At 33.8% G+C, this 72,089-nt stretch overlaps 5 protein-coding genes across 6 annotated transcripts in view; 4 read left to right on the top strand and 1 right to left on the bottom strand.

Moving 5' to 3' along the window:
* LOC134719733 (glyoxal reductase-like) overlaps positions 1-4,480 on the top strand; it is an 8,069-nt gene extending 3,589 nt beyond the window's left edge. The window contains exons 3-7 of the mRNA XM_063582693.1: positions 597-725; positions 1,013-1,120; positions 1,607-1,825; positions 2,658-2,805; positions 4,349-4,480. Coding sequence (XP_063438763.1) covers positions 597-725; positions 1,013-1,120; positions 1,607-1,825; positions 2,658-2,805; positions 4,349-4,411 — 667 coding nt within the window. The 3' untranslated portion in view covers positions 4,412-4,480. The remainder of the gene's footprint in view (positions 1-596; positions 726-1,012; positions 1,121-1,606; positions 1,826-2,657; positions 2,806-4,348) is intronic.
* A 7,593-nt stretch (positions 4,481-12,073) lies between these two features.
* On the top strand, positions 12,074-14,042 carry LOC134718101 (BTB/POZ domain-containing protein 2-like). The gene is made up of 2 exons (XM_063580594.1): positions 12,074-12,078; positions 12,965-14,042. The coding sequence occupies exons 1-2, from the start codon at positions 12,074-12,076 to the stop codon at positions 14,040-14,042; spliced, it is 1,083 nt and encodes a 360-aa protein (XP_063436664.1).
* Positions 14,043-20,059: 6,017 nt separating this feature from the next.
* LOC134718100 (uncharacterized) lies at positions 20,060-24,214 on the top strand. Its single transcript, XM_063580593.1, has 5 exons — positions 20,060-20,123; positions 20,859-20,879; positions 22,851-22,871; positions 23,535-23,705; positions 24,032-24,214. Exons 1-5 carry the CDS (start codon positions 20,067-20,069, stop codon positions 24,212-24,214), a joined length of 453 nt encoding a protein of 150 aa, XP_063436663.1. The 5' UTR covers positions 20,060-20,066.
* A 677-nt stretch (positions 24,215-24,891) lies between these two features.
* On the top strand, positions 24,892-32,135 carry LOC134719730 (uncharacterized). The gene is made up of 7 exons (XM_063582689.1): positions 24,892-24,989; positions 26,321-26,387; positions 27,899-28,033; positions 29,003-29,068; positions 29,621-29,719; positions 30,152-30,437; positions 31,853-32,135. The coding sequence occupies exons 1-6, from the start codon at positions 24,915-24,917 to the stop codon at positions 30,229-30,231; spliced, it is 522 nt and encodes a 173-aa protein (XP_063438759.1). The 5' UTR covers positions 24,892-24,914; the 3' UTR covers positions 30,232-30,437; positions 31,853-32,135.
* A 5,938-nt stretch (positions 32,136-38,073) lies between these two features.
* Positions 38,074-69,618, bottom strand: LOC134718940 (cholinesterase 2-like). Of its 2 annotated transcripts, none has more exons than XM_063581799.1 (5): positions 69,291-69,618; positions 52,895-54,177; positions 51,014-51,281; positions 47,418-47,569; positions 38,074-38,663 (listed from the first exon to the last, which is right to left on the bottom strand). In XM_063581799.1, exons 2-5 carry the CDS (start codon positions 54,159-54,161, stop codon positions 38,554-38,556), a joined length of 1,797 nt encoding a protein of 598 aa, XP_063437869.1. In that variant the 5' UTR covers positions 54,162-54,177; positions 69,291-69,618; the 3' UTR covers positions 38,074-38,553. The 2 variants fall into 2 exon arrangements, with proteins under 2 accessions (XP_063437869.1, XP_063437870.1); XM_063581800.1 differs by lacking the exon at positions 69,291-69,618 and adding an exon at positions 59,290-59,407 and having other exon boundaries at positions 38,075-38,663.
* Between the last annotated feature and the right edge of the window lie 2,471 nt (positions 69,619-72,089).

Raw genomic sequence — 72,089 nt, 5'->3', positions numbered from 1 at the left:
CCGTACTAGATTTTATTACAATGTATTTTACTGTGATCTGTTACATATTAGTGATCTGATGTGTAAACTATATGTACTGCGAAAGGTTTTATTTTAGAATGAAAGTTTTAGATCACAAAAATCCAAATTTAGCAAAGACCATGTCAGTAGCCTCATTTAATTTAGTGGTTATAAATGTTATGTGTGCTTCTTTTTTATTTGTTTATGGCGTATTAATGATAGGGTTTTTTTTTTCATTCAAAACTTTTGAGGAATCGTGATTCAGTGCATAACATAGTTGTCTATTGGTGTATGATACTCGCTCTTTTTATCATTTCATCTGTTTACACCACGAGACATGTGTATGTATACAACGGTATGGACTTTCCTCATTGTTGAGGACCGTACGGTGACCTATAGTTGTTAATTCCTGTGTCATTTTGGTCTCTTGTGGAGAGTTGTTTTCGTTTTTATAAACATTGTTCCTCGTTTATGTTACAGAAAAACAATACATATGTCTCTTCTAACAAAAATGAAGCCGATGTAGAAAGAGAACTGAAGAAATCCGAATTAAACAGAGAAGATGTTTTTATTGTATCCTATGTCTCTTGTTACAGGAATGAAGCCGATGTCGGAAGAGAACTGAAGAAATCCGGATTAAACAGAGAAGATGTGTTTATTGTCACAAAGCTCAGTGAAAATGGTTACGATCGATGCAAGAAAATATTCAAAGAAAGTTTGGAAAAGTAGGTAATTTTCAATGACACTATATATACGTTTAAAAATGGTACCCAGGTTAGTATCTCAAACAGACGTATCAGGCATGGTTGATAATAGAAGAGGGAGAGAGAGACGGCTCAAAAGAAATTCCGTGTAATATCAAAATGCGACATTTGTTTAAAAATCACACGAGCATTTAAACATTCATTGCCCGCAAAAAGATTGACAAATGTTGGCGATAATACCATGTTAAGTGAATAAGTTTCTCGTTCAAAACATATTTCGCTAAAAAAATCCTATGCTTATGTTTCAGGCTAGATGTACCATGTATAGATCTTTACCTAGTGCACTCACCAAAAAGTGGAAAAATAATCGAAACATACAAAGCCATGTTAGAACTGAAAGAACAAGGTCTTATTAGGTGGGTAATCCTATATCAACATTTTGATTTAAGTACCTATAATATATATAGTCTAAAGTTGTTAATTTTTACGTCTCTCGGTGAGAGCTGTCGATCGTTGGCAATTATACTACATCTTTTTTTTCAAATAATTATGTACCACATGTTTGTCTAACTGTTATTTTAAATTAATTCTCTATGTAATGAGATAATTCTGCAAATTACTGAATTTTGAGATGGTGCTTCGTATTAAAAGTCTTAAAAGTCTTACTGGTACTTTGTAAAACAATTAACATCGGCAACAAAACAAAGCGTTGTTCTATTTTTCTTCTCCGTTTGTGAAGATAACTGTGAACATGAACATGTATATTATAAATTATGTCAAATCTGTTTTGTTTATGTAATAACATAGAAAAGTATGCAATTAATAAATATTCATAGAATCATTACTATCTACATCTTTATATATATATATGTAACCATGGTAACTGGAGTATTACCTTATAGATCAGTAGGTGTATCTAATTTTGGTATCCAACATTTAGAGGGTATAAAGTCTCATGGACTTCCGGTACCATCAGTTAATCAGATAGAACTGCATCCATGGCAACAGAAACCGGACATAGTTAAATACTGTAGAGACAATAATATAGCAGTCATGGGATATGCTCCTCTCGTTAAAGGACAAAGATTTGATGACGAAACACTTTGTGAGATTGCAAAAAGGTTTGTGTACACAATTATAGTTACATATATTGGATATAATCAAGAAGTAACTTTTTATTTATTAAGCGGAAATACATCCAAATACCGAATATAAAACAAATGAAGAAAAGGACTAGACAGGAAAATTTTCTTAGAGAAATACACTAAAAAAAACAGGACAACTATATTAATATGAAATCTATCTAGACTAAGTGAAAAGTAATTTGCAATACAACACAGACTAAGATAAGAACAATCTTATGTATGCATAATTTCATATTGGAAACAATGAGCGATAATATTTGGGATAAAACTCCTTATTTCTTACTCATCGTATTGTAATTGTTAATTGTCATCCAATGAAAAGCAGATGAAAGTGAATTCTAAATCATGTAATTTTTATATCTGAGTTTTTATTGATCTGTTCCACTCATTTTATCGTGGTGTAGTGGTTAGTGCATAGGACTACTAACACAAAGGTTCCTGGCTCGATTCCCGATCCGGGATGGAAATTTCAGGGACTGAGTTTTCGTCTCACCCTTGAGATCATTTGCGAGTATGGTCTTGAGGAAACGATGGTAGTCCGTCAGAAAGGGACCATAAATGGCTGACCCGTGCTAAGAGAGAGCCATATCTCTTGCACGTAAAAGGCAACCTTGTAGATTTCGAAAAAGAGTAGGCTAATGCCGCTACAAGGCAACACTCGCATCCGCAAAGTTAAAAGGGATTCATATAAGTTGCAAAACTTGTTTCTCAATCCACGATAAATAATATGTTTAACTAAACTCAATTTGTCTGTCTTGGTGCAATTTACGCTATTTCCTAACTATATAAACAAATCCACTGTTTTCAGAAACAACAAATCCCCAGCACAAGTTCTTATTAGATGGAGTTTGCAACATGGTTTCATAACAATTCCTAAATCTGTTCATTCTGATAGAATAGAAGAAAATATGCTTGTATTTGATTGGTCATTAAATGCTGAAGATATGACAATATTAGTGAGTACAGATTTTGATTGGTCAATAAATGATGAAAATATGGCAATATTAGTGAGTACAGGTTTTGATTGGTCATTAAATGACGAAGATATGGTGATATGAGTGAGGAGAGGTTTTGCTCAGCCACTTTTTGGCGTTGCTTTCTAATTGGGTAAAATAAAGGAAAAACAAGTAAAACATAATTAAGGTATTAAAAAAAACAGTAAAAAGCTAGGGGCCGTCTTAAAATTTGAAGTAAAGTCAGAGTTTTTAATTATTTTTTTTTGCTTTGAGACCAAAATTCAATTTAAAGCTCTGGTCCTTTGCTATTTGTGTTTTTGCTGTGCAGATACTGATTTTGTGTCATGGATGGATAACCCATATCCCTTTTTTTCTATTGATAAAAACATATCAAACGAATTTTAAAAAAACACCAAAAAATCAATCGAAAACAGAAAAAGTACATTTTTTTCGCGCCTTGTTTATAATAGGAATTTATCTATCGACATTATACAAATGCTCGTTTATAAACTGGGAAATAACGTTAATGTTGCTAGAACTTCTTTGAAAATTAGAAGCAACCCTTTGTCTTTATATTAAGCAATCTTGAGTTTGATCCTTGTTCATTCAAATCAGGGACATTAAAATGTTATTTGCTGCCTTTTCGACTGGTTATTTTTTTGTAATCTCTCTTTTTGTGGAGTATCATTTCGTAAATCAAATTTTTATTGAAACCTCTGACTCATCGGCTCTGTCTCATAAAGTACCATGATCTTGAATAACATAAAACATATATAGCTAAATATCAATCGTCTATCACTGTTTTAGGTTGCATTTCTGTAAATATTGACAATGCCATTTCCCATAGGAACTCCTTTTACGGCTAAAACTGTACCACTTTTACTATTAAGTTTTGAACAAAATTATCCTAGAATTAAAAGTTCATATGCACTACCATTTTTTTCAAAGGTCAAAATATAGGCTGTGCGGCATGTTTTCAACGGTTATATGCCCTGAACTTTTCAGAGTTTAAACTAACACTAATTTTCTTAACTACCCCTACCTCGAAAGAAGGGTTACCACAGATTTCAATGTAAACAATATGCACATGTATATTTACTGGTAACATTCCCAAGTTATGTTTCTATGAGATGGAACACAGAGAGCATAACTGGAAACCAGTGTGTAAACAAAATTAATTTTCTATGAATATTCTAAATCTCCCCAAACGAGGCGTGGTTTGAGAAACAGCTGTATTTACAAAGTGCAACCTTTAACATATAGTTCTAAAGTAATAAAACTAGGCCGTACGGTGACCTAGAGTTGTTAATTTCTTTGTCATGTTGGTATCTTGTGGACAGTTGTCTCATTGGCAATCATACCACATATCTTCTTTTTTTATATATGTAAACGATCGTAAAACCACTTAAAAAAAAACATAATAACACACAGTTTCCAGTGTTAGAATTAATTAGTTGTACAAAATATATTCAAAAGTTTAAGTAAAAAAAATACTACTTTCAGACATCTTCAGTCCACTATAATGAATTCTTTTTTTTTTCAGGACGATTCTCCCGACAAATCCTGCAAACCATGGAACCCCTGTGACGTACCTTGGACAGGATGATATATATTTAATTCTGTTTTAAGAACAATTGTATTTATATGAAAGAAAATGATAAATAGATATTAAGCATTGGGCACTTTCAAAAGCTTGCCTCTCCTCAGGCTTGCCGACCTCTTCTTATTTTCATTCGAATCGGAGTTCCTTGAAACCTGTTTGTATTTCTTTCTTACATTTGACGTGTCTCTGTACTTAATGATAAATGTTTGTTAATATATTTATTGTTCCTTGAGTAATTAAGATTTTAGCCCAATGTTGACTGCTGTACCCCTATAATGGACATGTTTACCTAGAATGTCTGTTTGTTTGATTAACACATCGTCTGCAATACATTAGAATTTTATGCGACTGTCAGACAAGTGAGAGGTTTAACTAGCAATAAAACCAGGTTTAATCCACCATTTTCTACATAAAAAAAGCCTGTACTAATTCAGGAGTATAACAGTTGTTATTCATTCGTTTGATGTGTTTGAGATTTTGATTGCGTCAATTTTCTTAAGGACTTTCCTTTTTGAATTTTTTTAGGAGTTTAGTATTTTTGTGAGTTATCTGTTTATTTAAATCAAGTTCACATACTACCAAGTACGATCAGGTTAGTACATCTTTTATCAATTATAATTTAAATAAACAGCATTTAATTTTCCTTTGTACAACAAACGTCGAATATTAATCCAGCAAACTGACCCTGTCGAATGTTTGTTCCAGCTTTGGATCTTTGTGAATTTTGAAAAATTACCGTTAAACCGTCATTTATAGTCTGTTGAACGCCCTCAGTTCCAAAATAGCACATATATTCCACAGAAGTTGTTTTGGTACTTTCCATTGTTAAAGTGCATGTATATAATTGGTTAGCATCAATTCTAAGTTTGTTCTTTAGAATCATATCGTAACATTCACCATACATCTCACCGTTCTCTCCAGACAACTGAAACTGTTTCACCAAACTGGCAACAGGACTGTTGTTATTAGAGAGTACTTTGAGTTCAGATTTCAGTGTACAAGATGAGACTGATTGCTCTTTCCAATCGACAAACGGACAACATATAACGACACCAGTTAACCAAACATCTCTACTTGTGTAGAAGGATAACGCATGTAATCCTTTAGTACTCCTTTCCAAATGCATACCACTAAATCGGTTTGTGATGCTTCTAAATTGCTTTTTTCCGTACGGATTTCTTGGAAGGTTGGGAAATAAGTCATTCTTTTCTCCAAAGTGAGATTGATAAATTGATATTATCTCATTGGAATTCAGAACACCTGATTTGGAAACATTCTCAGAAAATTACATCATATCAACTTCTAGAAATCTAACTAAATAGAGTAATTTATTGGCCATTTCTCGCATGTTTTCTCCGTTGCTTTCACGGTTATTTGTGTGACATTGCATTTCCATCCATCTCATAAAAAACATGAAAGTTCGGTCTCAGAACAAGTTAGATATAAAAAAAAAAGATGTGGTATAATTACCAATGAGACAACTATCCACAAAAGACCAAAATGACACAAACATTAACAACTATAGGTAACCTTAGTCCGACATTAGGATGATTTCTATACATTCATTGGGAAGCTTCACTGTGTGGTCCGGTTGTAAACAGTTTCTGGTATTTTCCTTTAGGTATGATACGCAAAGTTTCTTGAGTTCGTCCATATGATATTAGTAAGCCGTTTCAAGGTAGTTTGCAGCAACGTCAGATGAGAGGGTTTCCTTGAGGAATGTTTCACAAGCCTTTTTCAAACTCGTTAGCATGTACTTCTCTGCACCGTAAAGGACATTCTCAACATTATCGTTTGATATAATGCTCCTGTCAGTATAAATATATCTGTAAAAATACGGTATTATGATTTTACCAAACTGTATGGTACACATTGAAACAATGAAATTGTTTTTCAAAGGAACTCGCAATGAATATTTCCTAGTGTATGCATTAAATAATACAATATACAACAATGTATGTAAATTGTCAGAAAATATATAAATTAGAAACAGCGCAAAGAAAAGCGAGGATGAAAAAATGTATGTGTTTAAATACAAATAAGTGTCTCTGGTTTTTTTCTAGTTCAAACGCGGACTGCGAAGAGGATCCCAAAAAGAATTGTTACACTAAAAGAGGTTTCCCCTACCGCTTTCTCAGAAAACCATCACCAACCGAGCAGTCAGTAGTTCTGTGAATTATCATTAATATAATTTATAAATTAACTTCAAAACTTTTTTTCTTCAAAATACTAGGGATTTTATACACCGAGAATTTTACCTTAGCTTTATTTAAAAAAAAATAATTAAATTTTGGGTCCTCCATGCTATTCAACTTCGTACTTAATTTTGCTTGTTCACTCTTTTTTTTATTAAGGCTTCGCTGATGAATCTCTAATACGAAATGCGGTGGGTTTATAGGAAAAGATTGCATGAAATGCAATCAAAACCGTATGGGACTGACTTGATATCTAAATCTTCCAAGACTTATCACTACCTTTTTGATTCACAAAATATAGTACATTGATCATAACATTCTATACTTCCTACATTTCCAGAAATTTATCGATGCAATATATGCTCAGATATTCAAGGTACAAAACCATTTTACACTTGTCAAGAAAATTACATAACTTTTACAAGGTGCTGGAATCTAATATTTTCTCTAAAATTATAAACGATGTCGTTGTTAGGTGGCAGGTACCAGTTTTGGTGTACCAGATCATGTGTCCCACGCAGAAATTTTGTTATAGTTAAGTATTGAGGTATATAATTGCATCATGTGGACTGAAAAAATAATTGAATGTAAATTCTAGGCTATTGTACTACACAAGTAAGTAGTTGCATTCACAGGTTTGGGATTTCCTTCACATACAGGTCCAATCAGATGTCAAAATTGTGGTCTCCTCACTTGAGTGCATCCAATCAAAGTGGTGAAAAAATTCAGTTTTATTTAAACAAAAATATCTTGAGATTTTGATGGTAAGGATAGGTTCAGACAAGGCTCTAATTCACTGAATATCATTTCTCTCTTGAATTTTGGCTAAAATTCTTGTCGGCTTTTAGCAGGATTCTGCAGGTGAGGATTAGATTGGTATCAAAGCATCACATTTTTTGCCATATTTGCAAGGCATTTATGAATTTCAAAATCTCCATACTGGACAGACACCCAAATTTAAAGGTTTTCTATATATTTACATAAGCACGCACACATCTTAGTTCCTTGAAACCATACATTTTATATGTATATAAGCTTGGATGAATTTTGAAGAAATTAAAATCTTAAATCCATGAAATTCTAAAGATTTATTGTAAAATAACTGGTTTCTGCCACCTTAAAGTTATCTCAATTTAAAAATTGGAGTTATCTTCCTCTGTCTAGAAGAGCTGTTAAATCAACAACAACCAATGCAATTATTAATTCTACTTCCCACTGATAATTTGAACCGCAATCTTTACCGTTCAGTGCTTACAAGCACTTTGATTATATATCAGTAATAAAAATTAACGGAAAACATTTACTTACTCTAAAATAAGATCAAACGTATTTGTATCAATATCTGGTATATCTATATCTCCTGTCTCTGACATCGGTTATTCGAACATTGTATGAAACACTTGGCTTCGAGTTGACGAAATATACTTGTGCGCCTTCACTGGAGTTTTGTCATCTCCTATTCTTTATGTGACGTCACACTTAATTTCACTCTTCAATGTGTACGTCATACACTCCGACAAACTTTTACCCTCCCTCCAATCTGGGCTTTCATCCCTTGTGCTTGACATTGGAGAACGTTATACACTATCACTATTGTAGATTAAATTATTTTCGTTGTTCTGAATTTGTGGATTGAAGACTGATTTTTTTTCCGTGGTTTCTTGAATTCGCGGGTTTGGCAAATTCTGCCTTATATAAAATTGATCTTATATTAAACACTTTAGTCTCTGGTAAACCAATGTATACACAAACCATTACATACAAATGCATTGAAAGATCAACAAATAGGTCTAGTTCTAGCATCGTAGTCGTATTAAAAAAACAGATGTTACATTGCATATCGATAACTGTGTGTAATACGTCGAATAAAGTCATTGTCCGAAGTCAATATATTTATCAAGGTACATTGTCCTCGTATCGACTCCATGCTAAAATTACAATTTTCATATTTTTATTGTTCATACGTCTGAATAGAATAAAACTTATTGTTTTGACTTTTTTACTTTGAAATTTGTCGGAGAAAAACGAATGATAACAATAAACAGTCGAAATACAGGAAGGTCTTTTCATTAAGAAAGGAAAGACCTTAAGTATTGTTATCCACAAAAATACTGACAAAAATATATTTCCGGACAGGGACCCGGGTATCATTTTGAAATTGCAGGTAATTATGATATTATATAAAAAGCCATAGACTTTGTGAATATATTCAGATGGCCTTGGACGTTACATTTAAATTTTATCAGGATCCTATTAAAAATTGCAAAGGCACATGTTAAATTAACATAAATGATATCAATTTTGTTGAACCAGATACGTATTTCAACAATAAATGATAATCTAAGTTTGTTCAAACGATTTACGTAAATCATCAACATTTAAGTTGTTTGGCCTGAAGTTATCAACTGATATCACACATGATAATACAAAAGATTATTATATGTGTACTTACGCTATATCAAAAGCGTCTACAGATCAAGGAAGTCAAAAACTGATACATATGAATACGGTTTGTTTTTTTGTAATTGAATCTCTAATGAATTTCAAAATAATTATTAATTCACTATAACAGATGCAATCTGATTTTATCCGTATAAAGTTTAAATTCAGCATACCCCCTTGTGTAAAGATGGATAAAGTATCATTTTCTATATAGGAAAATGCCTGCACCCAGTCAGGAATATGACAGTGTGTATCTATTAGTTTTATGGTTTTGAGCTTTTGACTTTGTCGTTTGATTACCGTTTTGAATTTTCTTTGGAGTTCAGTATTTTTGTTAGTTTGCCTTTTTCATACGAAAATGAAAAGTAGAAATCTTATTATATCTTTGCACATTATCATTTTCCCAACGATTTACGAAATGAGTTAAAAGTCCCATTAACCCAGAATATCCGAATGTTTTTCTTCTTAAATAAACCCTATAGCTATCAACCCCCATCCCTCACCAACCAAAAAAAATATCATCAAAAACATTAAAGGGATCTACGGTCAACGATACATCACTCCAAAACACATATGTTGAAATAAATTGTATCAATTTCTAAATGTCGATATCGGAACAAATTGTTAGTATTTGACAATATTCCAATGACTTATAATTAGATCATTATGATGTATAAATCGTTAAACACTTCAACTTATGTTGAATTTGAAATTTAGTCGTCAATAAACTTTGTTAAAAATAAATCCGATAAAAACAAACAACAACAACAATAATTGCATTCAATTACATAGAAAACCAAGCACTTCATGACTAGGCAACACGGACCCCACCCTAACCGGTGTTCCATCTGTGATACTCAACGTGTCTCTCAAACAAAGCGGAATTCGGTAATACATTTGTAAGTCGTTTTCCCTCAGTTTTAGTTTGTAACCCGGATTTTTTTCCCAATCAATTTATGAATTCGAACAGCGGTATCCTACTGTTGCCTTTATCATTCAGTAATGTCACAATCGAGTTACTATTGAATTACAGACAATTTTAAAAACTGATAATGCTACTACAAAGTCTTTAAGAAAGTATCTCTCTCATGCAAAGCTATTGCTTTTGATGGCTATAAAACCAGGTTCAACCTACCATTTGTTTCTTAAAACGTTCTATACCACGTCAGGAATATGACAGTTGTTATTAAATAAATATAAGAAGAGGTGGTATGAGTGCCAATGTCTGTTTTGATTATGTTGGGGTTGGTGGTTGCTTTTTAGTGCAGTTCGGTGTTATTGTTGTCCTGTTGTTTTCTTCTGATAGATCACGTGTTTCATTGGGTTTAGTTTATTTCTCGAATGTGTTCTTTATAAATCGATGTATAACTTTTTAACAGCGGTATTCTACTGTTTACCAAGTGATTAGGAATCATCAACATATGTATGGACATCATCACACAAGTTCGTTCACAGTAATTCAATAATTCATATTTTCACAGACTCCATCCTCTTTTCCAATCATGTGACATCACCGGTTTATAATTTATTCCCAATATGTACTTTCATGTACACGAGGAGAACGATGGGTGCAGAGTGGCATGATCTGCTTTCCTATTCTGAACACCTGAGTTCACCCTCGTCTTCTTTTCAGATTTTAACTCGCTGTCGATATAAAAATCTTTTTCAACATAATCATCATATTCATTGAGTTCAAAACAAAAACTTTGAAAAATTCATAAAAAAATCATAAAATTGTAGTATTATACATTTGTTTCATTAGTCATTTATTTCTTTCATTTCCTCCCTATTGCAGATATATTAACATTATTGTGTATTAACTGAAAAACAATATCAAGTTTGATTACGACTTATACACTACTTGTTAACGACAGTCACGTTATAAGACATTAGTCCATTTCAAATGAAAAGTTTAAAGGAAAACAGTTAACATAAGACATAAGATAAAAAAAAAACCAATCAATGCACCAAACAGGTTTTTGGAATTGTATGTCAATTTCTGGTTTACCAGGTATAAGATCGTATATTATTGTCCGGTTTTTATGAAACTGGAATATTTTCTTATTTTATTTTATTCAAGATGGATGCCAATAATATAACAGACTGGCGTGACAACAAAGGTTTACCTGAGTGTATGATGTATATGCTACAGAATGAGATCATGTGTGACGTCACATTTAGAGTTGGACATGACAGAACACTCATCAACGCACACAAGTTCATGATGTCGAGCCGAAGTACCGTCTTCCATACCATGTTTGAGGGGTCTCTGCCCGAAAGAGGGAGAAATAACAATATCTGATATTGATGACAATACCTTTCGGGATATTCTGAAGTGAGTACAGACAATGAATAAAAGTTTGTACATTGATTGATTGATTATTTGGTTGCGAACGCTATTTTCAGCACTTTTAGCTGCACATATAGTATTTCATTGGTAGAAAAGCCGGGGCACAGAGATAAAAACAGTGTGGAACTACGAGAACTGCAGTCAAATTTGTTAAACAATGTACAGAGATTACTGAAGATATTAGTTTGCTCTTTTATTTTTGCTGCATATGAAGAGAAGATTTTCACAACGATATGAATAAGGTTAATTTGCATAGAGGACTTGTCAACACTAACTAATGTATCTAAGATGGTTGTATTTACAACCACTGGGTCGATGCCACTGCTGGTGGAGATTTATTTCCCCGTGGGTATCACAAGCCCAGTAGTCAGCACTTGATTGATATGGTTATATTTATAAATTTACTGTTTACAAATTTTTGAATTTTTTGAAATACTAAGGCTTTTCTACCTCAGGAATAGATTACCTTAGCTGTATTTGGCAAAACTTTTAGGAATTTTGGTCCTCAATGCTCTTCAACTTCGTACTTTTTTTGGATTCGAGCGTCACTGATGAGTCTTTTGTAGACGAAACGCGAGTCTGGTGTTTATACTAAATTTAGTCCAGGTATCTATGATGGGTTTATTATGAAACAAAACGGAAAGAACCAGACAATCGCAACTCTCTTTCTGTTGAAAAATGGGGTAACGTCGGTGCAATAGCATTACAAACTAACAGTGAGGAATTCAACATCTTCAAAATGAAGCAATATAAATAACGTTTCAGCTACTTCAACTTCAAGGCATGTTTCTCGTTTCTCGTTTTGTTTATATAGATTAGACCGTTGGTTTTCCCGTTTGAATGGTTTTACACTAGTAATTTTGGGGCCCTTTATAGCTTGTTGTTCGGTGTGAGCCAAGGCTCCGTGTTGAAGGCCTTACTTTAACCTATAATGGTTTAATTTTTAAATTGTTATTTGGATGGAAAGTTGTCTCATTGGCACTCACACCACATCTTCCTATATCTATTTCAAAGGTTTAGATTGTCCCGTTCCTTATGAGCCTTAATGCAAAAATTGCTCTTGAAAAGTATATTAAGTATAAAAAAGAAGATGTGGTATGATTGCCAATGAGACAACTATCTACAAAAGACCAAAATGACACAGACATTAACAACTATAGGTCACCTTACGGCCTTCAACAATGAGCAAATCCCATACCGCATAGTAAGCTATAAAAGGCCCCGATAAGCCAATGTAAAACAATTCAAACGAGAAAACTAGCGGCCTTATTTATGTAAAAAAAATGAACGAAAAACAAGTATGTAACACATAAACAAACGACAACCACTGAATTTACAGGCTCCGGACTTGGGACAGGCACATACATAAATAATGTGGCTGGGTTAAACATGTTAGCGGGATCCCAACCCTCCCCTAACCTGGAACAGTGGAATAACAGTACAACATAAGAACGAACTATAAAAATCAGTCGACTCATCAGATGGACAAAAATACAAGTGGACGTGGTAAGTGCTTGTTTCATTTAAGTTCTTGAACTGAATTTTAACGTTATTTATTTTCTCTTGCAGATTTTTCTATAGCGATGACATCACAATTACAAACAACAATGTGAAGGAGATACTGTATGCAGCTGATAAGTATATGTTAGCTGCAGGAAAGAGGAAATGTGAGACAGTTCTTAAACAAACGGCACAATCAGAGCATGCGACAAAAACATTACAAACAGCATACCAATACCATCTGTCAGATCTCAAAAAAGAAAGCTTAGACTATATAGAGATGAATACAAAGGCGTGTCTTCTGTCAGAACATGCGGTAAACCTTTCCAAAGATTGCTTGGAGCTGATTTTGAAATCAGATTTTCTAGACTGCACTGAAACAGACATCTGTCAGTTTATTCTAAAATGGGGTAAACATCAGTGTGAGCTGGCAAAGTTAGAGCCATCTGGTGGAAATATTCGGGAATCTCTTGGAAATATTCTGTATCTGATAAGATTCCCAAATGTTGAAATGAAATTCTTTTCAAAATCCGTTGCTAACTCTTGTATACTCACGAGTGACGAAATGGTATCTATCTATCAGTCCCATTTCGGTGAAACATCAAAAGCCTTTCCACACAGTTTGAGAGCTCCTGTATCTAAACGTCAAACCTATAGTATCATTCGATATGGACAGATTACAGGTCCTATGGCGACATCGGGAATACAGTCTCTTACATTTTTTTCAAATAAAGAGATTTGGCTAAAGGGAGTAAATATTTTTCCACCGTTTGTTCGACGTGGCAGGTATATAATACCTTATGATATTCCTGGTACTGTGAACATAAACATAAAAGTAATGAATGATTCTGAAGAGGAAATTCAACAGCAAGAAAACATAAACGTTGTACAAAATAACGAAGTTCGACAGATTGACTTTTGTAAACCTGTTCATGTAATTTCTATGCGAGATTATACAATTGTATTGGATGGGATGACACACCAGATTTATTATGGAACAGACTGTCAGGATTCTGTCACAGACCAGCAATCTGGGGTGACTATAAAATTCAAGAATTCACCAGCTCATGAAAATGGAACAGATATCAAAACTGGTCAGTTTTGCAGGTCTTTTATTCAGTGTTTAAATTGGTTCTTATTTTTATGAAAATGTATCTTGCTTTCAAATAATTATGAAACTAAACACTTATTTACGTTACCATATCACATATTGTTAATAAAGATGTACTTCTACATATATATATCAATAAATTCATCATAGATACCAGGACTAAATTAAGATTATACGCCAGACGCGCGTTTCGTCTACAAAAGACCCATCAGTGACTCTCGAATCCAAAAAAGTTAAAAAGGCCAAATAAAGTACGAAGTTGAAGAGCATTGAGGTTTTGCCAAATATAGCTAAATAAACTTTAAAACCTTCTTCTCTAATAAGAAAGATAAATACATGTATGCTAGATGTACTTACGAAGTAGGATGAGATTATTGTTCCCCATATTGTTAGTTTTCTCGTTCGCTATGCCCGTGTATGTTGTGACTTTAACCTCATGCATAGATTACATTAGCTGGATTTGGCAAAACTTTTAGGAATTTTGGTCCTCAGTGCTCTTCAACTTCGTACTTTATTATTTGTTATTAAGTTTAGTTGTACCTGTAAATAACTTATTTTTAACGGAATAGCACATCCTCATTTTTAAGGAAACCGTGCCAAAAAATCTGCTGTATATCAAATTATGAATTTCACTTGGACTATCTTACAGAATAATCCATAGATTATTTGAACAGAACGCAAAGAATCACCTTGTGTCAGAAGTTGCTATATTACTGTCCAGAATCTGTGTTAAGGCCATTTTGAACTCTCAAGAACATGTATAATATATTTGCTAATGGCCTTTAAGAAAACCATCAATGTGATGCGACTGTAATACATATGAGAATGATAGCGCTATAAAACCAGGTTCAAATAATCAATTTCTACATTTGAAAATGCGTGTACCCAGTCAGAAATATGACATTTGTTGTTCATTCATTAGGTGTGTTTTGTCATTTGATTTTGTCATTTAATTAGGGAACTTCGCTTTAAATTTTCAGCATTCAGTTTGTTTGTGATTTTACTGTTTTCAGTAGTATTCATCATATACCATTTTCCGTTTCTTCTTATTGACGTGCACAAGCTTGTTAGAGTCTTACCAAGAGGCATAGGTTATCTAGCTTTGCACAACACAATTTACAAATAAAACCTTAACCAACAAGCATGCAATGCATTGCAATGTTCGAAACTGATATTCATGAATCACAATTCATATAAAACTACACACCGTGGTATTTGTTACTAGTACAATGTGTTTTCTTGTGGTTTTTTTTTTAATTATTTGCTTGTCGTTATCTGTCGTCTCAAACGCTCTCTGACACTTGTTTAAACACATAAATACGCCATGGCAGACGCGCGTTTCGTCTACAAAAGACTCACCAGTGACGCTCGAATCCCAAAAAGTTTAAAATGCCAAATAAGGTACGAAGTTGAAGAGCATTTAGAACCAAAATTCCTAAAAAGTTTTGCTAAATACAGCTAAGGTAATCTATGCCTAAGGTAGAAAAGCCTTAGTTTTTCAAAAATTCAAAAATTGTGTAAACAGTAAACTACTAGGCTGGTGATACCCTCGGGGAAATAACTCGCCACCAGCAGTAGAACATTACGGGTTTTTTCTGCCATCAATAAAACCAATCATTGTGCCCAATGTTGCTAATACACAAAACAAAAGTGTGTTGCCACCATTTCTTATCTGGAACAGAAAAGTTTGTATCGCCCCCGAGCAATCCATGCGGCCACTGTAGTTAATATAAACGCGCGTCGGGCGTGTTAAATTATAAACGTGGACCTTTTGTTAGCTATACTTGTGTGTTTCTCTGTCCTTTATGTTCTCCCATTTATTTGTATTGTAGTCCGGTCATGTAATATTGTCATTTTAATGTTATACACATGTATTAAACATAGCCATAAAAGCGGGAGGTTTGGCACTCACAAAACCAGGTTCAACCCACCATTGTTGTCTTAAAATGTCCTGTAACAAGTCAGAAAATTGGCAATTGTAATGTGATAGTTAGTATCTGTATGTATTACATTTTAGTGTTGTGTTTCTGTTGTGTCGTAGTTCTCCTCTTATATTTGATATGTTTCCCTCAGTTGAAGTTTGTAACCCGTATTTCTATTTTTCTCATTCAATTAATGAATTTCGAAAAGCGGTATACTACCGTTGCCTTTAACTATAACTTAAAGGGTTTTTTTTTTCGCCGCCAACTAAAAAATTAAGCCACCGTGGCTTATATAGAATATATGGGGCATTTAAGAAACTATATCTTTAAAAACCCTGACATTGTCTTTGGCATTATCGTTTGAATAACATAAACTTTAGTAAACGTCATAGCCGTTTATAGCTTACTATTTGATAAGCGTTTAGCTCATATTTGACCGTACGGTGACCCATAGTTGTTAACATCTACGTCAATCTGGTCTTGGCATACTGCATATCCGTATTAGTTGTAATTGAACGAAATGATCAATCTTCATCATTCATTTCTGCACATCTTATCAGATGAACTCGGTAATAGTCCTTATATGACGATTACGAATATTATGAGATGTTTTTGGTTTTTTTTCATTTCTTTTGTTTTCCTGAAAACTACGACAGAAAAACTAACATTGTTCACAGAATGGTCACCTATACAAATCATACACACATCATCGTGACTTGACTGAAACCATTAATTGACTCCTAGTTGGACACGTGCTTTCCTTAAATATATGGTAGGACTGTTAATGCGACATGGCAATGTAGACTTTAGTTGGCCGTTTTCAACAATGGGCTTAATCCCTACAGTATATAAGCCTATAAAAGCCTCCGACATGACAAAATATAAAACAGTTCAAAGGAGAATACAAGGTTTATGTTTAAAACAATGGATGAAAATGAAATAAGATGAGAAAAACTATTAATTTCCAATAGAGGACCCATTATAGACATGATCAGTGCAGTGATTTTTATATAAAGCAATTGCAATATAGACAATACACAAGAAAAACAACTCAAGACATGAAATATGAATTGATTTAATGATATATTATATACGCATATAGTCACGTGACATATAAACCAGTATGTTTAGTGTTAATGTATATGATAGAAATATGATAACAACAACAAACGCCAACCACTCAAATGTAGGCTCAAACATGACTTGGAACAGGCACGTACAGAATGCGGCGGGATAAAACATGTTTGTGAACCCTCCCTTATCTTGGACAGGATGTTACATCACACAGTATAAGAACAAACTGTATAAAATCGGTATGAGCCATTCTGTCGATGATCTTTAAAAAATATTAGAGGTAAACAGAACTGTGAAAAGGTTCAGCATTAAAATCTACACATAAACCTACTAATATTTGTATTTTAATCTAATGATATCACAAATCAGAAATGTGAAATAAAACAATAATTTAAGTAAGAAAAGATCAAGTACAATCACAGCAGCAAGTATTACGTTGAAGATAAAGTAAAATCACAGAAGTCCATATCATGGTGAGGTTATGACAGTATTTTCAAAAATTTAAATAAACCGTTATCAACATTCCACCATTGCTTAGCAGACGGACCGGAAGTAGCCCAGTCCATAAATATTCAATGTAAATTTTAAGAGCTTTAGATAGTATTTATAAGTTTGCATATCATTTAAATTTAACAGTTAAATTATGACGCACAGTGGAGTTTGGAGGATTGTTTAAGGGTGTTGACGGAATAACATTCTTTGATTTACGTCAAATTGGACATATATGGAATTAGTAAAATAGTGTACCGATAATATTAGAGATTTAGGAAATAGTCTGCATGTTTAAAAGGAAATAAAGCTCCAAAAATTTTCTATTTACACCGATAATTGTTTTGGACAGAACTAGTAAAAGTTATATATTCCATACACTGTTAGAAGTATACATTCCATAATATACACATAAGAAAGCTTAAGATGAATGTTATAATTGTTACACTGTGTTTTTTCTGTGTCTTAGTGATTGCAGAAGCTTTCTTGATTGATCAACGTAAGTTCCTTTTACATTTTTCTTCTTTATTTAGTAATTAGTTCGTTTGCTCATTTTATTGAAACTTATTTATGATTGATAGTCGAATTTTAATTTCAACTAAAATAAGATTTTTACCAAACATGTATCACATTTAGAGATACTGTCTTGAGTATGGACTATTATTGAGTTAATATGTCTGCTTGATTTAAACAATGTTGGTTGATTTTGTAATGTATGAAGTAGTCCTTACAAAACACTTCGGTATTAATCACATTAAAATGTTAGTTCGACGAATACAGCGACTTTCAAATTTGCAATTTTTGTTGTTGGGATGAGGGTTGTATATAAAATACTCTCCGTCGTCCAGATCGTGTATTTTGCGTTGTTTTCCTGTTATCAATATGATGAGTAAAGTCCTCTTCAACTGACTTTTAAAGTTTGTTCTCATATTGTGCTGTAACACCACTCTCCCCTTTAGTGAAGGGATCAGCGCTAACAAACATGCTTAACCTGTCCAGTTCAGTAGCCTTTCGTTCAATTGTTATTGTTAAGACATGTCTGTTGTATTTATTTTTCGTAAATTGTTTAATTGGCATTAGTTTTCTCAATTGATTGTTTCATACTTTTTGTGTGCTTTTTGTAGTCGACAATATTGTATAGTTTTTTTCACATTGTTGAAGGCCGTATAGTTACCTATAATTGCTGACATCCACTTCATTTGAGCATAATTTATATTGTCTTTGCAGCATATTGTAACCATGGCGATTATTTACCCAATGTATATTGTGGTCGAGGATCTACAACGCCATGTCCTGATGACTACTCGTGTCACGTACACCCTGCAGATCGATGGGCTGTCTGCTGTCCGAAAGGTTAGCTAGAATAAACCCTTGGAGTAGCTATATCTATAGTGGCCCAGTTGTCTTCGTACTATAGTGCTTCTTTTGATATTGAAAATATAAAAAAAGAAGATGTGGTATGATTGCCAATGAGACAACTATCCACAAAAGACCAAAATGACACAAACATTAACAACTATATTGTCGGCAACCCTTGGAGTATATATAGTGACCCAGTGGTCTACGTACCAGGCATCTTTTGATATTAAAAACTTGTTTTCCTTTACTCGTATCTACACTAGGTAGTATTGTACACTTTAAATGCTTTTAAATAGATTACAATACCACGTTATCATTTAAACTACCATAAAATTCAATTTATATTAATTTATAACCTTATTGAAAAGTGATAAAGTTCCGAAAGCCCTTCAAATTATTGTAGGTTTCGACTGAGTTTACTTTAGATTACAAGGTAAACAGATATTACAAAGAGTTGGCGAGAAATACAGATTTTCCCATAAAATCGACAGACATTATACGATTGCAGACTGACAATTTTAGTAATACATTAGAAAAGGAAAAAAAATGCTTAAAATATAAGAAGAATCATGAAAACTGCAAATGTATTTCGGAATGTATGAAAACTATATAAATCGCAATCGACTTAAATTGATAATAAACATATATTTTAGTTTTCGTTTAATTTCACTTAAGTTTAAGAGATAAAAAGATATAAAAGGGAGATAACAAGAAATACTGTCTATGTCACACCATCGGTACAACTCGGCTGATTCCGTACCCTCAGAAGGAGAATGGCGGATTTTACCGAGGATTGCCGAATGACAATCGGTAGACATCATTCGATACTTAGAGACCTGAGACTGACAATTCCTTAATGTATGCATAACAAAACAGTCAACTCGCTTTCACCATGCATGGAATATTTGCCACTAGACATACAAAAAATTGCAACAATCAATAAATCCAAGTACTGAAGTACTGGACATCGGATTGCCGCAAGTTCTTGTGGGTGGTCAAAAGAACTTGTTACAGAAAGAAATCTTATCTCTATACCTGAAACTGAGGTCAATATACAAAGATATAGTTTTGTCTTCGACAAGTTCGTGGCTGATGAATGAATGACAGGAAATACAACCTCACCGTAATAATCATTATATAACTAACATAAAATCAGTCAATCTCTCACTTTTTATATTAACATATTTACATATTTTATACTATTTTTCCACTAATTATGTGTATTTGTCTTTTAGTACATGTGGTTACCAGATCAAAAAGATCCAGTAGTCAGGTAAGAAATAAGATACAAGAAAAACGTTTAATCGAAAACTCTCAATTAGATCTTGAAAATGATAAAATGGAAAATATAGAAATTAAATATCAAGATAATTCATAGTTAAAAGTCCAAAATATAACCAAGAACTTTGTTCGCAGAGATAACTAGAACTACACAAACTTTGTCAATCTTTTAAAATTCAAACAGTTTGTTTTCTTTATTTAATAATGACGCTCGTCATGAAACATACCCAGCTATTTATAGTTCTGCAACTTATACATTATATTTTTCATCAATAAAAAGACATAGCATTGCGCATAGTAAAAAGTGTCCCTAGGGTAAACGACTCAAGATTTAAGAATCGCCCATTTGTATCTTTTATCTTTTTAATTAACACTATAAGTATTGCCTTTTTTAATCGTTTGTAAGATAAGAATTATATTGAATTGATGTTATTCGTGCACTAGTTTTGTATAACTTCGAAGATAATTTCTAAAAAAAAAAAAGAAAATGTCAAATAGATATAAGAAGATGTGGTATGAGTGCCAATGAGAAAACTCTCCATCCAAGTCACAATTTTTAAAAGTAAACCATGATTATAGATCATAGTACGGTCTTCAACACGGAGCTTTGGCTCACCCGAACAGCAAGCTATAAAGGGCCCACAAAAATGATTAATGTAAAACCATTCAATCAAGAAGGTGCAGAAATTTATAAAAGAATTCATGTTTTTTTTTATATATATTTCAGATTGACATTTTGAAAAATAAGGTAAGATTATTGCTTTAGAAATCATTATATTATGTGTCAGTATTTTCAAACACAATAAAAGCAATGAAAACTATTCTAGCTATGACATGGAGTTAGAGGTCAGTGCGGAATATTTTCTAACCTCAGCCATGCTTTCCTTGACAACGTCACTATAATGCATTGAAATCAAACAAACAATTTTATCTGATATCCAATATACATGTATGATACTTGCCGGAAATTTAGATAAACCAAATATTAGTATGTGCTTTAGAAACAGAACAAAAAGGGAGGATCGCCGAGCTTTTTCTCCTATCTCGTAGCGAGTACACATGAATTTTATTTTTCAAGGTCAATGTTTCTCTGACTGTAAATGACGTATTTACGCTAAATCCATTGGATGTTGGATGGGTGCTGATTGATACTTTAGTCTTAGATACATGTTTTTATAAGTTTTTATTGGCTTTGATTAGCTGTCAGTAACTATGATATGCATGTACTACTCTATTGAAAATACAGTAAAACCTTTATCACAATATCAAAATAAATTAACCTAGCCGAAAAATACCCGAGTGAAAGAACAACTTAAATACTTTGTTTTTTGAAACAAGCTAAATGCCGCCCACCATCCCTACATTTTTTTAACTCGTACAATAAAAAATATCCATTTATGATCATTTTGTTGATTATAAACAAAATAATGCTGTGCCCACACATCGGTAATCGGAGACAACAGCTTGCGAGGGAGTTTTACAATAACAGTCTATAATCTAAACTAAAGCTTTCTTTTACGACTGAGGTAAATAAGGAAAATATTTGTCTTTATTTGACCTCTGATAAAAGGTTAACATTCTTAAGATAATACAAACACTTGGTCTAGTTATATATATCAAAGTTTGTGATTTTACACAATAGTCGGTCATATATAAATTGAATGCGAAAATTGAGTGCACGAACAAACTAAACTGCAACAGCTAATTCACTTTTGAAAGTGGGGTACCAATTTTCGTGGGATTTGAGGGAACAGGTAAAGCTCAAATTAAAAAGTTCAACGATTTATAATTTAGTTTTCTATCAGCTTGTACACTAAAATCAGGATAAATTGTTACACTTAAGTAGGGGCATTAAGGCCTACTTTTGGCCCAAGAAAATGAAATGTTTGATAAGGCTATTTCAAATTGGCACATAATTTTTAGAAATGCATAGGGTCAAGAAATATAAATGAAAAACATTACGATTTTTATCTGATAACAACAATACTAGAAAATCAGTGTGTGTCAGTGTTTACACCATAATTCGTGTTATATATCTCTAAGGTGTGATTTTACACAAATTTAACATTGACTTTGTGCAACTTGCAAATAAAATAAATGAAACCTCCGTGTAAGATGTATACATTGTTACAAAACCTATGATTGTACACCGAAATTTACACTATACTTAAAACAACTTTCAACAATCTGTATGTTTGGGTGTAAAGACCATAAATTGAATTTTATATGGTTAATGTGTGTCCTCTCACAAACTCAACACTTAAGCATTTTCGAATTAGTGTTATCATTGTGAAAAGCAGGTTTTGCAAAACCACGAAATCAATCATTCACGAAAACACTAGTTTCCCGAATACACGAAAATTGCATAATACCATCGGAAATAAACGAAACCATCATATATATATATATATGTGATTAGGTAATCAGAAACTATTTCATGTGAACATTGATATCAACATAATGAATCAAAACTAAACTACGTAAATGTAATGTCATCTAGTGGCCAACATGGGATCTTCAACAGTAGACATATGTCTATACAAATTGTAGGCAAGTTGTTTCAATCTTATAGGAATTTACCGCAGGCACTTGTCTCAGAAAAAAACATTTTATAATAAGGTAATGGTATATAGGAAAAAATTTTCTGAGACAAGTGCCTGTGGAATTTACCAGTGGTTTACTATGATTACATTTTCAATTTTATTTATTTATGTTACAGCTAGCAAATCTTCAAGGCTTGGTAAGTAATTTGTATAAAATAAGTGAATACATAAGATTCTGAGTATAAGTAAAGAAGACAGCAACCAAACGACACAAAATTAAAAGAATAAAACAGAAAGGCCAAAACAAAGTCACACAATGCAGATGCACAATAGACAAAGAACAGTTCACCCTATCTTTTCATTTCGTAATCATGACACTGCAATGTAATATCTTAGATTTTAGAATTAGTTCCCCAAAATAATTCGAGCTGACCATGTTGTTGTTATACGTTTGTAAATATGTCATGCTTCCTAGATCACATCAAAATACATGTATTGTGTAAACTAGTCTTTATATTATGTATCATTAGAATTCATACCGCATCTTATATAATTATATATACTTGCTTCTTAGTGTGTTATTGTAAAGGCATTTTTTAATATAAATAAATCTGCTGTTTTTTTCGTGGTTTGAATTGTTTTACATTGTCATATCGGTGTCTTTTATAGCTGACTATGCGGTATGGGCTTTGCTCATTGTTGAAGGCCGTACGGTGACCTATAGTTGTTTTAAAATGTCTGTGTCATTTTGGATTCTTGTGGAGAGTTGTCTCATTTGCAATCATACCACATCTTCTTTTTTAATTCTATTAATAATACTAAAAATATCTTGACTTATTTTGTGGTTTTATTTTATTTAGCTTCAACAAATAGAAAAAGGTGAAGAACAAGCTATAAAAACAACTCTGCCACCTACAGTGAAACCAGAGTCGATTAACAAGGCCAAGGAATCAGCAATGGTTACATCTAAGACCACTGACAGTGATAAGTCTGACGATAGTCTAACATCAGATGAAGTGGCTGTTTTAATGGTAAGTCGATCAACAAGGCCAAGGAATCAGCAATGGTCACATCCAAGACCACTGACAGTGATAAGTCTGACGATAGTCTAACGTCAGATGAAGTGGCTGTCTTAATGGTAAGTCGAACAACAAGGCCAAGGAATCAGCAATGGTTACATCCAAGACCACTGACAGTGATAAGTCTGACGATAGTCTAACATCAGATGAAGTGGCTGTTTTAATGGTAAGTCGATCAACAAGGCCAAGGAATCAGCAATGGTTACATCCAAGACCACTGACAGTGATAAGTCTGACGGTAGTCTAACATCAGATGAAGTGGCTGTTTTAATGGTAAGTCGATCAACAAGGCCAAGGAATCAGCAATGGTCACATCCAAGACCATCGACAGTGATAAGTCTGACGATAATCTAACATCAGATGAAGTGGCTGTCTTAATGGTAAGTCGATCAACAAGGCCAAGGAATCAGCAATGGTTACATCCAAGACCACTGACAGTGATAAGTCTGACGATAGTCTAACATCAGATGAAGTGGCTGTTTTAATGGTAAGTCGATCAACAAGGCCAAGGAATCAGCAATGGTTACATCCAAGACCACTGACACTGATAAGTCTGACGATAGTCTAACATCAGATGAAGTGGCTGTCTTAATGGTAAGTCGATCAACAAGGCCAAGGAATCAGCAATGGTCACATCCAAGACCACTGACAGTGATAAGTCTGACGATAGTCTAACGTCAGATGAAGTGGCTGTCTTAATGGTAAGTCAATTAACAAGGCCAAGGAATCAGCAATGGTTACATCCAAGACCACTGACAGTGATAAGTCTGACGATAGTCTAACATCGGATGAAGTGGCAGTCTAAATGGTAAGTCGATCAACAAGGCCAAGGAATCAGCAATGGTTACATCCAAGACCACTGACAGTAATAAGTCTGACGATAGTCTAACATCAGATGAAGTGGCTGTTTTAATCGTAAGTCGATCAACAAGGCCAAGGAATCAGCAATGGTCACATCCAAGACCACTGACAGTGATAAGTCTGACGATAGTCTAACGTCCGATGAAGTGGCTGTTTTAATGGTAAGTCGATCAACAAGGCCAAGGAATCAGCAATGGTCACATCCAAGACCACTGACAGTGATAAGTCTGACGATAGTCTAACGTCCGATGAAGTGGCAGTCTTAATGGTAAGTCGATCAACAAGGCCAAGGAATCAGCAATGGTCACATCCAAGACCACTGACAGTGATAAGTCTGACGATAGTCTAACATCAGATGAAGTGGCTGTCTTAATGGTAAGTCTGACGATAGTCTAACATCAGATGAAGTGGCAGTCTTAATGGTAAGTCTGACGATAGTCTAACATCAGATGAAGTGGCTGTCTTAATGGTAAGTCGATTAACAAGGCCAAGGAATCAACAATGGTCACATCCAAGACCACTGACAGTGATGTCTGACGATAGTCTAACGTCTGATGAAGTGGCTGTTTTAATGGTAAGTCGATTAACAAGGCCAAGGAATCAGCAATGGTCACATCTAAGACCACTGACAGTGATAAGTCTGACGATAGTCTAACATCAGATGAAGTGACTGTTTTAATGGTAAGTCGATCAACAAGGCCAAGGAATCAGCAATGGTCACATCCAAGACCACTGACAGTGATAAGTCTGACGATAGTCTAACGTCAGATGAAGTGGCTGTCTTAATGGTAAGTCGATTAACAAGGCCAAGGAATCAGCAATGGTCACATCAAAGACCACTGAAAGTGATACATGTAAGTCTGACGATAGTCTAACATCAGATGAAGTGGCTGTCTTAATGGTAAGTCGATCAACAAGGCCAAGGAATCAGCAATGGTCACATCCAAGACCACTGACAGTGATAAGTCTGACGATAGTCTAACGTCTGATGAAGTGGCTGTCTCAATGGTAAGAGATGGCGAAAGATGAATCCAATATTGCTACCTTTAGAATTAAGCAAATTGTATAGATGTTATTGCCTTTATATTAACTCACAAAATTAATAAAAGTTCACAGGATATTTGTTTGTGGTTTAGAATACGCATAAAACAAATGTGTTCAATACTTATTAAAAATCTCAACCGTAACAACTTTTCTTTCAATTTCCACGAGCTGGTTCACCAGAATCCTAATCATGATTCATATGATGAATTCATGAAACATCAGAATTGTCAAACAATAGTATATTAAACAATTTACTAAAAACCACAACAACCACCAACACAAAAAGCGCTATAGAACCAGGTTTAATCCACCATTTTCTACATTTGAAAATGCCTGTACCAAGTCAGGAATATGACAGTTCTTGTCCATTCGTTTTTGATGCGTTTTGTTTTTTGTTTTTTGATTTTGCCATGTGATTATGGACTTTCCAAATTGATTTTCCTCTGAGTTCAGTATTTTTGTGATTTTACTTTTTTCTCCATACATTCATCTAAAAAGTACATTACAACGAAAACAACAAGAAAATATGCACTGTTAAGATATTCTGATTGAAACAGCCAGTTTGGTAATACCATGTGATTTATAATTGTGCTGTTCTGTTTCGGATTTGTTCTCTTGTCTATTCTAGTAAAGTAGTTAATAATATTTTCGTTCCTTTTCAGGCATTGAAAAATACTTTAAACCGCCAACGTCAACAGAAATTGAATTCCAAGATACGAGAAGAGCTTGGTAGGTTTATTATCATTTATAAACTTGTAGTTCTAGTATTTACTAGAACACACCCGTGATATTGCGGGTCCGTGACTGAATTAAGGTATATAACTATGCGCAAGCCTTATTTTAGTATAAGTATTGTCATCTGATAAAGTCATGCCGATTATAAGATACACAGTTTTTCTCTGCTTTCAAATCTTTCTGTTTGAACCCGTCGAACTGGAACTTATCAATTATTGGTAATATTAATTATTTGGAAAACAAAAGGTCCTGGAATGGAGTATTTTTTAATCAACAACATTGTCCTATATTAGTAATAAATAAAATAAAGATGAATTCTTTGATTTTCAGTTTTACGTCATGTATGCCCACTAACAAATTTAAAACTGTTCCTCATTTTTAGTCTTGTTATCTTAGAAAGTCTTACTGATTAAAATACTACAATAGGTAGCTATTTGACAATTTAGGCAGCAACCATTTGATTTTCTGGAACTTCTTAATTATTGGCAATATTAATTACGTGGAAAACAAAAGGGCCTGGAGTGGTGTAATTTTCAATCTACACCTTTGTACTATATAAGTGATATATAAAGTTGAATTCTTTGATTCGTCGTTTTTACGTGATGACGGCTGAAAAATTGGACTTCGTAATTTTAGTATTATAGATGTTAGGCATTGGTTCAAGAACTGCAACTACAATACGAATGGTTAAATGTTACACACTATCTAAATGCATTTGTTTTATTTTACTAATCATAAGTAGAATTGTAACAGTTATTGAGAATTATAAATCACGCTTTTGTCATACAATTGCATTTCAACTATAACATTTGGCAACTTAATATATATAGGAAGAAGCGGTGTGAGTGCCAATGAGATAACTCTCCATCGAAACAACAATTTATAAAAGTAAACCATTAAAGGTAAATGTACGGCCTACAACACGGCTCCCACCGAACAACAAGCTTTATCGCACCGCGGGGAAATTATCATCACGTTGTGATTGGTTTAACGCCGTCACGTGGTGACCCTCTATGAGACCGTAGGGGGGTAGTAAGTTTCATAGGGGGTTCATGACGCGGTGATGGTGACGTCATATATTAATGTTGTTGTGTTTCGTTGTTTATTTTACAACAAAACGCAGCAGAAAAAGACTAGCGTGCGATAAATTCGTTATACGGTTAACTTCTGACCCCCTACGGATCCATAGAGGGTGAATAAAATCCATAGGGGACTCGGCCTCCGGCCTCACCCCCTATGGATTTTACTAACCCTCTATGGATCCGTAGGGGGTCAGTAGCGAACCATATAACTTATAATAAAGGGCCCCACAGTTACTAGTATAAAACCATTTAAACGGGAAAGCCAACGGTCTAATCTATATAAAAAAACGAGAATCCAGAAACACGTATGAATTACAAAAACAAACGACAAGTACTGTACTTAGGACATGTGCAAAGCATGGATTAAGAGTTACTTAAACTATCAAGTGTTTGTAGCCGTTTATTTTATTAAATATTTTTTAGAAAATAAGGAATCATTTTATGACAAACCTATTGTCGAGAAAGGAACTGATGATGCTGCAGTGCTAAAGTCCTTAGCAAGTAAACTTTCCAAAGTCACTGAAACAAAACAGAATGTACAGCAACGTGATGATAAAGGTATGGGTATTGTTTTGTCGAAGCTCTTTCAGTGTGATTAAAAGTTATCAAAGGTACCAGTATTATAATTTAGTACGCCAGACGCGCGTTTCGTCTACATAAGACTCATCAGTGACGCTCATACCAAGATATTTATAAAGCCAAATAAGTAAAAAGTTAAAGAGCATTGAGGATCCAAAATTCCAAAACGTTGTGGTAAATGCGGCTAAAATATTCTATGCCTGGGATAAGAAAATCCTTAGTGTTTCGAAAAATTCAAAGTTTTGTTACATCTCTTTCTTAGACATATTAATTTGTGAAAAAATTTTGAATGTTGGATAGAATTTAATAGATATGTCAAAGACACAACGAGACCAAAGAGCAGAAAACAGCCCAGATCATCTAATGGTTCTTCAACGCAATATAGCAATTCCCTTTTTAGTTATATTAAAGCGTAAGAATTTAAAGAAGAATTATACTGTGTAAAATAAGTTATGTTTGCACCAGTTGGTAATTTGATTGTTTATGTTTTGGGAGTCACGATGGCCGAGTGATGATGATCAGATCCAAGTAGCTACTACTATAATCACTAGCCAGTCAACACTGAGGATGTGCGTTCGAATTCCGTTCATTTGAGGATTGTCAGTTTTCTTATCAAAGCTCGGTGGTTTTTCTCCAGGGCCTCCGGCTTCCTCCACCAATTAAAACTGGCCTCTACGAAATAACCCAAAGAGTGGTGCTTAAAAGTGGCGTTGAACCCCCCCCCCCACCTCCACCCCCCCCCCCACCCCCCCCCCCCCCACCCCCCACCACCACCACCACCACCAAACGAAAATGTATAAATGTTTTTGTTTTGAACACCTTTGTGCTCGTTTTGATGATCAACAGTGGCTTTTTATTACTGCTCAAATGAAGTTATTCTCTTATTTGTTTGTTTGCTAAATTGCATGTTTTAATCTCTGATATATGTAGTATATTGACATGTTGTAGAAGATTTATCCCAAAACAAAGAAGTGCAGCCAAAGGAAGGAAAATTTTCTCTGTATAGACAAGAAGGTGTGTATTTCTCGTATCAACGTGTGATATAAAATAAGCAGATGGGGTATAGAACCAGTTATAAAACACAAGTCCTGAACATTTTATTCATAAGTGTTCTTTTAAAATTACCATCGACATCATTTTGTAAAACAGTCGACAAATAAATGTTCCGATTCGTCGCTTAATCCTCGTCTGTATCGCTATAAATTGGTTTTTTTTGTCAGATTTAAAGGATAGTGTCTTTCAAAAAGGATGCTTATTTAAACATTTCCAAAAGTAAAAAGTAAAAATTGTGCATTAGAAAGATATTTTCTGAGTAGTTAAGAGCATATATTTACCAATCTTCTTATAAACTATAGGGGATATATAAGTCAATAAGACAACAACCCGACAAAAAGACACATTGTAATTGAACCAAGTCTAAATCTTATTGGACCGAAGATTGGTATCACTTCTAGTTTTATTTGAAAGTACCAAAACACATATTCATTTTTTTCGAGGAATAGTATGGAATTTTATAAATCAATGATAGTTTTCTATTACTTAAGAAATGAAATCTTTGTGTTATAGTTTTAGCTCAGATTGAGGACAGACTGCTTCAAGATATGGATTTTGCTTTGAAAACTGGGTTCTCTGTGGAGGAAATACTGACAGATTTACAAGAAAAGGGTAAGAATAAGTTACATGAGGCATTATATACACGTACAGGAATTTGTTTGTGTCATTTTGTGTTGTTTTGTGTTTTCTAGCTTAACAAACAACATTCAAAGTCTGAATTCTGTTTTTAACGAGATGTCTAACTGTTTTGTCACTTTGTAATATCACACTCTAATAAATCTAGACCAGCTTGTCTGTCTACATTCTTTAGTTTGAAGCAGGGTACATACGGAAAAGATGAACAAAGATTACCGATTACAAATATGCAAGAATCGGGTGTAAAGAAGGTGCTATCAAGGATAATACTTTATAAACAATTGAGAATGGATATGGGAAATATGCCAAATCGAGGCAAAAACCCAAACAGAGACCATAGAGCAGCCGAAGACCACCAATTGGTTTAATATGGATGACTTCATTGATGAAGTTTTTTTTTACTTGTAGAAAAACGATTTGAGGAGCTGAAAATGGCGGAGATGACAGATCGAATTGAAAGACTCCGCAAATTGAGAAACAGAGATTGATAGAATGAGCACCCCCTTTTTTGTGCAATTTGATGTTTAGTTAAAACTATGAGAACAGAAACATTAAAGATATTATGTAGCCACTTTAAAACCTGATCAAATACTGTAACGTATATTCAACGTGTGTATGTATTATATAAGTACTAAGTTTTATGGGGAATTAAGGACACAAACTTGTTTATGTATATTATATATGTACAGTTTCGCTACTAAGGCCGTGTTCACACCAAATGCCGTGTACAGTAAACATGTTTACATTTGGTTTAATGTAATCTACACTAGTTTCACATAGGATTTGTCCACATCTATACACCTTGTTTAGTTACCTGTACATACGATTTGTTCACACTTGTAAACTTTATGTCATTTAAATGTTCATTACGTAGAACCGAACTCAAATTTCCGAACAACTTTTCTAGCACTAAGGGAACGACCATTTGACATAAAAAAAAAAGGGGGGGGATGGATTTTCTCACAATTTGATTTTAAAAAATCGGGTCATACAGATGATTATAATGAAAAAATAGTCTGAATCCAAAGTTTCCCCATATATTATAGTGTTAAATATTGAATTGGAACCATCGAAAAAAAATTGAATATAAACTTTCGCGCTAGAAAAAAATCGGACTCCGAGTCCCCCCACCCTTTTTTTTTAAAGTAAAGTGGTTGCTCCTTTAAGAAAGTCATTTTGGATTATTTGCAGTAGTTTTTAAAAAAAAAAGCTATAAAAACCAGGTTCAATCCACCTTTTTCTACATTAAAAAATGCCTGTACCAAGTCAGGAATATGACAGTAGTTATCCCATCGTTTGATGTGTTTGGACTTTTGATTTTGCCTTTTGATTTTGGATTTTCCTTTTTGAATTTTCCTCGGAGTTCAGTATTTTTGTGTTTTTACTTTTTAAAGATGTCTCGACTACGCATTAAAAATGTAGGCTGCATCAGCATGCTTATAGACAAAGAAAAAGAATTGCGATGTTAAGGATCACTACATTTCTATCTGTTCTGTTTGTTTCAAATGGTATTGTTTCTACAAGTTTGTGTTTTTTTGGCAAAAGGAGAGGGTGATATTTTTTTTATTTAAAATTGTATTTTAACGGATCTGAGATTCTACACAAACAAACAATTAACCCCACCCTTTTTCAGTAATGCATTTATGAGTGAATCGTTGTTTGAGTAAAGACCAGTGGCAAATATTTCTGTCAGTGTGTACGTCCAATCGATTCAGGAAGACCTTTTCTAATGAATTATGTGTTCGGCAATGATGATGGATGAGTCTTGAAAATGGGTTAATAAGGCTACGTAAAGTGTTTTATAACAAATAAATATATCAAGTTTAGACAAATATTTCTGTAAAGAACTTTATTAATAAGTGTTATAAGTATCAATTTTATATAAAAATCGTTTCTTTTTTACATATAAATGGAAAAATTACAGTTCGGAATGTCTAGTTTTGTGTACACTGAACCTACACAAGGCCTACATCGACTATCGACTGCATGTAGACAAAACATGATTTAAACTACATGTAAACATTGAATTTTATCAATGGGAACGTAATTATGTTTAGTTTATGTGTGAGTTACACTAACACAACACCGAGTTTAGGTCAATGTGAACACGGCCTAAGTATCATGATAGTTACATAGTCTTTTAGTGACAATGGTATGAAAATTTTGTGTTTTCAAACTTCACATGCCGTTAAATGCATTTACAAGTTTTAACTAGTTTAAATGTACTAATTAATAGACATTTTGTGACAGTGCATTGTAAAAATTGTGTTTTATTATATGCAAAACATTAAATATGACTCTATAAAACGCCAGCCAACGATGCAACAAATACATGTGATCTTGTTGAAGCTATTTTGTTATAATATAGTTAATAAACATTTATTACTTTTAATGTGTATTTCATCTTTTCTGTTTTACCACATTTATAGCCACTAATATAAAAATCGAAGTGGATTAAATTAAGTTACCGTACAATAATATGCAAAACCTTTAACGTATAGTCGTGACCTGTTAAACAAGACCCCAACAAGACAAAACGTGGTATAATGCTAACGAGAAGTCTAACATTAAAACAAATTAGACGGGACACCATGTAACGGCAACACTGAATTAATATACATGTACCAGAATCACATTTTCCGCTAATAACTCGTTCAGATTTGGACATTTTGACTTAGTGTTGTGGTATATGGATATGCAAGCAGATCAGAAGATACTTACCTTATCGATGCACACGACAACAGCGTCTTTTATACAGTGATTACCTTGTTCATACCTGCATCACCACATGCGACCCCATCCGTCCGTCCGACTGTCCGCTCAGAAGAAATATGTTGTCAAAGTTTTTTTGAGTTTGAGTCGTAGAACAAAGGAAATTTTCGTCTAACTTTTCTCTGCTCCTATTGAATGGTCTGCAGTTTGAAAAAAAATGTGTTGTTGGAGTAAGCATTTTTTATATAAGTTATCATCGTTCAAGTATTTTAATCGAGTCATATATAACGCTGGTTTATATCTGTCAGTTATTGTATGTTCCTTTATCAAGGATTTTCTATTTCAACATCAGTAAACTGTGGATTATAAATCATCACTCGGGTTTTATAACTTTAAAAAAGAAGATGTGGTATGATTGCCAATGAGATAACTGTCCACAAGAGACCAAAATGACACAGACATTTTAATAACTATAGGTCACCGTACGGCCTTCAACAATGAGCAAAGCCCATATCGCATAGTCAGCTATAAAAGGCCCCGATATGACAGTGTTAAACAATTCAAACGAGAAAACTAACGGCCTTATTTATATAAAAAAAAAAAATGAACGAAAAACAAATATGTAACATGCACACAAACAAACGACAACCAGCCATGAGCTGGAGTACGTCTGTAGTATCTATGTTTTATGTGAGTCTAGTGATGATATAGGTTTTGATTGAAGAATAATAGTTTGTGGACTATTTTTTTTAATTTTGCTCTTAAGCTCATGTGGGTTAAAAAGGCCATGTGAGTTTTTGTCTTCACTTGGCGTCCGTCGTCCATCCGTCGTTTTAAGAATTCTGTTCTCATCTTTACGGCTAAAGTCCGGTAACTCTAAAAAACAAATTATCGAAATAAAAACATAGCTGTGTGTAATGGGTGTACATTAATATTGGTCATTTTTCTCCTTTGTTTTACTCATTTTTCTCTATTTTAAAACCCTAACTCGCCCCTCGCCAGTGGAACACAAAATACTTCTCTCCGTAAAGATGTGTATTTCGACGCTTTCTTACATATGAAAATCAAGCCATGTTCATTATGATACACACATGTCGCATTTTTCATGCGCCTGACTTAACCATTTGGTTTTAGGAATTGTATAAGTCAGCTATACCGTGTGATGCGTTTTAAGATTCACCACTTAACTACTGTTTACTGAGATATTTGAGTATGATACATCAGTAAGCAGAAGCTCACACTTTTCCTTGTTTTTTGTTTTCATTTAATGGCCTTTTTATAAAAGTTTTTGATTTGCTAATTTTTAAGGTACGGTGACCTATAGTTGTTTTTATTTCTGTTTCAATTGGTCTATTGTGGAGAGTTGTCCTATTGGCAATCATACCACATTTTCTTTTATTTATAGATCATGTTCGAATATTTGTAGGAATAAACAAAACATAAATAAATAAATCAAGTTTTAATCGGGATGTAAAATAATTATTGGCATCATGTAGAACGACCATACTTAATATAACTTATATAAAGGTACAAATTAATGAGTATATACAAAGTATCATATGGTTAAAGATTGAAAAACCATCATGTCAAATGCTTCCAGTTTTCCTGCCAGAATATCCTCTTTAGAATATCCTGTTTCCCTGACAGAATGTCCTGTTTATGCCCGTTTTATATCTAGATAAATGAATAATTCCCCGTTTCAGAATCTAATGCATTCTGGGTAATATTTAAAAAAATGTACACCGAACGTCGTGATTGGTTGAAAACGTCCAAAACAATGGAAATTAAACCAATGACGTAACGTTATTTCACTTTGGGGTACGAACAATGTAATAACCCATGATGCTTTAGACTCGGAAACGGCCAATTTGAAATGATAAAACAACTCCTAAAAGCAACCAAATGAAATGTATTTGCCGATGAAAATAAGCAATAGACTTTTAATAAAAAAAAAAAAAATTTGTTTGCCTTTTATGTTCATTATTTTTAATGATTTCCTCAAGGATCCTTTTCAATTTTTAATTGCAATTTTGCTTTAGTTTCAAACGATCTTCATAAATTTACGACAGATTTCTTAGCAAAATCGAACTAATAACGTTTTATTATCTGCCTTTTTATTACTTTTTTATTGCTTCAAAATCCTTTCTTTTTTTTCCCTTACCAGACTATTATAATGCTATGAGCTATTTACTTTCTATCAGAGGACATTACATTTCTGATTCTGAACTATTGACCTTTTCAAATGTTTTCCAAAATCCTGAATTGGATTACAAGATCATAAAGTCATACGATTTATTTTCCTAGACGGCAACTTTTACTGAGTGGGTGTAATGAGATGCAGTGGAGAACACGTTGAATGTTACTATTATATAAAAAGTTCCGAGACATCTTTCGTAAGATTTTATATCACAGGTAAAGGAGGTCTATACTGATCTTCTAAAACTCACCGTGCATTCACCGTGAGTGTATTGTGCGTGTGGTCAGTTTGAATTTTAATATTCTATTTAATAGCAAATAGGGAAGAAGATACAAAATAGACAATACAAAATAAGAAATCGGACAAAAACCGACAATAAACAGTAAAAAACGAAAATCGACTAAAAGACAATAAACAATCTATAAAACCAAACTTCTTACATGACCTCGTTGACATTGTTGACCTTGTTGAGTAAAATTCTATTAGATAAACACTGACTGAGCACCGGTAACCCACCATCTATCTCGAATAGGAAAGTACTTTTATTCATGCATAGAACATCAGCTTTCCGTTATATAAGACTAGGACAGTAGGTCAATGGAACGTCAGATTTCCATTTGTAGACTAGGTCAGTAGGTTTATGATTTTATCGTATTGTGATGCCACTTCTTTCAAAAGTTTGCAAAATTGTTAATAAATAAAATGTTTAGAAATGATTAGATAATTAAAGATGTTGAAAATGTTATTCTCCTTGCAATACACTCAAGAACAAAAACAACTATTATACAACAGCATTTGAATGTAAAGTCGGACCAATTGACACTGTTTCCATGTTCGAATACAATAATTAAACTAATTTCTCGTTGCATTGAAGACCTGTTGGTGACCTTCTGCTGCTGTTTGTTCTATGGTCGGGTTGTTGTCTCTTTGACACATTCCCCATTTTCATTCTCAATTTCAAGTTACAAACAAAATGAAAATACAAATAATTATATATTAATAAATCTTTTTTTTCAAATGTAACTTTATAAAGATATAAATCAAATAAATACACAATTTATCTACAAGTAGATGAAATAAAAGCATAATGACTAATTCAAAGTTTACAAAATATGCAATGCAATCTTGAAAATTCTATCAAATGGAAACAGCCTGCAGCTAGCTATTCTGTGCAAAGTGCAATAATTATGAGCTACTTCCCTTTTTAAATTTTAGAATTATATGCAAAATTGAGTGAAATCATACCACTGAAAGTAACTTGTCTTTATTTTTATGCCCATTTTTTAATTGTCCTGACTATGTATTAAAATATAGAAACTCAAAAAGACCACACATTAGAATTCAAAAACAACATATAAGACTACATAAAGTGTTGTTCTGGAGAAAAAATCAATTGGTATAATAAAAAATCAAAACTATAAAAACAAACGGGCCGAAAATATGTGTTGAAATATGATGAGAACTACAACAACAAAAAAAGGCGGATAGTTGTAGAATTACTTACGACTAATGACTAGAGATTGTTGTATATGCATGACTACATGTTGGTTTAAGGGAGTTCGCCTCTCAGTTTCAAAGTAATTAACTTTTCAAAACACTAGTTTATATTGATAGGAAATTAATAAAGAAATCCAAAGAGCAAAAAAATATATAGGTCACCATGATTGTTTTCGAGATGTTAGCCATTGAAATTTTGGCGGGAAAATATTTCTCTTGACTTTTTATAGCTTTATCATTGACAAGTTGAAGTTCTTCAAAACTGTTAAAAAGTATATTCAAATTTTATAAGACTTTTACTGTTGGCTTATCGTTATACATGTAAAAGATTTAAAAAAAAAATGGCATTCAAATGGATAAAACCAGAGGATTTTGAAAATCTGACAAAAAATCCAAAACAGGACAAGCCAGCTTCCTTAATATCTTGGTTCAGATCAATTCTTTCTTTAAGTCTATAAAATAATATTTGGATCAATCAGGAACATACAAGTATATAGATATACTGTTCCCAGTATAAAACAGGAACATACATGTATATAGATGTTCCAGACCATATGAGTATTTGGACCATACGCGTATGGTCATGACCATATGGGTAATTAACATGTACATAAATGTACTTACCTCTTTATATAACCGTTTTGGTTGCTACGTCATTAAAAAGACACTACCAAAGGTATTTTTTTCATTAAAAATTAGTTATAACAAGAACAACAAAATAAAATAAGCAGTTTCACACAGTAAATATCATCACTAGTCAAAATAAGGTTCATTCTCATTTATCCTACTTTTTAAAAGTTTAGTTTGTAAAGGTAAAAGGCAAAGTTGGATAGATGAGATCAAAGGTAATCAAGAACAAAGGGTTTTTCAATTCGAGTTTGGGTTGAATGACGGGTGAAAAATAAGACTGAAAATTATACCTATACCCGGATTAAATTTTCTGTAGTATTATTTAGCATAGCATGTTAAAATGTGCAACTGACATCAAATTGATGTAATTTTAATCATTTGAAAGTATTTTAAAGTTTTTTAACCGTTAATTAAAATGTGAACTAAATAGAAAAATATCAGTCGCACTTTTATTCATGAAGAGATTTGTCAATGAGATGGAACTTTTTTTGTGTAACAGATTATAGTATTTTTTTTTCATTACCGATATGTTATTACGAGTGAATCGGGAAATATCGACCTGGGAAGTTAACTTCCAAAAATATTTTAATGAGCTGTTTTACTATAACCTAAAGTAAAAGTCGACAGGATGGGGAGTCTAATGAATTACTTACTTTTGAAACCTCATATAAATAGCATTAGCAGTGCAATATTCATATTTTTTTATACTTATACGTGTTTTGTTTTTAAAAAAATGAATGACGTCACCGGCAAGGACACTAGTTTATTATTTAAAGTTGTCTGGTGATATGATGTACTTCAGTCATTTTACGATATTGGAGCGATATTGGAGATCTAGAGGGGTTTCACCGTAGACACATCGGAATGACCCAGGACCCAAGAAAAGCTATACAGTGTTGATGATGATGCGAGAAAACTAGCTTTGACTCCAATATTCAATGTTATTTGCATTTTAAATAATACAATTGAATGTAACAATCATAGTTATTTTATACAGTTTTCCACGCATATTTTTGGAAAATATACCTATATGTAATATATACGTGTTTCTCGTTTCTCGTTTATATAGATTAGACCGTTGGTTTTCCCGTTTGAATGGTTTTACACTAGTAATTTTGGGGCCCTTTATAGCTTGTTGTTCGGTGTGAGCCAAGGCTCCGTGTTGAAGGCCGTACTTTAACCTATAATGGTTTAATTTTTAAATTGTTATTTGGATGGAGAGTTGTCTCATTGGCACTCACACCACATCTTCCTATATCTATATGGTCCAAATACTCATATGGTCCGGCCCGTTTGTAACCAAACGAGTATATACTCATATGGTCCGACCATACGCGTACGGTCGGACCATACGCGTATGGTCGGACCATATGAGTATACGCATACGGTCATGACCATACGCGTATGGTCCAAATACTCATATGGTCCGGAACATAGATATACTGTTCCAAGTATCAATGATCAAACGATTTCACAAAAATGATATTTTATAAACTTCATGGAACTATACATGCTACAGGAAAGCTACTGTTAAAAACGAATTTGTTGATATTCGTTGTTGTTCTCGTTGCTATATGTAACTGGGGAAAACCTTTTTCACATACGACACGTGGCATATCACGTGACACATGTGTATTTTTTTAGCTTCATATTGCACGCTGCTATTTTACATATAGATTTGCATTGTTAGGCACTTGTAATGGATGTTTCATGAGGAATGCACTTCGATGGAATTATTTTCATTAGTTTTGAGGTAGCTATCTTTAAAGGTTCATCATTGCCATAAACGTGAATACATCCACATAAAGGTCAAGGTTACTGCTAACATGTGCATAGATACGTGCAGTCTGCTTCCATTGTTGACACAGGTGTTCAGTGTAGTGGCTGAAATGGAGAAAAAAATCGTTTATCAACATACATGTATTATATATTTAATGGTATATTTGATATTCAACTTACACCAATCAATCAATCACTAAAAAAATGGCACCCAAAGCAGAGGCCCTCCTCCTGTTTAGTAGCAAATGTAAATGTACGAGTATTGCAACTGTACTGTATATGACATTCTGCATAATTCTCATATATATATATTTGCGTGATAAACTCATGCGATTCGGAGAATGTACAATAATAAATATTTTTTGTCTTTTGTATGATTTGTGAGACTTAGGTATACCATCATGGGTACCAGTAGTGGAAGTAACTGGGATTACTTATTCTTCTAGTCTCGAATAACCAGACGCATATTTAAATATAGCTTGAAAAATAAAGCGGCTGGATGACCGAGACTATTATTATTCTTGAGTTTCATTGTATGTGATGTTCTATTTATCATTTTATGGACGTGTTTGCTTATCGTTTTATTGTTTGATTGATTGATTGATTGATTTGTGGGCATGTGTTTGATTGTCGTATATTTTCCAGATGCCATAGTTTTTTATCTGTCCATATTCGAGCTGGGTTAAAGTTCCCATGTCTTGAATTTTAACATATCACCCAAAACCGAAACCTACTATTCGATCAACTTAAGTTAAAATAAAGCCATGCAATTGAAATCTTAATTATAATGGCATGTGATTGCATTGCATGGTTATAGTCACGTGGTTATATCATTTGCATAATAGTCCATTTAGTATTTGAAATTCTCACAGATGTTAATTTAATAGTGAACACCACACCTGCATACTTATCTATTTTTTTACTATTGGTATATGATGTTTAATATTTTGTAATATATTTGCATTGTGTATATCATAACATACTGTCTGCCTTCAACCACTCGGGTGTATAAATGTGCAGTATAAATTCCTATTCAAAATATATATAGTGAAAATAGAACATTTTTTATGAACCTGCTAAGAGTATACAGAATTCAGATATGTTTTTAAATTAAAAAAAATATAAATATAGAATAAATAAAAAAAAAAATAACTTGCTTCTTGTATAAAAGGTGCTTATGGCACTTTAGTGTAGAAATGGATCAAAACAGGATAATATCGAACACTTGGTAGTGTAAAGATGGATCAAACAGGGTAATATAGAACACTTGGTAGTGTAGAGTTGGTTCAAACAGGATAATATCGAACACTTGGTAGTGTAGAGATGGATCAAACAGGATAATATCGAACACTTGGTGGTGTAGAGTTGGATCAGACAGGGTAATATCGAACACTTGGTAGTGTAGAGTTGGATCAAACAGGATAATATCGAACACTTGGTAGTGTAGAGATGGATCAAACAGGATAATATCGAACACTTGGTAGTGTAGAGTTGAATCAAACAGGATAATATCGAACACTTGGTAGTGTAGAGATGGTTCAGACAGGATAATATCGAACACTTAGTAGTGTAGAGTTGGATCAAACAGGATAATATCGAACACTTAGTAGTGTAGAGATGGATCAAACAGGATAATATCGAACACTTGGTAGTGTAGAGATGGATCAAACAGGATAATATCGAACACTTAGTAGTGTAGAGATGGATCAAACAGGATAATATCGAACACTTGGTAGTGTAAAGATGGATCAAACAGGGTATTATAGAACACTTGGTAGTGTAGAGTTGGTTCAAACAGGATAATATCGAACACTTGGTAGTGTAGAGATGGATCAAACAGGATAATATCGAACACTTGGTGGTGTAGAGTTGGATCAGACAGGGTAATATCGAACACTTGGTAGTGTAGAGTTGGATCAAACAGGATAATATCGAACACTTGGTAGTGTAGAGATGGATCAAACAGGATAATATCGAACACTTGGTAGTGTAGAGTTGAATCAAACAGGATAATATCGAACACTTGGTAGTGTAGAGATGGTTCAGACAGGATAATATCGAACACTTAGTAGTGTAGAGTTGGATCAAACAGGATAATATCGAACACTTAGTAGTGTAGAGATGGATCAAACAGGATAATATCGAACACTTGGTAGTGTAGAGATGGATCAAACAGGATAATATCGAACACTTGATTGTGTAGAGATGGATCAAACAGGATAATATCGAACACTCAGTAGTGTAGAGATGGATCAAGCAGGATAATATCGAACACTTGATTGTGTAGAGATGGATCAAACAGGATAATATCGAACACTTGCTAGTGTAGAGTTGGATCAAACAGGATAATATCGAACACTTAGTAGTGTAGAGTTGGATCAAACAGGATAATATCAAACACTTGGTAGTGAAGAATTGGTTCAAACAAAATAATATCGAACGCTTAGTAGTGTAGAGATGGATCAAACAGGATAATATCGAACACTTGGTAGTGTAGAGTTGGTTCAAACATGATAATATCGAAGACTTGGTAGTGTAGAGATGGTTCAAACATGATAATATCGAACACTTAGTAGTGTAGAGATGGATCAAACAGGATAATATCGAACACTTGGTAGTGTAGAGTTGGATCAAACAGGATAATATCGAACACTTGCTAGTGTAGAGTTGGATCAAACAGGATAATATCGAACACTTAGTAGTGTAGAGTTGGATCAAACAGGATAATATCAAACACTTGGTAGTGAAGAATTTGTTCAAACAAAATAATATCGAACGCTTAGTAGTGTAGAGATGGATCAAACAGGATAATATCGAACACTTGGTAGTGTAGAGTTGGTTCAAACATGATAATATCGAAGACTTGGTAGTGTAGAGATGGTTCAAACATGATAATATCGAACACTTAGTAGTGTAGAGATGGATCAAACAGGATAATATCGAACACTTGGTAGTGTAGAGTTGGATCAAACAGGATAAGTAGTGTAGAGATGGATCAAACAGGATAATATCGAACACTTGGTAGTGTAGAGTTGAATCAAACAGGATAATATCGAACACTTGGTAGTGTAGAGTTGGATCAAACAGGATAATATCGAACACTTGGTAGTGTAGAGATGGATCAAACAGGATAATATCGAACACTTGGTAGTGTAGAGATGGTTCAGACAGGATAATATCGAACACTTGGTAGTGTAGAGATGGATCACACAGGATAATATCGAACACTTGGTAGTGTAGAGATGGATCAGACATGATGATATCGAACACTTGGTAGTGTAGAGATGGATCAAACAGGATAATATCGAACACTTGGTAGTGTAGAGTTGGTTCAAACAGGATAATATCGAACACTTGGTAGTGTAGAGTTGGTTCAGACAGGATAATATCGAACACTTGGTAGTGTAGAGATGGATCAAACAGGATAATATTGAACACTTGGTAGTGTAGAGATGGATCAAACAGGATAATATCGAACACTTGGTAGTGTAGAGATGGATCAAACAGGATAATATCGAACACTTAGTAGTGTAGAGATGGATCAAACAGGATAATATCGAACACTTAGTAGTGTAGAGATGGATCACACAGGATAATATCGAACACTTGGTAGTGTAGAGTTGGATCAAACAGGATAATATCGAACACTTGGTAGTGTAGAGATGGATCAAACAGGATAATATCGAACACTTAGTAGTGTAGAGATGGATCAAACAGGATAATATCGAACACTTAGTAGTGTAGAGATGGATCAAACAGGATAATATCGAACACTTGGTAGTGTAGAGATGGATCAAACAGGATAATATAGAATACTTGGTAGTGTAGAGTTGGGTCTAACAGGATAATATCGAACACTTGGTAGTGTAGAGTTGGATCAAACAGGATAATATCGAACACTTGGTAGTGTAGAGATGGATCACACAGGATAATATCGAACACTTGGTAGTGTAGAGATGGATCAAACAGGATAATATCGAACACTTAGTAGTGTAGAGTTGGATCAAACAGAATAATATCGAACACTTGGTAGTGTAGAGATGGATCAAACAGGATAATATCGAACACTTGGTAGTGTAGAGATGGATCAAACAGGATAATATAGAATACTTGGTAGTGTAGAGTTGGGTCTAACAGGATAATATCGAACACTTGGTAGTGTAGAGATGGATCAAACAGGATAATATCGAACACTTAGTAGTGTAGAGTTGGATCAAACAGGATAATATCGAACACTTGGTAGTGTAGAGATGGATCAAACAGGATAATATCGAACACTTGGTAGTGTAGAGATGGATCAAACAGGATAATATCGAACACTTGGTAGTGTAGAGATGGATCAAACAGGATAATATCGAACGCTTGGTAGTGTAGAGATGGATCAAACAGGATAATATCGAACACTTAGTAGTGTAGAGTTGGATCAAACAGGATAATATCGAACACTTGGTAGTGTAGAGATGGATCAAACAGGATAATATAGAACACTTAGTAGTGTAGAGATGGATCAAACAGGATAATATTGAACACTTGGTAGTGTAGAGATGGATCAAACAGGATAATATCGAACACTTGGTAGTGTAGAGATGGATCAAACAGGATAATATAGAACACTTGGTAGTGTAGAGATGGATCAAACAGGATAATATAGAACACTTAGTAGTGTAGAGATGGATCAAACAGGATTATATCGAACACTTGGTAGTGTAGAGATGGATCAAACAGGATAATATCGAACACTTGGTAGTGTAGAGATGGATCAAACAGGATAATATAGAACACTTAGTAGTGTAGAGTTGGATCAAACAGGATAATATCGAACACTTAGTAGTGTAGAGATGGATTAAACAGGATTATATCGAACACTTGGTAGTGTAGAGATGGATCAAACAGGATAATATCGAACACTTGGTAGTGTAGAGATGGATCAAACAGAATAATATCGAACACTTGGTAGTGTAGAGTTGGATCAAACAGAATAATATCGAACACTTGGTAGTGTAGAGATGGATCAAACAGGATAATATCGAACACTTGGTAGTGTAGAGATGGATCAAACAGGATAATATAGAATACTTGGTAGTGTAGAGTTGGGTCTAACAGGATAATATCGAACACTTGGTAGTGTAGAGATGGATCAAACAGGATAATATCGAACACTTAGTAGTGTAGAGTTGGATCAAACAGGATAATATCGAACACTTGGTAGTGTAGAGATGGATCAAACAGGATAATATCGAACACTTGGTAGTGTAGAGATGGATCAAACAGGATAATATCGAACACTTGGTAGTGTAGAGATGGATCAAACAGGATAATATCGAACGCTTGGTAGTGTAGAGATGGATCAAACAGGATAATATCGAACACTTAGTAGTGTAGAGTTGGATCAAACAGGATAATATCGAACACTTGGTAGTGTAGAGATGGATCAAACAGGATAATATAGAACACTTAGTAGTGTAGAGATGGATCAAACAGGATAATATTGAACACTTGGTAGTGTAGAGATGGATCAAACAGGATAATATCGAACACTTGGTAGTGTAGAGATGGATCAAACAGGATAATATAGAACACTTGGTAGTGTAGAGATGGATCAAACAGGATAATATAGAACACTTAGTAGTGTAGAGATGGATCAAACAGGATTATATCGAACACTTGGTAGTGTAGAGATGGATCAAACAGGATAATATCGAACACTTGGTAGTGTAGAGATGGATCAAACAGGATAATATAGAACACTTAGTAGTGTAGAGTTGGATCAAACAGGATAATATCGAACACTTAGTAGTGTAGAGATGGATCAAACAGGATTATATCGAACACTTGGTAGTGTAGAGATGGATCAAACAGGATAATATCGAACACTTGGTAGTGTAGAGATGGATCAAACAGAATAATATCGAACACTTGGTAGTGAAGAATTGGTTCAAACAAAATAATATCGAACACTTACTAGTGTAGAGATTGTTCAAACATGATAATATTGAACGCATTATGTTGTTTCGTTTGTGCTCTCAGATATTTATATGTTTGTCTTTCCAAATTATTTGTCTATAAAACAATTCAAAAAATCCAATGCGCTGCACGTCTGCATGGTAATATATGTGTTATACTGTTTGGTTTTCATACATAATTTTTTTCAGCGCATTGTCGAAGACCGTGCTATTTTTATCATATTGACTTGTGCTCATTGTTGAAGACCTGCTATAACTTATAGTTCCTAACATCTGTCATGTGGTTTCCTTATTCTATATGGCCAAAAAACCTAGAATCTTTACTGTAAATGAACACTTAATCCAAAGCATAATAACATCAAACCATGATGGCATAATCACGACAAACCATGATGGCATAACAACGTCAAACTATGATGGCATAATGATGGCATAATCTTGTCAAATCATGATGGCATAATCTTGTCAAATCATGATGGCATAATCATTACAAACCATGATGGCATAATCTTGTCAAATCATGATGGCATAATCATTACAAACCATGATGGCATAATCATGTCAAACCAGATGACAAAAGAACATCCAACCATGACGTCATTATCAAACTATAACAGTATAATCACGTCCAAACATGATGGCATCATGTCGTCAAACCTTGATGGGAAATTAACGTAAAACCATGACGACATAATCATGTTCAACAATGACGGCATAATCACGCCAATCCATGACGGGATAATCACGTCCAACTATGACTTTATAATCACGTCCAACCATGACGACATAATCACGTCCAAAATGACGTCATAGTAACGTCCAACTATGACGGCATAATAACGTCCAACCATGACGACATAATCACGTCCAACCATGACGTCATAATCACGTCCAACTATGACGGCATAATAACGTCCAACCATGACGACATAATCACGTCCAACCATGACGTCATAATCACGTCCAACTATGACGGCATGATAACGTCCAACCATGACGTCATAATCACGTCCAACTATGACGGCATAGTAACATCAAACCACGGATGGCATAAAAAATTATGAAAGGATTAGCAGATATATTTATAACATTTTGAGGGATTATCAGGATAGCAAAGCTGTTTAAGAAGCTAAAATCAAGCAGAAATTTAGAAAGAGTGTTTTACCTTCCAACTCATTGAAAGCAGATTCCAGAAAGGTACACCTGTGAAATGAGACAACTCAAAGTTTGATCATTTTATTATTATTATAAAGTGTTTGCCCATGACCGAGGTTTATTCCGCCAATTACACTGCCCATGACCGAGGTTTACTAATTACACTTCCAAGGACATAAAAACTTCTACTTTCTCTCAGAGGCTAAATAAAGAGGAGTTATGAAAATTTGAAAATATGATCCATGTCTTTTAACCTTGCAACAACAGAGGTAAACTAATGTACATGCACTGCAGTTCCAAATTATGAGATTTTGACCCATGCTCAAGCCGGGTCCCTATTAAACTCTATTTGATCCCGTGATTACTTTTTACAGCAAACGCCCTTACATGAATGCTAATATTTTTGTCTTAAGGGCATACGATACAGCTACAGGGGAGGTAATGACGTTGTTAACGTAAAATGTTATTTTCGCGACGTCAAACTATGACATATCGGGAAAAGATGCATTTTTCGACTGATTTTTATCATTCAAACTGATTTAATTTGAAAACAAGTGCATGGATCCCTTTTTTTTTAAACGACATTTTGTTTCATTCTGCAGGGAGATTATGTGGACTAAATTTAAAAAAACTGTAAATAGCGCAATTTTTTTTAATTTTGATTAATATACAACAAAAAATTACATTTTTTTCTCAATTCATGACCATTTGATAAATATGAGTTATTTCTGAATAAAAAATGCATAAAATTTTAGGATACTTATAAAATACAGAAATTACAAATTATTTAACAAAAAACAATTTGTGTTTATCTTTTAAAACAAAAAAGTTATGGCCTTCTTTCGAAATGGAAAATACGGTCACAAATCCGAATTTTGAGCAAATTTACAAAATTTCGACCGCATTTAACTCAAAAAGTAGCACATGGAGGTATATTTTTTATTACATATTGGATTTAATCAGGTAAAAAATAGCCTATATGGAAATTTTCATCAAACTGTAAATACAGGATCAAAACTGTATCGTATGCCCTTAAGTCTTTTAAAGACCTAACCCGTTATAAGCATTGTACAAACAGTTAAAAAAACGTAAGGAATAATAACTAATTAATACGCTTTGTGACAATAATCATCCTGATTTTAGTATCCGCAGTTGGCGTTGTATCAATAGTAAAGACAAATTTCTGTTTCAAAAATGGAAATTTCTTTTCGTTTTAATGCAATAAATTTGCTTTCAGTCAGAACATGCATCATTTTCCAGTAATGAAAAATATCATTTTATTTGATACGGAAAATCTTGTTATCATCCGCTCTCGTACTGGTTATGATTGTTATGACCAGTGGGTCCAGTGACAAGTATTTCATGCATATATAAGACGCTGATTTGGGGATAAAAACAAACTATAGTTAATACTTACATGAATTTTCAACCGTGGTATATACTGTGACCAGAACAGACACGTTCTAGTTAGGAATACTTACATGTATTTTTTAACCGTGGTATATACTGTGACCAGAACAGACACGTTCTAGTTAGGAATACTTACATGTATTTTTTAACCGTGGTATATACTGTGACCAGAACAGACACGTTCTAGTTAGGAATACTTACATGTATTTTTTTAACCGTGGTATATACAGTGACCAGAACAGACACGTTCTCGTCAGGAATACTTACATGTAAATTTAACCGTGGTATATACTGTGACCAGAACAGACACGTTCTAGTCAGGAATACTTACATGTATTTTTTAACCGTGGTATATACTGTGACCAGAACAGACACGTTCTAGTTAGGTCTATGGTTTCCATAGCAATTTCTCTCCCACCTTGCAATAAAGCGTATTGGTGGTTATCTGAAGTAAACTGCTTCCATTTTTGAACTTCCGGATGACTACAAATATACAAGTTACAATATTACAAGTTACAATATTACAAGTTATAATATTACAAGTTACAATATTACAAGTTATAATATTACAAGTTACAATATTACAAGTTATAATATTACAAGTTACAAATATACAAGTTACAATATTACATTTACAGCAGATACATTGTATAATGACTTAAAAAAGGGGGACGAGTATAACTGTTTTGTTTTAAACCATTGATACAGATCAAGATGATTACACTTACCCTTATATTGATGTGCATGGATTGAATGTGTGTGCATCTTCTAATCTGAAAAGTGTGTGTCACGTGAAGAAAAAGGTAATGTATCAATGAATGTTCAAGCAAGGACATACATTCATTTAATCCATAAAAGGAGCAGCTCTTTTTTATAAAGATTATTCAATATTTGGTGGGTTGAAATTATTTATAAACTTTATTATTAGAGTCAAATACGGCAATTTTTCGATTTTGCATCAAAACTGACATGTAGAGCAATGCTTATGGATGTTATTTTATGGATTAATTACACCTTTATGATATGTAAGAATCCTGGGTTTTGATTGGTTGATAGACAGTGTATTTTTCACCATTTTACTGTTATCAAATGAATATCGTTAAGTTTTTAACGCCGACGGGGTATATGCAAAAGAGATATATGCCTTTTTTATCCTCTCTGCCGTGGTATTTGCCAAAAAAAATACTCTATCCGACTGGACGCTTGTAACGTCTAGATCATCAATGCGTTTTAGTACATTACCATTCGGTGTAATTAAACAAATATATCATGTTCTTGAAAATGAATTTCCCTCGCCTTACGGCTCGTGAAATTTAACATTCTCTCGACTGGTATTTTTCGCAAATACCCCTCCTTAACATAATATATCTGTTCAATATTAAGTTAAACAATGGTTAAATTATTATTTCTTATATAAACAGTTTAGCTTTGTTTTTTATACATTTGTATTTTCAAATTCCAGAAGACATTCTTTGGGTCTTGAGTCCGCATGCAAATATAAGAAATTCAGAGAAAATACGCACTACATCTTTGATAATTACTTTTTCTAAGTACTTTCTATCTACAAAATAAACGCGCTGTTTGTTTTATTTTGATTTTTGATCACGGACGAGTTACATAATAATATTTTTACAGAAGTATTTATTTCAAATAAGTACGGATCATATATCTTAAAACAGTAATTATAAAACCAAGTGATAGTTTTACTTCAAAAAGATCAGCATGTTTATGGAAACCTCTGTGCTTTCGACACCACAACGAACTCGACACCAGTAAGTATCGTCTTAGTTATGTCAAATTAAACAAAGAATAGGTTGATCAAAGGGATATTTGTTTTATGCAAGTATGCGTGCATGACAATGCATATTCACAAAGATCACTCGGAAGAATGTAAACGATGAACATTGGAATGTTGTATTATAAGTAAAAATTTGATATAGTATATATATAGTACAATAATAATCTGCATATGTTATTGGCTTCTAGAGGGACAGAGCATTTATTACTGTTTTATGCTATCTCAAGCTCAGTATGGCCTTTCAGAGAAAAAACAATAAATTCAAGACAACACTAGCACCGGCTGTGTGGATTTCTTCTCATTACAGATAAAGTGGTGTTAAATTTTGTACGCCAGACGGGCGGATCGTATAAAAAATACTTAGAAGTGACGCTCGAATCAAAAGAGTTCAAAGGTCAAATAAAGTACGAATTTGAGAACTACAAATTCCGATTTTAAGCTAAGCAAAAAATCTACTTGATGCAAGATGAATGATCGGCACCAAATTCATAGAGTCGAGGCTCAGCCACAACAACTAACCGACAGCGATGTCGAGGCTCATTTATAACTTACATTATACTGCGATGTCGATGCTTGTTTATAACTAACATTATATTGCGATGTCGAGGCTCATTTATAAGTAACATGATATTGCGATGTCGAAGCTCATTTATAACTAACATTATATTGAGATGTCGAGGCTCATTTATAACTAACATCATATTGCGATGTCGAGGCTCATTTATAACTAACATTATATTGCGATGTCGATGCTTGTTTATAACTAACATTATATTGAGATGTCGAGGCTAATTTATAACTAACATTATATTGCGATGTCGAGGCTTGTTTACAACTTACATAATATTGCGATGTCAAGGCTTGTTTACAACTTACATTATATTGAGATGTCGAGGCTTGTTTACAACTTACATTATATTGCGATGTCGAGGCTTGTTTACAACTTACATTATATTGAGATGCCGAGGCTTGTTTACAACTTAATTTTTATTGAGATGTCGAGTCTTGTTTACAACTTACATTATATTGCGATGTCGAGTCTTGTTTACAACTTACATTATATTGCGATGTCGAAGCTTGTTTACAACTTACATTATATTGCGATGTCGAGGCTTGTTAACAACTATCATTATAGTGCGATGTCGAGGCTCATTTACAACTAACATTATAGTGCGATGTCGAGGCTTGTTTACAACTTACATTATATTGCGATGTCGAGGCTTGTTTACAACTTACATTATATTGAGATGTCGAGTCTTGTTTACAACTAACATTATATCGCGATGTCGAGGCTCATTTACAACTTACATTATATTGCGATGTCGAGGCTTGTTTACAACTTACATTATATTGAGATGTCAAGGCTCATTTACAACTAACATTATATTGCGATGTCGAGGCTTGTTTACAACTAACATTATATTGCGATGTCGAGGCTTGTTTCCACCTTACATTATATTGAGATGTCGAGGCTTGTTTACAACTTACATTATATTGAGATGTCGAGTCTTGTTTACAACTAACATTATATTGCGATGTCGAGGCTCATTTACAACTAACATTATATTGCGATGTCGAGGCTTGTTTACAACTAACATTATAGTGCGATGTCGAGGCTTGTTTACAACTTACATTATATTGCGATGTCGAGGCTTGTTTACAACTTACATTATATTGAGATGTCGAGTCTTGTTTACAACTAACATTATATTGCGATGTCGAGGCTCATTTACAACTTACATTATATTGCGATGTCGAGGCTTGTTTACAACTTACATTATATTGAGATGTCGGGGCTCATTTACAACTAACATTATATTGCGATGTCGAGGCTTATTTATAACTAACATTATATTGCGATGTCGAGGCTTGTTTATAACTAACATTATATTGCGATGTCGAGGCTTGTTTACAACTTACATTATATTGCGATATCGAGGCTTGTTTCCACCTTACATTATATTGAGATATCGAGGCTTGTTTCCACCTTACATTATATTGTGATGTCGAGGCTCATTCATTTACATCTGATATTGCGACATCGATGCTCAGCCACAACAACTTATGATGTCGAGTATCAGTCCAAACATTTGACTACTCACTGCTTTGTCGAGATATTAGTTTCTTACCCAGTTTTTGCAAAATCTGTCCAATAATCCATCATATTTCTACACAAAAACTGTTCATTGCTGCTATATTTACGGTTGATTAATTTTAAAGGCACTCCGAATACATATTCTACTTCATCCCCATGTAAAACACCGGACCACTCCGGCCAATCACGTGCTGAGGTTAACTGGTCAAAGAAGTAACCATAAAGTGTCCCGTTTCTGTTAGGGTAACGGCTAAGAAGATCGGCCATTTCTGCTACTGGACATTTGAAATTAAAATCTCCCGCTAAAAATAAATTATATTAATGAATTAATGTAAATGTATTGACAAATTATTTGAGAATATAAAATTTTATTTTGAATGTAACACAGCTTCTAAACATTTTTTTTTGTTTGTTTTTGTCTTTTACGAAATAACCGTGACGCTTTTGACTATTTTTCATTAATAACAGTTACTCATCAAATCAAATCATAAGTAATGACTGTGATATTTCTGTTTATAAATTCAAAATATGTGGTGTGCACTTTTAAATAACGCGGGACGCGGTTTATTCAGTGTGAACCATATTTTGTATGTTATTTCTTCATCTTTAGATGAGAGCAAAACATTACAGTCATGCTTCAAAAGGTCATAAATACTAGTTTAATTCAATAGCGATTGGTTATAAAGTCGTAAATGAATACATAACAGAAATTTCAATACCTAAATATAGACAATGTGCATGGTCTTGTGGAGATTTGTTTCTTTGGCAATCACACCAAATCTTCTTATTTTTATATTTGCTAGCCGTCATATTAAATTTTAGTTTATTTTTTGGCACAAATCAGGGTGTCGTTTAAGTGTTTCATATTACAAAAAAAAGAAGATGTACGTGGTATGAATGCAAATGAGACAACTCTCCACAACAAACCAAAATGACACAGAAATTAACAACTAGAGGTCACCATACGGCATTCAACAATGACCAAAGACCATACCGCATAGTCAGGTATAAATGGCCCCAATATAAATATTTATTCTGCGTCATGTAAGAATTGTTTATAGCTGAACATACGATATGGATTTTACTCATTATTGAAGGCCGTACAGTGAACTCTTTTTATTAAATCGGCATTTCGAATCTGTCGGGTAGTTGCATCATTGGCGGATCTAGGGGGTCCGGGGCTTGGAACCCCCCTTCTTTGACCGATCAATGCATTTGAATGGGGACAGATAGTTGGAACCCCCCCTTTTGTCCAGAATTGGGGCCCCCCTCTTTTTTAAAATGGCTGGATCCGTCCCTGTGCATCATTGGCATACCCTCGTCTATTTCGAAAAGAGCAGGATAATTCCCCTTTCCCCTTCAAGACAGCACTTGCACCCACAAAAAGCAGGAGAATTCCCCTTCAGCTCTCTCACCCGCAAAGAGCAGGAGAATTCCCCTTCAAGGCAGCACTGGCACCCGCAAATTCGAAAGGTATTAATATAACTTGTTTCCCAATCCACTATAAATAAATGTGTTTAAACTAATTGGCATACCGCATCTTCTCATTCTATAATATTAAAATAAAACTTGACTCTTTCTTTAACTAAGAGCCTCTTATGTTGTCATTGATACTATGAAGACAAACCATTGATAACAATGAGACTTATGAGGGTCTGAATAAGGGTCCTTAATTTATATAGTCTCTATTTTTCTAGGCCATTTTTTCACTATTCTTTATACTTCTTGCCCATAATATTTTTTGTATATATATATTTCAGGACCTCATAATTCTCTCATATTCATTTGCAGGTCCCATTATTCTCTTTTCTTAATATATTTTAAGCCTATTATTCACCATCCTGTAAACCCCCCTCCTCACCCTCATTTATAATTGACACGTGATATGTTCTTTAATTTCCTGAAGGACACTTACCTATATCGTCTAAGACGTCAAAGTAGTATTGTGACGTAGTTGCATTACTCCAGGCATTGTAATATAACAAAATTGCATCAAAAAGTAATCTGTCTTTGTCTCCATTAATAAGAGACAATCCATCGAGTGATACTATATATGGAATCTCCTCTACAAAATCACTCCGACTCATATTTCTACTTGTAGGATAATTCATTTTGTCTATTAAATAGTATAAAAGGAAAAAACTGCCTTCATCTCTATTGAAACCAAATAAAATGTCTTTATTTGCAAAATAATCAGTTTTCATAATCTCTGTTGGACTCTTGTGAATAAAATAATTATCTAGCGTAGGTGCAAAAGGCCATTGCACATGCGTCATGGGAAGATTCCATGCTTTATTAGTTAAATCGTCTGTTGAGGCCCGTCGTAAACATTGAACAGTTTCTGAAGCAGATTTACCTCCACATGAAACTTCATCCGCTAAAAGTTGAGCGTATTTCATTGCAACGTCTGGTGTTTGATATGCCCATGTCGAAAGTAACGAAGCACTCTGTAAAATTGCACGTTGAAAATAGTTCTTTGATAAATCTGACGCCATTAAATAAGAGACGCTTGCAGCTCCTGCGCTTTCACCAAAAATAGTTATAGAATCTTTGCTGCCACCAAAAGAGTCTATATTATTATATATCCATTCTAGGGCAACAGCCTGGTCCATAAGTCCTGCATTCCCAGGCGCTTCAGAATTACCCATATATAAGAACCCGTATGGACCGACTCTGTAATTTATAGATGCAATAATCACATCGGCGTATGCTGATAAATAAGTTCCGTCGTAAAGGTCAAGAGTTGAAGTGCCATAAATATAGCCGCCACCAAATATCCATACAAGAGTTGTCAATTTGTTCCCTGAAGTTGTTTTTGGTTTCCATATATTTAAATAAAGACAATCTTCGCTAATATTTGTATTATAATTCCACATTTCTTCGCCAATTTGACCAGCAGTATTGTTAAATGTGTGGAACTTAATTTGTGGACATGAATTTGGAAGCACTTTACAGTCTTTCGTATCTGACCAGTTTTGTAACGGTTCTGGTCGTTTGAATCTTAAATCTCCGATAGGTGGCGCAGCAAATGGAATCCCAAGAAAAGTAGAAACGATTTTGTTACTGTATGATGCCTGTTCAAAGCCTCGAATTCGGCCGTTTGTTGTTACTACTTCTGGGTCAACTGAGACCACTATATAAACGGTAAAGGCATGAACCAAAACGACCACATAGTTTTTCATTCTTCTGACTTCGTTTCTGAAAGAAAAGTGAAAATTGAAAATTTATTTCGACTTTTAATCCGTTTTTGAAATTCAAAATAAGCAACAAGTAAATGTACGATAAGGATATAGTTTGAAATTATTTTACTTATACACCAGCTGCATAAAGAATACTGTGACACTTCAGTAAACTAGAGGCTATAAGTAGATATAGGAAGATGTGGTATGAGTGTCAATGAGACAACTATCCATCCAAGTCTCAATTATTAAAAGTAAATCAAGATAGGTCAAGGTACGGTCATCAACACGGAGCCTGAAGCATGAAAAAAAAGTTACTTTTCATTAAAAAGTTTTCTGAATAATATAAGAAAGTAAAATAACAAAATAAAAACAATCTCCAAGGACAGTTCAAATCTGAAATTCCCTTATCTAATGTTCAAACACATCAAAACGAAGAATAAATACCTGTTAACGAAAAATAAGAACCAATTTACCTTACATATAACCACTGTGTGAAAGATATAAAACTTGACAACAAAGTTACACCATACAGAGAAAGAAAAAAGTCCAGATGAAGTATAAATGGATACCTATTGCTGTATTGTCCTATAAATGTCAAGTATTTTGTCATTATAAATCGATCTTTACAAATTATTTTGTCTATGTATATATACTTATATACTGACTATAGATTTCAAATGTAAAAAACGCGCTTTAAATTCTTATCTCGAGTGCTCTTCAACTCGTCGGTTTTTTTTTTCGCGTATTACATCACTTCTAAACACTCGATTAATGAATAAAAAAAATGTTTACAACTAGTAAACACATTGCGTGAAATAAAAAAAAAGGTTTACAACTAGTCAAAACATAGCGTGAAATAAAAAAAAAGGTTTACAACTAGTCAAAACATAGCGTGAAATAAAAAAAAAAGGTTTACAACTAGTCAAAACATAGCGCGGAAGAAAAAGATTTACAAATGATTAATACATAGCGTGAACTGAGTCTAATTCAAACCTAGCGTTTAATCAAACTGATTCACAAAAACCTGGTTAGGTTGCTGTCTAACTAGTAAACTTGTATTAATATATGAGTATGCTCGAGTGCACATAGTGTAGCTTGACAGTGATGTGTATAGAAGTAGGTGTCTGCATATGTAGAGTTTAACGCACAGCGTTTAATGCATGTATACATAGAGTTTGACACACAACGTTGAAAGTCTGCATATAGAGTTTGGTGCACAGCTAGCGTTTAATATATCTATAAAGAGTTTGACGTCCATCGTTTAATGTCTACATATAGTTTGACGCACAGCGTTTAATGTCTGCATATAGAGCTATTGAAATGGGAGAAATGTCTAAGAGACAGTAACCCGCCGAAAGAGCTAGCAGGCAACAACCGAATGTCTGCATGTTCGGCGCTCAACATTTAAGGTCTGCATAAAGAGTTTGGCGCACATCGTTTAAGGTCTGCATAATTATAGAGTTTGACGCACAGTGTTTAGTGTCTGTATGTAGAGTTTGACTCGCAGCAATCAAAGTCTGCATATAGAGTTTGGCGCACAACATTTAAGGTCTGCATAAAGAGTTTTGCGCACAGTGTTTAATGTCTGCATGTAGAGTTTGATTCACAGCGTTTAAAGTCTGTATATATAGAGTTTGGCACACTACATATGAGGTCTGCATAAAGAGTTTGGCGCACATAGTTTAAGGTCTGCATAAAGAGTTTGGCGCACAGCATTTAAGGTCTACATATATATATATAATTTGGCGCACAGCATTTAAGGTCTGCATAAATATAAAGTTTGACGCACAAGTTAGTGTCTGCATGTAGAGTTTGACCCACAGCGTTTAATGTCGGCAAAAATAGAGTTTGGCGCACAGCATTTACGGTCTGCATAAAGAGTTTGCCGCACAGCGTTTAAGGGGTGCATAATTATAGTGTTTGACGCACATCGTTTAATTTCTGCATAAATAGAGTTTGGCGCACAGCGTTTAAGGTCTCATTAAGAGTTTGGCGCACAGCGTAAAATGTCTGCATAATTATAGAGTTTGACGCATCGCGTCTAATGTCAGCATATAGAGCTTAACGCACACCGTTTAAAGTCTGCATATAGAGTTTGACAAACAGCGTTTAATGTCTGCATATAGAGTTTGGCAAACATCGTTTCAATAGATATAGGAAGATGTGGTGTGAGTGCCAATAAGACAACTCTCCATCCAAATAACCATTTAAAAAAAGTAAACCATTATAGGTCAATGTACGTCGTTTAATGTCTGCATATAAAGTTTGGCGCACAACGTTTAATGTCAGCATATAGAGCTTGCTGTACAGCGTTTTTAAAATGTCTGAATATAGAGTTTGAATATAGAGTTGGACGCACAACGTTTAATGTCTGCATATACAGTTTGGCGCACTGCGTTTAATGTCTGCATAGGGCTTGGCGCGAAGCGTTGACATGTTTGTATGCTATTTTTTTTTCTCAGTCTGTAAGTAATATATGTTGACGCACAATATTTAGTAAGTTAGTAGAGTTTACGCTAAGCTTTTACAGTCTGTAGGCTGATTTTAGGTACAGTTATATTTTGACGCTCGGTGAATACAGTCTGAAGATAAATTATTATTGGACGCTAAATATTTAGTCTCTAGGCAGAGTGATATTTTGACGCTCAGTGTATACTGGTTGTATCGATAGAGTTTGACGCTAAACAGTTACTGTCTGTATATGGGTATTGAGTAAACGATTTTAAGTGTACCTCGTTGTTCTCAAGTATTTCACAAATTTCTCCAATTTGTATAAATCTACGTCAGCGAGAATATTAGTAATTTAGATCGCGTTCAATAACAGATCACTGCGTGTATGAAGATATATTACAACACTATTCACCATATAACCTTTTCATAAACTCTTTTTAAACCAAATGTGGGAACATAAATTTCTACTTTAATAATCAAAGTTTTACAATCATGATATTCTGTCTCAAATGTTTGCTTTCGAGTTAATTATAGACTGATTTGAAATACAGTGTGAATATCGGTCCACTTTCTGTGACAAAGATTTCACAATAATGTGTTGATCAATTCAGTCAGGCAAGATCTTTTTGATTAGGTAATTTTTTAAGATGTTTTAAACGATGAATTAGATTTGAAATAGTTTGAAAATTGTACTTTATAAATAAAAGACGTGTGGTTAACTCCGATGAGACAGCAAACATGCAACAAAATTAATCAACAAACATCGTCTTGAATAGCACACACTATGTGCGATAACATCAAAACGTATTATATCATTATACCGGTAACTGTCAGAACAACCAAGATTTTCAAATACGACGCAAGACAACCAACAATTGGTTAAGCAATCAGTTAAGCAATCTTTACTTTTCCACAGAAAGTTACAATTATCTCCCTTTAATTTTGAGAACATAGAAAGGGGGCAATAACAAACGTTGACAAAAACGAAGATATTGTTTGAGTGCCATGAGACCACTCTCCATCCAAGTAACAATTTGTAAAGGTAAACCATTATAGGTCCAAGAACGGTCTTCAAAACGGAGACTTGGATCACACCGAACAGCACGCTATAAAGGGCCCCTAAAATGACAAGCATAAAACTATTCAAACGAGTAAACTAACGGTCTAATCTATATAAAAAAGAGAAACGAGTAACACTTTAAAAATGAGCAACATCAACAAACGATTGCTGAGCATCAGACTGAGGACATGTGCAAACAAATAAAGCGGGGTTATTCGCTATAATATGTATATGCATGTATAAAAACATCAACAATATAAGAAAGACACATAAAAACAACACATAAGAAAATAATCCGTGCTTGTTAACCGTACTACAATGTTTTGCAGAAATAAAGACGATATAACGTGCACGTGATTTAGTTTACGAGGATCAAATCATAATCTGATATGTATGTTATATTAATTGATATTAAGAAGAAACATCCACCTAACAGTTCAACGAATTATCTTTATATTATAACTTTGAAGCTGACCTCGTTGCACATTTAGTATTGCTTTAAGTCTTCAATTCCAAGGCATCAAACATGACATCGCTTTGGCATGAAAGGTAAGTTGATTAAACACAACGCTTAGATATGTTTCAGTACAACCATGTTGTGTAGCAGGTTACTAGTTAAAGTTCGAAAGAAGAAGAAACAAATAACGCGATAAAACTAAGGAGGAATAGATCTTTTGTATGCTAAGTAAAACATTTATAATTGCATCTTCCTCGCCAATGAGGGTCAAGATTCATTAGCGAGTAATCGAACAGCCCTTAAATATCCCAGTATTTTCAGTGACGTAAAAAATGATTTGTTCAAGTTAAAATAATGAACTCAATATGGAAGTCCAAAAATGAATGTCATATACTGAATCCGTTAATAATATCGTATCGCGTTTTTTTAATTGATGGAGGTGGCCTACAGATGCTTCATTAATAGTCATTTGGACTCATTTACAATCTTGATACCACAAATTAACACCATAAGGGGGGGGGGGGCTTTTTGTAATAAAATAATGGTTACTTATATAGAGAATCACTGAAGCGTGACTGGCGCGGCCCCCCTCTTAGGTCAGTCAGGGGCCCCCACTAATGAAAATTTCTGGATCCGCCACTGAACCTTATCTTAATATTATCTAAAGCGGACTTAACTATCCTGAAATTTTTACATTATGCACCCAAGGGTGTACAAGAACCCGAATTTTTTTTTAATTGCCAATAATTATGAATTAAAATAATGACGGATTCTCTTATTTTCAATTATGTTTGCTCATTTCTTGACAATGCAAATGTTTTAAGTAAGCGATAACTGTACAAAAATAATTTAAGATTTTTAATTTATTAAAAAGACAAATACAGCGTGGTATTAATAGATCTTAATAGAGTCTGTATTTAAAGCAGCTCGGATTTACCAAATAAAGAAATTAGATTTATGAAGGCATTATATTACAAATAGATTTAATGCTATTAAGTTCACGTACATCGAAAATGTCACTGGGGTGTTCTATTTGACAGATCGAATTCTAGAAAATCAAAATTTGTATAATTAATCTTATCAAAGATATCAAAATAAAATACTATTCCGATAAAAAGATATAAATTTAAAATAATCCAGAAGAAATATAAAATATTTACCTATAAATGTTTCTGCTAATTCCTTGCAGTTTGTTTTACAGGTATTTTACAAACTCCGTTCTGTATTCAGATTAAATTGAATATGTCTTACGTGAAATAGATTTCTTATTTGTTACAGAATGCAGTTACGCCCCTTTCAATTACACCATATAATATAGGTGTCACTTTTAAGCTTTTATGACAACTTACGATTGTCGTTACATTCAAATTGTCGTAAATGAGATTTTAATGGATTCCAATTATACATTTTATCTTTTTAGAGTGTCAGGGGGTCAAACGATTAGTCTCGGACCTATGTTTCAATTATAAGATTGATTGACATAATACGTGCCTTTGAAAAATAATAACTATTTGATTGGATTCGTTTCCGGGTACTATGACCTCGTTATGACATTCGGAAATGTAAATATCAACTAAGTTTGCATCATTATCAGATAAACTAATGAATAGGCTTTCTTTATGCATATATTGTTAAATGTCTCATCGAGAACAAGAAACTATATTTTCTGGACACACATTTAAATGAAATACTAGAGTATAAATTTGTTAGTCGTGTATGTTTTTCTTAATTATATATAAAAAAAAGAAGATGTGGTATGATTGTCAATGAGACAACTGTCCATGCACAAGAGACCAAAATCACACAGACATTAAAACAACTATAGGTCACCGTACGACCTTCAACAATGTGCAAATCACATACCACATAGCCAGCTATAAAAGGCCCCGATAAGGCAATGTAAAACAATTCAAACGAGAAAACTAACGGCCTTATTTATATAAAATAATGAATTAATGTCTTTATGTTCATTCAAATTAATGTATTATAGTTTATTTAATATTCTTTAGAGTTTAGTGTTAATACGTCCGTTTTCACTTTTAATTCTAGTTCATTTATATTCTTTGGAGTTTAGTGTTAATACGTCCATTTCCACTGATCAAGCACACATTTTTTTAAGGGGCCAATTGAAGCCCGCCTCCGGGTGCGGGAATTTCTCGTTGTGTCGAAAACCCATTGTTGGCCTTCGGCTGTTTTCTGTCCATTTCTTCGGGTTTTTGTCTCTTTGACACATTCTCCATTCCCTATTTCCATCTTCAATTTATCCAAGGGAAATGCATAAATGTTTTTGTTGCTTTTTTTCTAAATAAATGCTTTTAGAAGAATGTGTTTGTTACCCTTAGTGGATTTTGTTAACCCAGATCCCCTTTTGTAGATCCGGAGCTACATATACATGTGATAAATAAACAGTATCACTCCAAATGTTGGCTTGTCAGTCCTTCTTCCTTTTTTCAAATCCTAGATGCTTACCTGGTTGTATTTGTACAAATTTTTCATGTAATTGATTCCTGGACTTTTTGTGTTATTTTTAGGGTATTATGTCGAATGAAATCAATGTCTATATACTTTTTTTTATATTCTTTATATATAGAATTACAATTTTTAAAATTCCTTCAAAGAAGTCGTCCGTAAATACACATATACATATATATATATATATCGGATACTCGTAATTTTATATGTTAGACTGTTTAATACTGTTCCGTAATTTCAACCTTCAAACGTCTACATAAATTCGGTGCATATAAACTCATCAAAGATACTAGGATTCATTTTTTTAACTGATTGCGCCAGTCGAGCGTTTCGTTTACAAAACGAAAACTCATCAGTGACGCTTTAATAAAAAAAAAATTGCTAAGTATAAACAGTTAGCTACGGTAATATATTACTGAGGTGGAAAGGCCTTAGGATTTTTAAAATTATACTGCAAATTATTATATAATGTTAGATTTGAAATACAAAAAGAATAGAATACTTTTGTTTATACGTACATGTAACTTATTAGTGCGTCCAGTGACAAATAGTTTAAACATATTCAGGATAAAGTAAAATTTCCAATAAAACACATGACAAGGTCCTTCAAAGTGTGAAAACTATATACTACCGTAACCAGTGCAATCCGATGTCACGGTACGTTGAACTACTATATATAAAATTCTATTTTCAATACTCGATCGAAATACAGTGGCAAAGATATAGATTATACCTACAAAGAAAATAAATATTTCCTTTAAATTGACTTAAGATAATCTCATTCGAAGTCACTGAAAGAATAATTATTATTAAAGAATGTTAAGTCCTTTGCACGGCAAACTTAGTTGTTGACCGCTGTTATTTAATATTCTTTGACTTGCGTGTAAAACAGCCAGTATGTACTGCCTGTTGATATTTATGAAAGGAACTATATATTTCAGAATTAATTCCAAACTGAGTTTTTCTCGGCAATTTGTACATTTCCCCTTGATCTTATACTGCCTAATTTAATTAACATCATGGACAATACTTGATACTACTGTTCTACATAACGCTTCAGTCGGCATATCGTTCATGCACCGGTATTGTTAGAATTAGTATTTTGTTCTATAACATGATCAGAGTAAATAATAATTTTACGTGAAGATGTTTTGTGCACTTTCTTATGTATTCAAAAATATGAATAGTTTCTATTTATGATTACAAATGAGAGAAAAAATGGTGGCACAAAAGTTAGAAATAACTTGAATGTAAGTAAATATATGTCAACAATAAGCAAAACCTGCACAATACGGACTTCAACAATAAGAAAAACTTGCACAGACGGCCTTTAATAATAATCGAACCTTGCAGAATACGGACTTCAACAATAAGAAAAACTTGCACAGACGGCCTTTAATAATAATCGAACCTTGCACAATACGGACTTCAACAATAAGAAAAACTTGCACAGACGGCCTTTAATAATAATAGAACCTTGCACAATACGGACTTCAACAATAAGAAAAACTTGCACAGACGGCCTTTTATAATAATCGAAACTTGCACAATGCGGACTTCAACGATAAGAAAAACTTGCACATACGGCCTACAATAATAATCGAAACTTTCACAATACGGACTTCAACAAAAAAAACTTGCACAGACGGCATTCAATGATAATCGAAACTTGAACAATATGGCCTTCAATAATTATCGAAACTTGCACAATACGATCTTCAACAATAAACAACACTTGCACGATACGGCTTTCAATAATAAGCGAAATTTGCACAAAACGACCTTCAATAATAAGCAAAACTTGCACAATACGGCCTTCAACAATAACGAAATTTGCACAATACGGCCTTCAACAATAACTAAACCTAACACAATACGGCCTTCAACAATAACCAAACCATCACAATACGGCCTTCAACAATAACCAAAATTTGCACTATACGGATTCATCAATAACCAAAACCTGCACCTTCACAATACGGTCTTTGATAATAAGATAAACCTACACGATAATGTTAGCTTCAACAAAAAATGGATTAAACGGACACCACGTGACTTTTTCTAGTTTGACTTGCTTACCATTTGTAATTTCTGGTTTTTTATAGCCGACTGAGGGGAATGCCGTTTTTTGTCATTGTTGAATGTCGCACGGCGACCTATATATTTCAAACTTCTTTTGGACTCTAGTGGAGTGTGTCCTCATTGGCAATTGTAACAAATCTTCTTAATTTATAACTAATATCTGTCAACCGATCGCTTTTAAAATAAGGTGGTATAAAAATGGACAAACATGAAAGTTTGTCTTAATTCTTATACAAAACCTTTGAAAAAATCTCTTTAAAAGATTAATGTTTAAATATCGATAAATCAACAACGTTAGTTTGTTTAAAGTATGATCTTCAAACGTTATCTCAATCTTAGATGTGTTAACTAGAAAGCGATAGGGGTTTATTTAATCTACGCTTCAAACAACCCTCAATACGCACAATTGTGGAAAAAACTTAGGAACCAAAAGATCTAAAAATTCGTAAGAGAAATAGGACTGTTAGTAGAACGTATCTAAAACTTCTTTATGTATATCCTAAATCTTAGTTCAGAAATGTTAGTAGGACGTATTCCAACTTCTCATCTTAGTCCCGAAAATAATAATAATACCGAGTACAACTAATTGTCTGTGTGACCAATACTAGAGAGATACGATGATGGATTGATGGCGAATCATTTCGACCCAGGAATCATCTCGACCCATTACCGATTTAATTAAGAAAAATACTATGATTGAAAGGAAATCGACGATTTAAAACCTTCCACGTGACCCCGATAGATCAAATTAAGACGAACCTTGCCTATTCTCCGATAAGTAAATCTATAGATGTAATACCTACGTTATACATCTATGGTACATCTGATAACCACAGGATAGACTCAATAGTAAAACCACTTAATGAAGAACATTTAATAGGTATTTAGATAAACGTTAAACACGATTATTATCAGATTAACTGTACTGATTAAATGTACTGATTGATTGATATGATTCCTTTATGGTTATTGACATGGTATAAACACCTGCATTCGAAAATTAGAGGAATATCCTTATGATTGTTATTACTGAAAATTCAGAAATAAATGCGAGGATTTTATTATTGCGAAAAATTCCACTGAGTTGTAAACGCAATAATTTAAACTCGCATTTTGAAATATTTTACATGAATTTAACAGGATTTTGAGAAATCCTGAAAAATTAATATCACATTTAAGTCTAAAATAACAAAATCGCAATAATAAATGCATGCAATAATTTCTTAATTTCGGCAATTAGTAGATTTATTGTTTCAGATCTCCATCATTTCTGATGTCAATTAAAGATATGAGAAAACAGTGTTATACTAATTTAAATATGTGTTGAAATTGAAAACATTAAAAGCCCGTTGCCACACATGCAAATTGAGAAAGGAAATGGGGAATGTGTCAAAGAGACAACAACCCGACCAAAGAGTAGACAACAGTCGAAGGCCACCAATGTGTCTTCAATGCATCGAGAAACTCCCGCACCAAGAGGCGTCCTTCAGATGGCCTCTAAACAAAATGTATGCTAGTCCCAGAGGCGTTCTCCGGATAGCCTCTTAACAAAATATATGCTAGTTTTGGAGGCGTGCTTCAGATAGCCTCTAAACAAAATGTATGCTTGTTCCGGAGTCTTGCTTCAGATAGTCTCTAAACAAAATGTATGCTAGTTCATTGACAATGGAATTAAGTGTTCTTGCAACACATTTTGTTGATCAAAGGTTTTGATGGATTTTGTGGTGACAACCGTCAAAGAAAATTTTAAACTTTAACTTTGACGGACTTGGATTGAATAGAATCTCATCGTATTGTTCTTGATACTTTGACGGACTTGGATGAAATAGAATCTCATCGTATTGTTCTTGATACTATGACGGACTTGGATGGAATAGAATCTCATCGTATTGTTCTTGATACTATGACGGACTTGGATGGAATAGAGTCTCATCGTATTGTTCTTGATACTTTGACGGACTTGGATGAAATAGAATCTCATCGTTTTGTTCTTGATACTATAACGGACTTGGATGGAAAAGAATCTCATCGTATTGTTCTTGATACTTTGACGGACTTGGATGAAATAGAATCTCATCGTGTTGTTCTTGATACTAAGACGGACTTGGATGGAATAGAATCTCATCGTGTTGTTCTTGATACTTTGACGGACTTGGATGGAATAGAATCTCGTCGTATTGTTCTTGATACTTTGACGGACTTGGATGGAATAGAATCTCATCGTATTGTTCTTGATACTTTGACGGACTTGGATGGAATAGAATCTCATCGTTTGTGTTTTCTCTTATTTTTGAGATATTGAGATAAGACGTGGCACGGTACTTGTCTATCCCAAATTCATGTATTTGGTTTTCATGTTATATTTGTTATTCTCGTGGTGTTTTGTCTGATGCTTGGTCCGTTTCGGTGTTGTGTCGTTGTTCTCCTCTTATATTTAATGCGTTTCCCTCGGTCTTAGTTTGTTACCCCGATTTTGTTTTTTGTCCATGGATTTATGAGTTTTGTACAGCGGTATACTACTGTTGCCTTTATTTATTCATCGTATTGTTCTTGATACTTTGACGGACTTGGATGGAATAGAATCTCATCGTGTTGTTCTTGATACTTTAACGGACTTGGATGGAATAGAATCTCGTCGTATTGTTCTTGATACTTTGACGGACTTGGATGGAATATAATCTCATCGTTTTGTTCTTGATACTAAGACGGACCTGGATGGAATAGAATCTCATCGTATTGTTCTTGATACTTTAACGGACTTGGATGGAATAGAGTCTCATCGTATTGTTCTTGATACTTTGACGGACTTGGATGGAATAGAATCTCATCGTATTGTTCTTGATACTTTAACGGACTTGGATGGAATAGAGTCTCATCGTATTGTTCTTGATACTTTGACGGTCTTGGATGGAATAGAGTCTCATCGTATTGTTCTTGATACTTTGACGGTCTTGGATGGAATAGAATCTCATCGTATTGTTCTTGATACTTTGACGGTCTTGGATGGAATAGAATCTCATCGTATTGTTCTTGATACTTTGACGGTCTTGGATGGAATAGAATCTCATCGTATTGTTCTTGATACTTTGACGGTCTTGGATGGAATAGAATCTCATCGTATTGTTCTTGATACTTTAACGGACTTGGATGGAATAGAATCTCATCGTATTGTTCTTGATACTTTGACGGACTTGGATGGAATAGAATCTCATCGTCTTGTTCTTGATACTTTCATAGATTGGGACCAGAGTTATTCAAGCACTAAACGGGGTTTGAAGGTTAAACAACCAGTAGATAAACAAATCAAAATAACCTACATGTACAATTTCATATTAAGATTACCTATTAGAAAAACTTAGTTTTTGAAAACTGATTAAAACGCCAGTTTTGAAGGTTCCGCTTTTCAGTATGAAATATCAAATTGAGTATTCTTTCAAAGCCAAATTCTATGAAAATCGATTTGGTAGGTGGTACTATACCCTGCGGTTTTGTTTCACACAATGCGAAGACCGCGTTATTAATGTTTGTCCGATTTGGTTTACAGATAGATCTAGCATTCACATTTGTAATTATTTGTATTATATATTATGCTATGCTAGTTATCGTAAGATCAAGGTTTGTCCATTAGTAAAGATTCTTGTGTTTATTTGTTTAGACGTGCATTGGACTATATCTACATAGCGTAAACTTAATACATGTACTTGTTTTCTGTTTGTCCGTTTTCATCACAAATACAAATTCTATGAATGACCACGCGAGTATGAATTTCGCAATGTACTCTTATTTCTAGCATCCCAATGAGAGATGTCTTTTATGCATTGAATTACATGTATTAATTTCCAATATGAATACTAGTAATAATAACTTTGTTCAAACAGCACTTTACGCACATATGGGCTAAGGCTTACAAACAAAATACATGATATACAAGCTGAGAAACGTATCCGGGTCCAGGATGGTATCTCTACATTGACGACCCATTGGTGGCCTTCGGCTGTTGTCGGGTTGCTGTTGCTGTGACACATTCCACGTTTCCATTCTAAATTTTATATGATACAGTAAAATACTTCTTAGTTTTGTAGGATCATCGTTATTTGAAAAATTCCGAACCTTAACATGTTTACTATAATACGATGCACACATTTTTTCTAGATGGATGCTAATTGAAGTATTTTGAAAGCTTTGGTATACATTTTATTTCACCTAACTATGCAATTGTTATTCTTTCAATCAAGTACATGAACGTAAAGTGTTTATAGATTGTTTTGACATATGTTGAACGTTGGGTAGGGGTATTGGAGCATAAAACAATGTACTTTATGTAGGAATAACAGTAGATGTAAGGCATACGCCAATAAGTCAGTATCGTACGACTTGAATTTAAGGCTTTGAATTGAAGGCTTATTTTCTTTGCTTTTCCGATACATTTTAAAATTTAAAAATTGAAATGAGTAGAGTCCTGCATTCTAAGATAAGTTATAGATGCCCTGAGATAATTATCTTTATTTATCAATTTGTTCAAGTATCGCAATTCGATCAAAACAGTTTACTTAATTCACCAAACAAATGGATTGATTAAGGATCAATCATTAACCTTTAATTGGGGGAGGGGATGGGGGAGGGAGTGGTTATTGTTCGAGTCCGAAAATCTTTTTCGGGAACAATTTTATATGGCTTTTCAACGCTATCAATTAAAATCAAAATCAAAATTTAACAATATAATTTAAGATATATGGAAAATCTCAGTGGATTCGGAATTCTTTTTGTCCTCCGCTTGAACAGACCATATTTTTCATCAATTTGGGAATCAGAATGAATTTTTAGGAAAAAAACATAACCCCTCCCTAGAAGGTAAATGACCGTTCCCTTATTCCAATTAGGGAATGTGCCAAGGAGACAACAACCCGACAATAGAACAGACAACAGCAGAAGGCCACCAAGGTCTTCAATGCAGCGAGAAAGTTTGTTTTATAGAAATATGCGTTCATCTCTTCGACTTATGAATATTTGATGATTGCGGTAAACCAACCCAATTATAATTTAAGGTGTTTGGGGAAAATCTCAGCAATCAAATTATACAAATTCAGTAACAACTTCAATGCTTGGTTTGTCTGTATTTCATTAAAATTGCATGGTTATTAGTAGTTTAACAATGTATTTATTTCTAATAGAATTACAGAATCGTAACAAAACGTTAAGCGTCCATCTAACTGTGAATATAATGTGCTTCAAGGTTTTCTGGAGGAGGGTCGATATTATCTTACTATAAACCGGATCTGACTCCGGAACCAAGCAGTACGATTTAAGTATGATATATTAAAGGCAATCAGATAAGAGAGTGCTTAACGATGTTTTCTATTGAGTAAAACAAAAAACATGGATGTTACAGATATGGATAATCGCACTTCTACTACTACACTTATAAGAAAGATTTTATTTTCTACAAATATTTGCAAAGGTACTTTAATACGATGTTTTCTATTGAGGAAATGTGTTTCTTACAGAAACAAAGAACAAGGATGTTACAGATATAGAAGTCGCACTATTTATTAAAAAGCTTTTTATTCAAAAGTCCAAAACTTTCTGAAAATTTAGAAAAACATGGTATGGTATTCTGGGAATAACCAAATTTTATGATATATTAAAGGCACTCAGATAGGAAAATGCTTAACGATGTTTTCTTTTGAGTAAATTTGTTACTGAACGAAACAAAAAACATGGATGTAACAGATACGGGAAGTCGCACTTCTTATAAGAATGCTTTGTTTTCAATATTTCTACAATTATTTACAAAGGTACTAAAGGTGCAAGAACAAAATACAATTACAAGTTTTCTAACCTCAAACATTCAAAGATTTCTTGAATGAAAATTTCTGGATCTACCATTGATAACAAGCAACCGTCGAAAACATATTCTTCTGTGAAATAAGCATGCTGATGACTTGGATAGGATGATACAAATAAATAAATGATACAAATTACACCTTTGGATGTTCAGGCTAGATGCCAATGACATATACAAACCCTCATTTTTTTATTTACCATAAGACAAATTCAGAAGACAAAGTGTCCAGATAAAAGAGCAACAATTAAACTTCAAAGGTGTTTTTTTGTCTGACTTTGAAATTGTTACATGTATGAACATTTGGGGTTTTTTTTTTTTACTTTTAAACGCTTTCAATCAAATGTTTTCCCTTAAAATTTTTATAAACACATGAAATTATAAACATACGTTACATCACTCTTACGTATCAAATAAATATTTAAGGTGGTACCTAACACTACAGGGAGATAACTCTTTAAAATCATCTGAAAATTTTAATTACGTTATGTTATTAAGAGAATATTAAGCTTTTCAATGATCAAAATAAGTGTTTGTCAAACTGCTATATAACCAATGTATTTTTTCTGATAAAACGGTTGGTACTAATTTTTAAAAATTTTATATATTTGTCAAAGGGTCAAAGTAACTACTTAAGAACATTAAACGAGCCAAATTAATTTTAGTTTATGTGTTGGGTACCACCTTAAGCGACAGAAGTTTTCATATCCATTTCAATATATTTATCGATATTTTATAAAATAACAAAAAGTAAAATGAACTAACCTGTTATGAGACTTAAAACTCCATACAATAATATTGATCAAAGTAATATAGATCTTAAATCAAATAATAAAGTCATGTTATTTTCCAATAAATGTCACTTGATTCCTAATTAAAAAATAATAATTCATTACATTTATCCAAACTTTGCCTTTCACTTCATACGTCCCAAACAATCACAACTATGCCATTAATTAAGCAATTAATTAATTAAATAATTAATTTCCAAAGTATATTCGTTATTGGCGGCAAACACGGTAACATGGTACAGCAGGCGACCACGAGCGCGTGCGATCGTCTGCCGATTAGATTAGTTCTGCACATGTTAAGATAAGTATCGAGTTATCGATGCTTTTACAGGTTATTGATTTCATTTCAAACGGAAGGAATCGCTAGAGTAGAGAGCTGTATGCATTCACACAAAATTACCTTCACTCACAAGTTATTATATTAAACTGAAGCCATTCGTTATCAAATTAGAGGTTTGATCGTTGAAGCAATGAGGTCGTTTATCTGATATATCTGTTTTGATTAGAGTAGTAGTTATAAGAGAAGTATATCATTGTATATCACTGATACTATACATCCATTAGAGAAGTAGTTATATATAAGACTAGTATATCATTGTATATCAATACTCTATACATCAATTAGAAACGGAGCTTTTTAATTACGTTTTCTTGTAGTTACAATGCATACTGGAAATAAATCTTAATTTTTATCATATTGATAATTAAAAAAATCCCCCTTTTTATGGTACTTAAAGTTAAAAAATAATTATCAATTTATGGTTCATAATTATGCGTTTTGTTTTCAAAATGATAGTACGAAAATTGTTTTAGTACTTTTTTTTATTTTCAAACTGTAAAAGTACTTCGCACAACCTTACGTCTTAGGCTCTTTCAACAGCAGTCGCTCTGTCGCTTGAGGGTGTTTTCGTCATACACAACTTACTGTTAAGAGTCACTCGGTCAAGCAAAGACAGTTTTAAGTTTAGTTTTCGAATTGGAGCCTCTGAGTTATATAAAAAAAAAAAGAGCTCGAGACGTTTGCCACATCTTAACTCTGGTAAAGTTTATCGGTTGTGTTTTGTATATATAAAAAGAAGATGTGGTATGATTGCCAATGAGACAACTATCCACAAAGGACCAAAATGACACAGACATCCATAAACAGTTATTAATAGTTTGATGACAGTAGTTTTATTCAATAAGTGAGTCCTGTGTAGAGTTATCAAATCACAGAATTCATTCAAAATAACCTTTACGACAATGATTTCACCCTAAAAATTAAACGTTAACCCAATTGTAAACACGTCTCTTTAGGAACTAAGAAATCACACAAACACTACGTTCAATTTTATGATTTACGACACTGTGTTTCAGTTTACGTCTAAGAAAATTACGACTACCGTCAAACAGAAGTTGATCGACATTCTGTAATCCCCTGATCAATTCCCATCAAAGATAATAATCTTGAAGATGTTATGATCTAGACGTTAATCGACAGAGAAGATACTATGCATGTCTGTTTGTTTGTCCGTGATAATTAAAGAAGCAATTGTGGTTACACATCGACGTATCTTTATGCATGTTTCCTGACGATAGGGGCCGACTTGAGGGGCCGACTGAGTCTGTTTGTTTGTCAGTGATAATTAAAGAAGCAATTGTGGTTACACATCGACGTATCCTTGTGCTCGTTTCCAGACGATAGGGGCCGACTGAGTCTGTTGGTTTGTCAGTGATAATTAAAGAAACAGTTGTGGTTACACATCGACGTATCCTTGTTCTGGTTTCCAGACGATAGGGGTCGACTTGAGGGGCCGACTGAGTCTGTTGGTTTGTCAGTAATAATTAAAGAAACAGTTGTGGTTACACATCGACGTATCTTTGTGATCGTTTCCAGACGATAGGGACCGACTGAGTATTGGTACTGTATTGTACTCGGTTCAAGGTTCAAGGTTATCGGGGCCGACATGACCATGAAAGTACCTTTAAGCTCGATTCCAGAAGATCGGGGCCGACCTGAACATGGAAGTACATTTGTGCTCGGTTTCAAGTGATCGGGGCCGACTGAGCATTGAATTACAATTATGCTCGGTTCCAGGATAATATCGGGGCCGACCTGAGACGCCGACTGAGCATGGAAATACATATGTGCTCGGTTCCAGCAGAGGATCGGGCCGACTGGGCATGGGAATACATTTTTTCAAGTTCTCGGTTCCAGGAGATCGGGGTCGACCTGATACGCCGACTGAGTATGGTAATTCCTTTGTCTCGGTTTCAGGAGATCGGGGTCGACCTGAGGGGCCGACTGAGCATGGCAATTCCTTTGTATCGGTTCCAGGAGATCGTGCCGACTAAGCATGGTAGTATGCCTAGACGATACATCACATAGACTAAGCATGAGCAGCATTTATCATGGAGTGATTCTATTGCTTACGTTGGCATTAGTTTTTGTTAAGACAAATAGAAGTTGGTTCTTGATACTATAAGTATTCAAACTCATGGGCCACTAGTATAAATACCCATTGTCTACATAGTGTGCTATTGACCTATTTATATATATAGTATATGGCATTGGGGTCAGTAAATTCCGTATGTACATGTCGTATTAGATCACTAGCACACTAGCACCAGGGGCGGATCCAGGATTTTGGAAAGGGGGGGCGAAGATTTTAAATTTGCCGAGCGGAGCGAGGCGAAATTTTTTTGGGACCTTTTTGGGGCTAAAAAACATACAATAAGTGTAATATGGACTATTTAAACGGTTCCTGGCTTGGGGCATGTATATTTTATAGTT

The sequence above is a fragment of the Mytilus trossulus genome, chromosome 5 (genome assembly GCF_036588685.1).
Source record: "Mytilus trossulus isolate FHL-02 chromosome 5, PNRI_Mtr1.1.1.hap1, whole genome shotgun sequence".
NCBI lineage: Eukaryota > Metazoa > Mollusca > Bivalvia > Mytilida > Mytilidae > Mytilus > Mytilus trossulus.
The sequence above is the reverse complement of the archived record's forward strand: the minus strand, read 5'-3'. Positions and strand labels throughout refer to the sequence as shown.

Bases quoted from the DNA above. Each gene is read 5' to 3' on its own strand.
- LOC134718100 (XM_063580593.1), top strand. From the start codon at position 20,067: ATGTGTATTTGTCTTTTAGTACATGTGGTTACCAGATCAAAAAGATCC. The intron at 20,124-20,858 runs GTAAGAAATAAG...TATATATTTCAG, and splicing joins CAAAAAGATCCAGTAGTCAG to ATTGACATTTTGAAAAATAA. The intron at 20,880-22,850 runs GTAAGATTATTG...TTTATGTTACAG, and splicing joins TTGACATTTTGAAAAATAAG to CTAGCAAATCTTCAAGGCTT.
- LOC134719730 (XM_063582689.1), top strand. From the start codon at position 24,915: ATGGTCACATCCAAGACCACTGACAGTGATAAGTCTGACGATAGTCTA. The intron at 28,034-29,002 runs GTATGGGTATTG...GACATGTTGTAG, and splicing joins ACAGCAACGTGATGATAAAG to AAGATTTATCCCAAAACAAA. The intron at 29,720-30,151 runs GTAAGAATAAGT...TTTTACTTGTAG, and splicing joins GACAGATTTACAAGAAAAGG to AAAAACGATTTGAGGAGCTG.
- LOC134718940 (XM_063581799.1), bottom strand. From the start codon at position 54,161: ATGAAAAACTATGTGGTCGTTTTGGTTCATGCCTTTACCGTTTATATA. The intron at 51,282-52,894 runs GTAAGTGTCCTT...ATTTATTTTTAG, and splicing joins TGACGTCTTAGACGATATAG to CGGGAGATTTTAATTTCAAA. The intron at 38,664-47,417 runs GTAAGTATTCCT...TCTCCATTTCAG, and splicing joins ACCACGGTTAAAAAATACAT to CCACTACACTGAACACCTGT.